General features: G+C 28.8%; 3 protein-coding genes across 4 annotated transcripts; all 3 read left to right on the plus strand.

Annotated features, from left to right (window-relative positions):
- The first annotated feature begins 6,322 nt into the window (after window positions 1–6,322).
- Window positions 6,323–11,464, plus strand: LOC147804020 (uncharacterized). The gene is made up of 2 exons (XM_087151381.1): window positions 6,323–6,977; window positions 7,890–11,464. Exons 1-2 carry the CDS (start codon window positions 6,323–6,325, stop codon window positions 11,462–11,464), a joined length of 4,230 nt encoding a protein of 1,409 aa, XP_087007507.1.
- A 2,726-nt stretch (window positions 11,465–14,190) lies between these two features.
- Window positions 14,191–24,495, plus strand: LOC107448268 (uncharacterized). 2 transcript variants are annotated; one of them, XM_016063400.4, is made up of 4 exons: window positions 14,191–14,337; window positions 18,765–18,910; window positions 21,900–22,064; window positions 24,153–24,495. In XM_016063400.4, the coding sequence occupies exons 2-4, from the start codon at window positions 18,770–18,772 to the stop codon at window positions 24,249–24,251; spliced, it is 405 nt and encodes a 134-aa protein (XP_015918886.2). In that variant the 5' UTR covers window positions 14,191–14,337; window positions 18,765–18,769; the 3' UTR covers window positions 24,252–24,495. The 2 variants fall into 2 exon arrangements, with proteins under 2 accessions (XP_015918886.2, XP_087007815.1); XM_087151689.1 differs by lacking the exon at window positions 14,191–14,337 and adding an exon at window positions 15,394–15,522.
- A 2,634-nt stretch (window positions 24,496–27,129) lies between these two features.
- LOC107448263 (xaa-Pro aminopeptidase 1) lies at window positions 27,130–55,915 on the plus strand. Its single transcript, XM_087151678.1, has 20 exons — window positions 27,130–27,512; window positions 28,635–28,698; window positions 28,832–28,936; window positions 30,991–31,031; window positions 32,306–32,357; window positions 33,873–34,016; window positions 35,804–35,899; window positions 40,282–40,363; window positions 41,436–41,580; window positions 43,805–43,849; window positions 44,918–45,004; window positions 47,066–47,175; window positions 49,265–49,414; window positions 50,030–50,090; window positions 50,173–50,242; window positions 52,869–52,973; window positions 53,054–53,125; window positions 54,035–54,111; window positions 54,827–54,925; window positions 55,468–55,915. The coding sequence occupies exons 1-20, from the start codon at window positions 27,396–27,398 to the stop codon at window positions 55,591–55,593; spliced, it is 1,848 nt and encodes a 615-aa protein (XP_087007804.1). The 5' UTR covers window positions 27,130–27,395; the 3' UTR covers window positions 55,594–55,915.
- Window positions 55,916–56,669: the final 754 nt, after the last annotated feature.

Here is a 56,669-nt window from a genome sequence, read left to right on the forward strand (position 1 = left end):
CTTTTAGGAATGTTAGAAATTTAGACCCTGTACTTTTTAAAAAATTTAAATCTTCTAGTCTTTTAGAAAATTAGACCCTCTAGTCTTTTTGAAAGTTAGACCTCTTGTCTGTTATAAATTTAGAAATTCTTATCTTTTAGAAATTTAGGCCCTCTAGTCTTTTAAAAAGTAATAACCTCTAGTTTTTTTAAAAAGTCAGACCCTCTAATCTTTTTGAAAGTTAGACCCTCTATAGTCTTTGAGAAAGTTAGACCCTCCAGGAAATTTTGACTCCCTGGTCTCTTAGAAATTTAGACCCTCGAGTATTTTAGAAAGTTAGACCCTCTAGTCTTTTAGAAAGTTAGAACCTCTAGTCTTTTAGAAATTTAGACCCTCTAGTCATTTAGAAAATTAGACCCTCTTGTCTTTTATAGATTTAAACTTTGGAATCGTTTAAAAATTTAGACCCTCTAGTCTTTTAGAAATTTAAACCCCCTAATCTTTTAGAAAGTTAGACCCTCAAGTGCAAAGGGTTATAATAACTTTTCGCCTTTTACGTTCTAACATGCAATCTTAATGGTTTAAGGGTCTAACTTCAACTATTTTAATTAATTCATGCACACAATATTTTAAGTTACGAAATCAGACACAAAAACGTTCTTTCTCTGAATAAACATACATATTTTGAAATAGTTTCTGATTCTTGATTTTAAAATATGGTTCAAACAGTTTGTTCAGGATCTTGTTCGAAATTTTGAGCTTCTTGATATTAATTTCATTTTTTACGTATTTCTCCATATAATTTATACTGTTTAAGTAACTATAATTAACTTAACTATAATTAACTGTTAATTAATTTATTTACACACATTTTTTAAATTTATTTATGTAAAGATAATTATAGCAACATATTTTGAAAAGTTATTTCTTTTTCCATTATTTGTTTTCATAATGAAGCTATTTTCATTAATTATTTTATTAAAATCAATTTAATTGGTGATGATTTTTAATAATTATTTTCATTATTTATTTTAATGGAAAAACTCTTATTGAGAGGTATACAAATTTTGAAACTATGTAATTTAAAAAGCCACAATCCAAAATTTAAACTCATCAATTAAATGGTTCAGATGAAATGAGTCTTCAATACTTGTCTGAAGTCTTTTTTACCTTCTGAATGAAATCGTTTTCTTACTCAAAAACAATTATTACCTATTTTGATTATATTTTTGTTTTTGTCATTTTAATCTCATAGTTAACACGTTGAGCACCGCGTCAGCCATCGGTGGCTGAAACTGGACTTTCCATTTAGGCCGCGTCAACCACCGGTGGCTGACACTGAAATTACATTTAGGCCGCGTCAACCACCGGTGGCTGACACTCAAATCTATATATACATTTCTCTTACACGGCGACAAGAAAAAGCCTCATTGCAACTGTCCGAATGGCAACGCTAGAAAATCGACCAATGATTGCCGCTAAAAATGTCACAAGCAAATCTAGATGTGGTGGCTCAACATATAGCGCTTTTAAAAACGGAAACTGACATAACCAGAAAGAGCATTCTCACCAAATGTGAGCTCGTCCGAAATTCACCCTATCAGCAGCGGCAATCTCATACTATTAAGCTAGGCAGAAGTGAGTAGTCTTTGTCGATGGATCTCTATTTTAGTATTTTGTTGAAAGCGCTTTTTTTCACGAATTTATATATTACGAATTTATTTGACGATTTTTGATTTATATCACGAATTATACTATAGCACATTTCTAATAGGTTTAACGAATTACATGTCATTTATTTGAATTCAAATTTATTTTAAAGACTCAGTATTTACTAAAAAGATGTAATTTTTTGATGATTTGGATTTGAATGATTGTTTTGAATTCTTAGAATTTTGTGCATTTGCTAAGAGTTTTTGTGCATGCCTAAGTTAGTAGCGAGCTTGGTTTGCGAAGCAATTCATATAAGATTGCGTAGCAATTTTCGGGGGTTGGCGAGCGTTAGCGAGCAGGGGGCGCAGCCCACTAGTTACATTTAATCTGCTTCTGCCACCGCTTGCTGACACAGACTTTTAACATAGGCCGCGAAAAACAGCTAGCTGACTGCGTATAACATGATATAGAACTACAAAATGTACACTCTTTTATGGAATTGCAGAAAATTTATTCAAAATTTACTTAAAGAAGTTATTTTATCGATTCAGAGTTCTATTATAGATTGGGGGTGCCATACATATTCAGAGATGCCAACTTGCTCCGGACAGCAAATATATATTTTAAAGTGGTAGTTTATCAATTGTGATTCTTGGTTTAATAAATTCAATTTAGATTTTTATCCACCACTATTTCTACATAATTCGTAGGCTTATATAATTTACCACTTTTGTCAGATATGTCACAGGCCACCATAATGATGCATAATACAAAATGTTTTCATACACTGTATACTATTTTCATGATGTATGGGCTAAGGGCCGCTGCTTGGTCCAGGAACCCAATTTGTTTTAAATAAAAAAGAAAGACAGATATGTCACGATAAACCTTCTAAAAAAATAGCAAAATCAGTTTAATATTTGTAAATTTAGTTTGTAGTTATTTACCGTGGCCAGATGGGCAAGCCATGTAAAATTAGCATGGCGTTCAACGTGTTAATAGTGGTTAAAATAAAATTTAAAGAAAACGATTATGATTAAAATAATTTTTTATTGCTTTGAGTGGTTTTTAAACTTTTGATCTGCTAGGTGTATCGATATGGATGACGTTTTATTCGATTCATCGTATTTTTGCCGCCAGTCCTCAGTAAGTTCTAGATTAAAACTGCAACTCACCTCGGATAGGTGTTAACTTCATATATTCATATTAGGCCTAAATCTATTTTGTTAAACAATTTGCAGCATACCTTTGCCTGATTTATCATAAGGCCTTAGAAGCCCCGGCCTAGGACGCCGTCATTTTGGGTGGGGCTCGCAAATGTTAAAAATACTGTTTGTGTGTGTGTATTTCCTTAAGAATTGGCTAGTTAAATAAGATTGAAATAGATATAATGACCTTTTTTAATTACCTTTGATCTTCGATGCAAAGGTTCACTGAAAGTATTTACGTCTAAATAGTTAGCGTCAATACAATGACCATTATTTCATAAAATAATGGTCAGTGCCGTGATTCATTCGTTTCATAAAAAATATTGTCACTTGTAAATCGATTAGTGTTTTTCAAAATTTCAAAGAATCCACCTCAATATAAATCCTTGAAAATTTCTTTTTTCGCAATAATAAAAAAATATTGGTTTTATTGCTTTACATGAAGAACATATCATGAAAATTTCAACAAAATCAGACACGTTGAGTGTCTAATTTTACCTGACTTTAAAAAATCAGCTCTTGAACATTATTTTTACACAGCTATTAAATAAAAAAAATTATTAAGTGGCACTTTATTTATTAAAATCAAATTAATATACTTTTTAAAATTTTTTTTTTATCACTTTCCATGTGCTACTCTGATCTTCCTTTAAACAAAGCTGTTGCTTGTAATTAAAAATACTGGTAACTGCTGATAAATTGAAAGATAAATATGTACAGGTGTGAGCTTTAAGTTTCTTGACGTGTAACTACCAGTCTTTATATGGTGGAGCAAAAATGGAATTTGTGAACACTATAAGCAGATTTTTCATTTTTACGTAGACGGGAAAGAGCAAAAACTGGTGCGAAAGACATTTCATTCTAGCCTTTTTTTTTCCTAGCCTTTTCCCATTCATCATAAAATTCATAGTACTGTTGTACTACATAGTACTGTTGTACTACTGGTTCAGATGAACCTGAAAAGTAAAAGAATGCATATCATGGGTGATATGTCGGCTTGATGGAAAATACTTCACGTCCATGTCTTTTGAGTTGGAAGCAAAGAGAAGCTACTTGCTCGTCTTTGTTCCTTAACCCGTTTTATCCCGACTCTTTATATTGAAGTGGTGCAAAAAGTGACTTTATGAAAAAAGTGGTATAATATGTTATTCAACTAAATGGCTAATATCAACTATTTGTTACCATTTCATTTAGAATGTCCCTGCTTCTTATATAGTTCTAGATATCACTATATCAATATATATAGAAACTTAAATCACTAATAAATTATGATGGAAGGGAAACTTTTAATTCTCCTATATAAAAGACAAAATTGAAACAATTGTCCTATCACAATATATGTTTTTGAAAAAGGAAACTGTCCTATAAATATGACGCTGGGCGCTAACAGGTTAAGAAGGCTTAGGAATCTTGCAGCGTTATTGGGAGCATCTTGTGATTTCATAGTGAAGACTCGATTATTCCACATTGGTCTGGCACCACAGCCCGGGTGATCGCCTTGGCAGATGACATAGGCTGGTTCACTGGATCTGGATTTCTGAGATCGACCAAATTTTTGGCACTTATGCATACCTGCCAACTTTTAATCCCTTCGAGGATGATTTTTCCCAGTGGTAGAAAAATGGAATTTAAATTACAATTTTAGGCAGAAACATCGCTTTATTTTATTAAATCTTATGCGGACTTTCACAACAGTATTACATATTATTATATATGCTTAATTTTTTTAAAAATAGTGGTGGACAAAAAGATTATAAATTAAATTTATAAATGCAAGGAATATATAGAAAGCATACATTTTACTACCACTTTGAATATAGAAATAAAATTTTACTCCAAATGCGTAAAAGTTAGCAGGTATGCTTATGGAACTAGGCGTCTGAGGCCTTACGCACTGGATAGCTATGAAAAGAGGTGAATTATATAAGTCTATGAATTATTTAGAAATTGTGGTGGATAAAAATCTATTAAATTGAATTTATTGAAACAAAAATTACAATTAATACAGAGATGCCAACTGCTCCGGACATGCCCAAATAATTTATAAAACGGTAAATAACTACAAACAATATTTTGCAAAGATTTTACTGATTTTGCTTGCATTTTAAAAGGTATAGCATAACATAACTACTATAAAATGGTGAATTATATAAGCCTACGAATTGTTTAGAAATAGCGGTGGATAAAAATCTACTAAATTGATTTTATTAAACCAAGAATCACAATTAATAAACTACCACTTGAATATATTTATTCACTGTCCGGAGCAAGTTGGCATCTCTGTTGATAAACTACAACTTTAATATATATATTTGCTGTCCGAGCACGTTGGCATCTCTGTTGATAAACTGCAAATTTAATATTTACTAGGAGGCTTCGCCCCCTGCTCCCTGGCGCTCGCCAACCCCCAGAATTGCTTTCGCAGTTCATTTCGGATTGCTTCGCAATCCGATGCTCGCTTTGCTCTCTCTTTGGATACGTTCTTAACGTCTAGCTTTTGTATACTTTTTTGAACACTGAAGTTCCGAAAACTTTTCACTGTAGAAAATTCTAAACCAGTGCATTTCAATATTAATTTGAAATTGCAAACAGTTCGCATATTTTTCTTAATCACCCTATTCTAAATTTCAGTTGTTGAGAAAAGTAACTGTTGTAAGTTTTGTTTTAAAGTTTATCCCACCAGAGAGCTAAAACCATGTGTTGTAAAACAATATAAAATAGTACTGAACGCCGGATGTAAAGCATCGGCTTCGATGAAGATAATTTTGTGAGAATTTTTTTGATAATTCGGTGAGAATTCACCCGATTAGACATATGATGCTCGCTAACGCTCGCCAACCCCCGAGAATTGCTACGCAATCCTATGTGGTTCACGCCGTGAACCATGGCTCGCTGCCCTCGCTCGCCAATGAACACAATGTTCTAGCACAAAGACATAATATATTATCATCAAAGACATAGTATTTTATCATCAAAGACATAGTATTGTACTTATGTAGAAGAATTCTGCCAATGTTCTTATTGGCTTTTAAAAAAGTATATTAGCTATTTAGATTGAATATTTAGATATTATTAGAAAAAATCAAAACATTTGTTGAAGCCGGTATGAATGTAGTAATAGTAGCGCCACCTACATTAATTAGAAAAAAGAGTCAGTTAATGTAAAACAACCAAAGAGCATACACGCTCGGTTTTTGCATTCCCGCAGCGCTACCAGCGCACCCGCAAAATAAATAATTTACAGTCCACGTTGTCCAAGTTTGATTTTATACACCCCGCAAGCTATCGCAAATCATCTGGTCCGAACGATCAGGAGAGTAAAGATCCAGTATATCGCAAATTTACAATAAAAAACCCGCATTCATTATTGGACTAATCACGCATCGCATCGTAAATAACGCAGCATATCTCCAGCCTTCTAATTAGTGAAAGGTAGGCAAGTTTTCATTATTTATTTACCGCATAATTTCATTTTATAAATAATGGATAACATCGAGAAATGTAGAAAGAAACGCGCTACAATCAGAACTAGCGCTACAAAACTAATAACAAAAGCAGATACTATAATACAAAGTGACACTAAAGAAATAACAGATTTAAATGAAATATTTGAGCAATTAAGTCAAAAGGAGAGTATTTTGACATCATTAAATTCTGAAATTGAAAATTTAATTTCGGTTCCAGCAGAATTCGAAACTGAAATTAGCGCTAGCGAAGAATACAGCGAAAAAATCATCAGTGCTAAGTGCAAAATTAAAAATTGCTTAACGTATTTAGAATCAGTTAATCAAGTGAAATTAACTCCCGCAAGTTTTGTAAGCAATAGTGTTAGCATAAAATTACCAGAAATTCCGCTTCCGAAATTTTCGGGTAAATGTGAAGAATGGAGTACTTTCAAATTGCAATTCAATAATGTTATTACATCCAATAATCAGTTGACAAATGCACAAAAACTACACTATTTAAATTCAGCTTTAATCGGAGAAGCTAAAAATCTTATTACATTAGACGATTCATTCACTTCATTATATACAGCTTTAGAAGAAAGATACGAAAACAAAAGGTTAATAGTAGAATCTCACGTTAAATCAATATTAGATATTGAAAAATTAACGCATGAGTCGGCTAAAGACTTACGTAATTTAATTGATTGTGTAAAGAAAAATATAAGAGCATTAAAAATTTTGGAGTATAATCGCAATGATCTTTCTGATATTTTTGTTTTAAATATAGTACTTCAAAAATTGGATAGGGAAACTCGAAGGCAGTATGAATTAAATATTAGCTCAAACGATGTTCCTAAATTAGATGATTTATTTTCATTTTTGGAAAAACGAGCTCAAATATTAGAAAATGTTAGCAAAACCACTCCTTTAAGATTTAAGTTAAGTCAAGAGAGAAATCCAAAAACGAAAACATTTCTAATTAATAAAAATGTAACTCAATCATGCATTTTGTGTAAAATGAATCATCCTATCTTTAAGTGCGATTCTTTTTTGAAATTGAATAGTCATCAGAGAAGTGAATTGGTATCAAAACATAAATTGTGTTTAAATTGCCTAAGCAGTCAACACAAGTTATTGAATTGCAAATCGAAACATTTATGCTACATATGCCACTCAAAGCATAATACACTACTCCATAAAGAACGCGAAACTATAAACAATTCTGCGGTTTTGGCTTCTTCTTCTCAGGGTCATGATCTCAATCCCGAAGCAGCGGTATTTAATATTCATCAAAATAATGAAATTGTTTCTGCTTCTTTATTTTGCATTAATTCGAAAAATAAAACAGGGCTTCTTCCGACTGTTTTAATTTGGGTTTTAAATCCTTTAAATGGATCTTATATGCAATGTAGGGCGATATTAGATTCAGGCAGCATGTCGAATATTTGTACAGCTAATTTCGCTAATAAATTAGGTGTACCTCAAGAAAAAATGAATTTTCGGGTTTCGAGTTTGGGCGGAAACGAAATTACAATAAGATCAAAAATACAAGCTACAATTTGTAATGGTAATAGCTCTTTTTTGAAAACTCTTGATTTTTTAGTGGTATCCAAAATTACCGATTTTCTTCCTGTTACATCCTTCAAAGTAGATAAGTTAGAAATTCCGCAACAATTAGCAGATCCTAATTTCGCGGTAACTGGAAGAATAGATATGCTTTTAGGCGCGGAGGTATTTTTCGAAATTATCAAGGCTGGAGATATCCGCGTTGCAAACAGTGATTTGGTGTTTCGCAATACTGTTTTTGGATACATTGCAACTGGAGCAATAAATACCCGCACTCCAGAAATTCACTGCGGTTTCATAACCACTCAAACAGAAGTCGAAGACTGCTTAGAAAAATTCTGGAGAATAGAGGATATAGACTATAAAATGAAAATTCAGAGTGAAGAAGAAAAGTATTGTGAATCACATTTTCAGAATACTTATCGCAGAGATGAGCATGGACGATTCATCGTAGAGATGCCAGTTAAGGACGTTGAGCGTTTAGGAGTGTCCAAAGACTTAGCCGTGCGACGTCTGAATCAACTATGGAAAAGATTATCCAGAAATCAAGAAATGCAAGATTTATACAAATCATTTATGCAGGAGTACTTAGACATGAATCATATGGAAAAATATGATGATAATGAAAGCAATTCCGGTAGTCAAATTACCTATTACCTCCCACATCACGGTGTTTATCGTCCAGAGAAGGCAACCACTAAGTTACGTGTTGTGTTCAACGCTTCATCAAGTACCTCAACGGGTGTGAGCTTGAATGATGTCATTTTGAAGGGGGACGTGGTCGAGGACATTTTCGAAATCATGACTCGATTTCGTAAACATAAATATGCTTTCACGGCAGACATCCAAAAGATGTTTCGACAAATCAAAATAGATCCATCGCAGCTTGATCTTCTAAGAATTGTTTGGAAAGATTCAGAGTACGCAAAACCTGTAACATTCAGACTCAAGACAGTCACTTACGGAACTGCTTGCGCTCCATTTCTCGCAATCAGAACTCTCAAGCAGTTGGCTAAAGATGAATTACGATTTCCACTGGCGTCATTAGTTCTTTTGGAAGATATTTATATGGACGATATCGTTTCAGGTGCTCAAAGTTTAGAAGGTGCTCAGAAAGTGCAACAACAGCTGAACGATATTCTAGCAACTTCTGGAATGTCTCTTCATAAGTGGAACTCTAATTCAAGGGAGTTAAGGAACAGTTTACCATTAGGTGACCCAGCAGAGCATGATTTTGCATCAGAAGTTGATCCGAGTGTCAAAACTTTGGGTGTAAGGTGGAATTCAATTGAAGATCAATTTACGTTTAAAGTATCCATCCCAGAAATGACCACCAAATTCACTAAGCGTGAAGTGCTGAGTTTTATAGCAAGACTGTATGACCCATTAGGCCTTTTGCAACCTGTCATCACGAAAGCAAAGATGTTTCTCCAAAAATTGTGGGTACATAAACTGTCGTGGGACGATCCCCTTCCACCACAAATCGCAGGTCAGTGGCTTAATTTTGCATCTTCTATGCAACATATAGAAACTATTCGCATTAATAGATACATTTTAACTGACTTTTTCACAAAAACTGTTTTAATGGGTTACGCTGATGCCTCGGAATTAGCGTATGGAGCTGTGGTTTACATGTATTGCCCAGGCCTAGCTGAATCAAACACTTGCCATATTATTGCAAGCAAATCTCGTGTTGCACCCATTAAAGTAATTTCTATACCACGTTTAGAACTATCAGCTTGCTTACTTCTTTCTCAACTTGTAAGAAAGGTTTATAATTCTCTTAAAATGGACATTGACGAAGTCATTTTGCATACAGACTCGACCATCGCACTTGCATGGATTAAAACGCCAGCCCACCAGCTTAAAACCTTTGTTGGAAACCGAGTCTCCAAGATCCAAACCTTGACTGAGAACTACCAGTGGAGACATATTTCCACTCATAACAATCCCGCAGATCTCATTTCCCGTGGCTTGAATCCTCAAGAACTTTCCTCATCAGACTTGTGGTGGTCGGGTCCGTCTTGGATGAAAAGTGGTGAAATATCGCATTTGGAGGAAATCCCTCTCTCAACAGACGCTCTCAAAGAAGAACGCAAAAAGACATCGTGCTTGATTGAAACAACTCCTATTGACTTTCCGATCATTTACAATGTTTCATCATACGTTAAGTTAAAAAGAATTATAGCTTGGTGTCTCCGCTTCATAATGAACTGTAAATCTCCGAACAATCGCATAAATGGTTATTTAACTAGTAGTGAGATAAAACTAGCTAGAAACGTTTTGGTCAAAATAGTTCAAAAACAAGAATTTCCAAACGAATATCACCAGCTAAAAAATAGCAAACCAATTTCTTCGAGTAGTAAGATCCTCTCCTTGAATCCGTTTTTGGATGAAGAGGGCCTTATCCGTGTTGGCGGTAGGTTAGAAAATACACAATTATGGAATGAAAGAAAACATCCTATTCTCCTACCGAAAAAACATCACTTAACTAATCTAATTATAATTCATTATCATGAATCCTTCTTGCATGCTGGAGCACTTTTCCTATTATCAGTTATTCGCAAAGAATTTTGGATAGTAAATGCTAGATCAGTTATAAAAAAGCAAATCTGGAAATGCATAAAATGCTTTCGATTAAAAGAAAAAACCGCGACACAGATAATGGCTCAATTACCACCTTCAAGAGTAACGCCTTCTAGAGTATTTTCCATGACTGGTCTGGATTATGCAGGTCCATTTTTTGTGAAACCGCGATCTGGACGTGGAGTTAGATCAGTTAAAATGTACATTTGTATATTTGTGTGTTTCGCGACAAAGGCGGTGCACATCGAAGTTGTTGGAAATTTAACCGCTGAATCATTTATTGCAGCTCTAAAAAGATTTGTTGCGCGAAGAGGAAAACCAAATGAATTATTTTCAGACTGTGGTTCAAACTTTGTTGCTGCAAATAAGGAAATTAATCGAGTAGTTAAATCTCTTCAAAAAGAAGAATCCATCCATCAGTATTTTGCCGATGAGCAAATTAAATGGCACTTTAACCCACCTTCAGCACCTCACTTTGGAGGAATTTGGGAAGCTGCTGTGAAATCTGCAAAATCGCATTTGAAAAGAACAATAGGTGATCATAAATTGACCCTTGAAGAGTTTTTAACTCTTACTGCACAAATTGAATCCTGCTTGAACTCTCGTCCTTTGTGTCCAGTATCGGACGATCCCGCTGAGCTTTCAGCACTTACCCCAGGACATTTCCTTGTGGGAACCGCTCTTTCCTCTATACCAGAAGAGAACCTTCTAAGCGAAAACATATCCCCATTAAAACGTTGGCAGTTGACTCAAAAACTTTTCCAGAATTTTTGGAAAAGATGGGTTAACGAGTATATTTCCAGCTTACAGCAGCGCCCCAAATGGTTGCGAGAACAGCCTAATTTGAAAATTAACGATTTAGTTCTCATTAAAGAGGACAATATTCCACCTTTGAAGTGGAAATTAGGGCGTATACAAGAAGTTTTTCCTAGTGCTGATGCTAAGGTAAGAGTGGTCAGTGTCAAAACTGAGACTGGAACTTATAAAAGACCCATTCACAAACTGTCAGTTTTACCTATTGACTGATTAACTTTCTTTATTTTATTTTAGACTTTTACTTTTCTTTTTGTTTTGTGTTATAGTTATCCGGTTTATACCAAGGAATCTATACATCTGTTTATAATTATATATATATTTTAATTTTATGTCTGTTGCATTAGTTTTATAATTATCTTTTTATTAGATGTGTATAGTTGTTTTTTGTCAATTTATGTGCAAATTTTGAAACTATGTTTCAAGGTGGCCCGGTATGTTGAAGCCGGTATGAATGTAGTAATAGTAGCGCCACCTACATTAATTAGAAAAAAGAGTCAGTTAATGTAAAACAACCAAAGAGCATACACGCTCGGTTTTTGCATTCCCGCAGCGCTACCAGCGCACCCGCAAAATAAATAATTTACAGTCCACGTTGTCCAAGTTTGATTTTATACACCCCGCAAGCTATCGCAAATCAACATTAGCTAAATAAGAAACATATTAGCAAAATAAATTATCAAATATTGCTTCACTAATATTCTGCATTTTAAAGCGTGAAAATTCAATGCATAAATAAACGCGAAATATAAAAAAATTCAATGCATTCAATACAAACACTTAAACGTTTTTTAGACGTTTAGGTAGCTCCCAGTAGGAAAATATCAATTCAACAGAGGCCTTTTAAAGCATTCTCACTTCAATTAATTAATTAATTCCTAATTGAGTTTAAATTAAATATTGTCATGTCTTTAGTGCATGAATCTGAATTGAACAACCTGATAATGCTCACTCTGGTTATTGTTATCTGGTTGCTCACTACGTGCTCTTGCGCGCCGAATCCAATCAATTAAAAATGAAAACTGTTGCCAGCGCGAGAAAAGAAATATCATCGGTTTTATTGATACATACATACGTACGTATTAGCGTTTTATATAATAAGATAGATATTTGCTGTCCGGAGCAAAGTTGGCATCTCTGTTGATAAACTACAACTTTTTGCTGTCCGGAGCAAGATGGCATCTCTGATGATAAAGAGGATAGATTTACTCCTTCTGAAAACAAGTTAAAATTTAAATATTTTACTCTTAGCTTTTTCTCTTTTTCTGTCTTGCTTTCATCCATGCAATAGGTGGACACAAAACAAAAGAAATTTCTATTCTCGCAATGGCTACGAGAATCAGAAGCAATTTGAGATATAAACTAAAAAGAAATGAATAGTTTGTCTGGCTTAATGTAATTTTTAATGACAAAATCCAAAACTTGAGAAAAAATTCGATGGAATGAAAATTTTAAATTACGTTCTTTTTTAAATTTAATTACTCAGAAACTGTTAAACCAATTCTGTTCTAATTTTAATTTGTCGTTTCAAGTTGCATAGTTTAAAATGGTGTAAACATTTATGCATCTTACTATTTGAAAATTGTTTTATCGTTATAAAAAGCATAAGTAACTTTAATCTTTTGCACTCCGATGTCGCCTCTTAAGCGCTATTAGTAGTCATCACTCTAGAAAAGTGTAACTTTTTATACCTTAATAATTAGCAACCGCATTTTGATCTAGAGACTAAGGGAAAAAAGTAGAATTTCATTTTTATGCATGTTTTTTCGTAAGTTTTTAAAAATGTACTTCTTTAACTACATTTATTCCTAACTCAGTAGTATATACTCTTTCTTTTAAGATGATAGTTCAAAAAGTTGATAGCCTCCTAAATAAAATCCTCAAAGGATTTTTTTGTTTTTGGTAGTAGAAATTTTTCACAGTGTTTAGCATAAATGCAAAAAAAATGCCTTATTTTTACCTAAAAATGGTCATTTAAAAAAATAAAAATAACTTTTTTCTACTTTTATAAGTTTTTACACATGGTTAATAAATTAGTTTTTTTAAATTTTATATTAATATTTTTAAAAAATAGTTGTCGAAACCAGTCGGATACCTTAAATAATTCGGTGGATACTGTAAAGTTAGAAAAATTATAATTAATATTTAGGGTAAAAAAAAGTTTAATTACTCTTTTGACTTAACTGTTGGAACCATATTTTTCAGATTTCGACTAGTCTCTGCATTTTGAAAGTCAAGTTATGTCAAGAAAAGTACTTTTATTTTTAAAAAAAATCGTTTTAGTGTCTAATTTCTTACTTTAAAATATCGTTTGCACTCACTAATTAGCTTAATCTTTCAAATAATTAAGATTATATATTTACTAGTGATCAAATAATGCTTAAGTGTTCTTTTTTTATTTTGCATACTGTATTAAAAAAAGCGAAAAGTGTCCACTAAAATACATATCGAATAATAGTTACTCTAATAAACTGTGTTTTACTAATCGAAATACTGAATTCGTTTCAGTGTCTAATTTCGTAACTTAAAATGTCGTTTGCACTAATTAATTAGCACTAATTAGGTTATTCTTTCTACTTATTAAGATAACATGTTAACTAGTGATCAAAAGTTGCTAAAGTGTTCTGCTTTTTATTTTGCATTTCATATATGGCATCAATAAGCGAAAAAGTGCATCCAAAGTGTTACAAAAATACATATCTAATGGTAATTACTCAAATGAAATATGTTTTACTAAACGAAAAACTGATATTGTCTTCACCAGAATTTTTTCTTCGTTCCTGTGGTTTGGTACAACATATAATTACAACGACATACTTTTAGGGGATAAAAAAAATACTTCAAATCCACCCACAAACACAATTTCAAAGTTAAAAAAAGGTATTTGTTTGACAATTTCCTGATATATTGAAGTAGCTGCATTGCTATAGATTCCAAACGGAAATTAGAGTATCCGTCCTTGTTATGATACGGGGTCTTTTCGAGAGTATAAAACACGAAGAATCTTTCTTAATCGTCCATTACGAATCAGCCGAACAACATCAGTTATTTCAGTTCTTTCTCTTATATCATCAAAATTTATTCAAGTAAGTTATTTTATAATTTTATTTTCGAAATATTTCAACTTTTATCGTTCTATACAGCATTAATAAAATTAGCGATCATTAATTATTTTACAAACTCAACCCATACTATATTTGCTTTTTTGAGTAAATCGTCTGCATTTAAAATTAGCGATTATTAATTATTTTACAAACTCAACCCATACTATATTTACCTTTTTAAGTAAATCGTCTGCATTTAAAATTAGCGATCATTAATTATTTTATAAACTCAACCCATACTATATTTACCTTTTTAAGTAAATCGTCTGCATTTAAAATTAGCGATTATTAATTATTTTACAAACTCAACCCATACTATATTTACCTTTTTAAGTAAATCGTCTGCATTTAAAATTAGCGATCATTAATTATTTTACAAACTCAACCCATACTATATTTACCTTTTTAAGTAAATCGTCTGCATTTAAAATTAGCGATCATTAATTATTTTATAAACTCAACCCATACTATATTTGCTTTTTTAAGTAAATCGTCTGCATTTAAAATTAGCGATTATTAAAAACTTTATAAAATAAATTATTTTTTATTTATTGAATAGACAGTTTCCTTCAAAATAATATAATTTACTTATCAGACTGTAATTTTATCCTTTCCGTTAGTTCCAAGAATACGATGTCTAGATATCATTTTTCTTTTAAAAAAATTTTAAAAAAAAATGCTTTCTCCAACAAATGATTCAAAAATATATATCAGGTAAAATAACATTTTAAATTACATAATTATATATAAATTTTTTTTCATATTTTAAAAGTTAGTCATTCTGTAGACATCAATATTTACAACGGCCATTTTTAACGGCTGAACACCAAAATTCGTTTGAAAAAATGAATTCATTTGAACTCCGTCTATATAAACAGTTAATGTCAAGACTAGTGTTTATTCGTATTTCTTTGAAAAATAAACTAAACACGGGTAAAAAGAAAAAGAAAAACAGCAACTTTATTTTGCCGGGTGTGTCTTTCTTGTTTCTTGGAGTAGACAGTTAGTAAATCCTGCATGTTGTTTATTTAAGTATCGACTTTAAATATCAACGAACAAGTGATATATAGCTGACTTTACGAACAGTTTTGTGAAACTTCTAGATACAGACTTAAGTAAGATCGATTTATTCGTTAAGTTAAAGAAGTATTTTATCAAAAGTCTTAGGTAAGTGAAAAGTAAATTACTTATTTTAAATTTTATTTATTTCAAAGATCACACGTATACCTAAAACTGCAAGACGTAATGACAAATAAAAAGCAAAAATCTACCAAAGAAAAAAAAAAACTTTTCTACCCAATTTCGTTTAAATTATTGAAAGTTTACGTAAGAAATGTTTTTGCTGTAAACGTATATAATTTGCATAAAAAATTATGGTGATAATTACGAACGAATAATTAAATAGATTAAATCTACAGTTCCCAATTTATTTCGGTTGTGTAACCCAAATGATCGACCTTCTTTTGGTGTAACCCCGAGATTTAATGAATAAATTTTATCAGCAATAAGAATACATAGCTGCCAACTCTTCCGGTTTTCCCGGAAGATTTTATTTCCATATTTAAAGTGGTAGCAAAATTCGTATTATTCCGCTAAACTTTTTGAATTATAATAATAGTTATAAATGAGTTTGACCACCACTACATATAAATAATTGCAACAAATATATAAAATCATATTAATCCTTACCATAGCGAATTTCAACCCAATTAAAATATAAATATATTTTTGAGGATGATAGTTTTTCGGTAATTGTCTTACTACCACTTGGAAAATCTATTCTCGAAAATAGTGAATGTTGTCAGGTATGAGAATATATCAGTTAACGAAATATATTATTAATTATTTTAACTGAGTGTATGATTTATTATTAACTGAGTGTATTAATTATTTTAACTGAGAACTGAGTGTTCAAAAATGTAGTAATCTAAAATTTATTAATTCTTTTGAAAATATTTAGTGAATGAATGAAAAATAGAAGTTTTGTTTCTTCATTTTACAGGGTTCCCGCTGTCCTTGAAATGTTTTAGTAATGGTAGTCAATTTAGGTTAATGCTAGAAGATATTTCTGATTTTAAAATACCACTTTATTATTGAATTGTTTAGAAGCTGAAATTTTCATGCATATTTACTTTCTTCGGAAAATTATTTTTATTGGTGGCTACACAGAAATTAAAATATTGACATTTGTTTTATTTTCGTTTATGCTTTTTAAAATTTTCAAGGCCTGCGGGAAACCTGTTTTACCAATATTAGTCTTAAAATTGGGTTTCATGTCAGACAGTAAATTTAAAAGTCCCGGGTGATACCTATTCAAGTTCTTAATATAATTTTAGTTCATGCATAGACTGAAAATGGATTAGATGAATTATAGTTTTTATAAAATTAAAACGAAAAAGGAAGAAAATAAACGTTGATAATGGTTCGTGATTGAATACAGTTATTTCTATTCGAAACTAAATAATACAAGCATTTTCTGTGAATACCTATATTCTTTTCAGAATTCATTCCTTTTATAGTTATTAGAAAAAACATGATTTTGAAATTTCTTTCATATCAGTCAAACGGGAAAACGATTAAGAATTTCAAGCATTTCAGTTAAATAATTTCATAAAAATAACGGAAATATTAAATAAAAACAACTATCGATTGAATATAGATTTAATTAGTTTCGAAAATCATAACTGGTTTTAAAAAAAATCATAACTTTCGCAAACCCTGTGACCCTTCTACGGATCCCAATTTGGAAACCACTGGGTTAAAAAAAATAAAAATGAATTAAATTTCTACCACTTTTTACATTTTTAAGTACCTTTTTTAAAAACCTTTTTAAGTAATTCTAATTTTTCTTGCCTATAGTCTCTCGGCCGTAACTCGTTTGCGCCTAATGTTGACGTTTAACGACAGTAATTTTTTTTTCCTTAAAGAGGAAATATGATAGGGAAAATAAAATAGTTTTTTAATTTCTATTTTGGCAAAACAAAACGCGCCTATACGCTGTGGTGTATCAATAATATAAAGATTCTAACTAGAACATATAATCAGAGAATGTTATTTTTTAAAACTTAACTTAATTAAGTATCTATTTAATTTAAATAAGAATGTACGGAAACCAAAATAGAAAGTGGTAATCCTTAAAAAATTTAATCTAGTGTTCGGATTGTCGCGAATTAAAATTCAAACTAAACGGTTCGAGGATTTAATCTTAAAAATTATAATTTATTTGCGCAGACGATATTTTAAACTTAGAAATCAGTCACAGAAACATGTTTTCTCTGAATAAACGTGCTTTTAGTACAAAAAAAATTTAGCCCCGATATATTAGTCTGGATCCCTTAACCCCTTGGGGACGGGTGATTCAGAAGAGCATTCGTACAAAATCAGAATCAAGTTGTAATTAAATAAAAAACGGTAACTTAAATGTAGTCGTTGCTAATTTGACAGATTTACTTTGCTTTTACTTTAATTATTGTTAGTTTAATCATATATAGAATCAATGTTAATTCAAAGTATAACTAAATAGTTTTATTTTGAACGAAGTAATGGTGAATTAAATGAATCAAACAATTATAACTCCGCTCACAAATAAACTGCTAAAGAAATACTTTGATTACCAGTTTTATCTTTTTAACCTGATTGATACGGTTTTATGCTGGCACGTATTTGTGACAGTCGGCGCGAAAGGGTTAATGTTAATTTATCATTTTGTCTATTTTACCGTACCTCTGAAACTATTTAAGTTAATAAAAATATTTTTGCACTCAAAATATGCAAAATAATATTTTTTAACACTTTTAAAATTTTATTATTTAGTTTTATATTGATGACAGTTTTTCGCCATTTTAAACTATACAATTTTTAATAACAAATGCAGTTAAAAAATTAATTGTTCAAATGCATCTTTTTAATTTTTTTAATCCTTAAATTCTTTTCGCTGGATTTAATTTAAATTTTGAATTTGGTAATTTAAAATTATTATGATGAAAATAAAGCAAAAATGTGCATCGCTGATAAAAACTACTTATTATTTCATCTATTACTAAGATCGTTTCGAGCGAAATTAAACTAAGTAGTTAACGATAATAAGAAATTATGAAAACTTTTCTTTCTTTCCATAAAATTGTTATTAAGAAGGAGAAAAATTTGAATTTGCGCTAGTTTGCTTGAACAATTCTAGAAATATAGCGATATATGCAAAAAAGAAAATTAACTCAAGCACCAAAATTTTAAACCTTGGACGGCCACGTCCCTGATAAAACTATTGAAATGATATTTTCCTAATTGCAGCAAAAATCCCATATTTTAATACCCAAGAATCTGAAGAATCTCTTGTAAAAATGATTTACACTACTTAATTGATAGTTATTTTATTGTTTATTAATATTTTTTTTCTTCTCATCCTTGTACAGAAATCATGAACGGACCAGTCTTCTTACTTTTAAGCGCAATTATTTTGGTAGCAGAATCCAGCATGCCACACGGTTTAAGAATGTTTTTCCAGTCGGCAAGATATACGGATGAAAATTCTACTAGAATGTCCAAAATGCCAAGCAGAGTAAGTAAAAATATGTCCAGAAAAAATTATTGTATAAATAAGACTAATATTTCCATTTTTAGCTGCTTCGTTAGCAGGGCCTGATTATCGCCTAGGCCCAATAGGCACGGGCCTAGGGCCTACACTTTCTGGGGGGCCTCAAAAATTAGTAAAAAGTCCACAAAATTACATTTAAAAAAAAATACTGAAAGAAGCAGTTTATCTCAAAAAAGCATTTTTTATTTCAAATTTTCTTTATATTGTGATAAACCAAACTCGTGTAAACATTGCACCAATCAATTTCGAAAATACAGCTGAATTTTAATTGATGCAATTTTTACTCCAACGGCTTAAGCAAATGAAACGAGAATGCATATTCGTAAAGTTTCTTATAAATGATTAGTGTCAATAAGAACTTTACAGATATGTAAAGCTGTAGATGGAAGGCTGCAATCTGTAAAATAATTAAGCTAATCAGTGACTTTAGCAAAAATCACTGATTTCAATTGTTTGCGGTCACAAAACTGTTTTTATTTTCATACAGCATTGTTGTGTTGTCTTATATTTTGCTTTAATAATTACATGTTTGAACTTTATTTTAGAAAAATAATCTTCAATTGTCTACTTTCAAAATTTTTTAGAATGTTTCTCTTGATTCATGCAGTTTAATATATTCTTTTTATAGTTAGGGCTACTCTTCAGAAACTTAATTTCAAAATATTTTGCCAGGGGCCCCAAAAATTTTGTGGGCCTTGGGCCTGAATTTGTTTTGATCGGTCCCTGTTCGTTAGGCAGTAACCTAAACTAAAAAAAAAAAAAGTTCAGCAACTTTTAGAATGGCACTTTATATTGAGTCAAGTTCAAATGTCTATACTTATACCACGAAGATAATGTACCATAAACATTAATACCGCTTCTGCATCCGTTATAATTTTTCCAACTGAATATGCAAATTAATGTTTAATCTATCCATCTGCATTTTAATTGATTTTTACTCCATTAATTCATGCATCACGAGAAAGTCATCAATGCTATTAGAATGCGTGTTAAAAACACGTTGTAATTCAAAATTTCGGCAACATCATAGCTTTGTTGTATTTTAACGTTGAAATAAGAGATAAAATAATAACACTTCTACACTAACTCTAAACAATCTTTCTGTCAGAATAAAATGTTTTGAAAGATTTTACATGGCAAAACTGTTGACACAATTCGAAAAATCATGCTTGAAGCTTTCAGAAATGGTGTCCTTTTTTACCCATGCAAAGTATGCATTAACCGAAATGAGAGCAGGAAGTTAAAACCTTCTTTCCATTTTTAATACCCTTATAATTCTAAAATCATTTTTATTTAAATATCTTAATGCTATAGAAATGATTTCACAATTGCTAGTATTAATGCTAGAAAGTTGTAATTAACTTCCTCTCCTCATTTCGGACAATCAGAATTTAGCATGAGTAAAAACGACGCCATTCCTAAAAGCTTCGAATATGATCCTTCAAATCGTGCCAAAAGTTTTGCCAAGTGAAATCTTCCAAAACATTTGCTACTAAGAGAAACATTGTTGCCATAGCGTTAGGGTTCGTATTATTTTGTCAGCCACCTGTAATTGGCCATGAGTACGAATCTAATAGTACTATGTTGCTCGCCGATTTCGCTTTACATTAAGCCTGTGGGCAATGTGTTATATTACAATTAATGTAAACACGCCCATTGTTTGTAACTCTGATATTATGATTGCTTCCATCATGATATTAGCAACCAGAAAATTTCAAAGTAAAAACAGCAAGGGAGTTCAATTCCTTATACTCGAGAGAGTGCTATTCTGGCTACCACCCTATGAATTTTAAAACTTTTACACTTTAATGCTTGGCTACTACTTTATTTAATGATCTATATGTGTTATATGGCAATAGGGCAAACTGAGGGTTGAGTCTTGTAAACTCCTAGTTGCTGCGTTCTTTTTTAATTGTAGTAAGGAACCTCGAGTGCGGGTTAATTTATAAAAATATGATAAACGTTTCTGTTTATAATGTTAACAAATTTAATGAAGCTTTTGTGTTACAATAATTTTCTTAACTTTTTCGACTTGATTAACTTTTGCGATTTCGTAAATTTAGATGGGTACGGTAGTTTTCCAGTGTGAGGTCGGTCCATGGATCGATCTTGGATTAAGTTGCTCGGTGTGTCGACCCGCTCTGCTGCCCAGTTTTTGCAGGGTCGTCTACGAGCGAGCTCTGTGCTATAATTTCAGCAAAGCTTATGTATTCTTGTGCATTTTCTTTAGGAATTAATTCAATGCGGTAGAAACTTTATAACTCAAACTAATGTTAAACTGTGATTTATAAGGAATTTTTTCCTTTAGTAGTCAGTGTGTTATCGGGAGTCGACTGAGTTACGATGTCTGTCTTTTCCAAATAGCTCAAATAAGAAGTTTAACACTATCAGCCATATGGACAATTTGTTTCACATAATTTATTTTACTAGCAAGTTTAAACTTAATTCAAAATTCGTCAAAAAACTTAAGGTTTTTGCTTTTTATGCGATAGGGATTCTAAAATTCTCTAGAAAAAGATCTCTTTTGTGAGGCACTCACTACGGAGCCGTTAAAGATCTTAAATGTATAACATCTAACATATTGTTGTTGAAGTGTGAAGATTTTTAAGAAATTTACAAGTTACTTCCAATTTGCCAATATAAAAGCCAATATAAAAGCGACCAATACAAAAAATAAATAAATAAGTATTTCCTTAAGAGACATTTGTTTGGAAAATGTTACTAAAAGTAATATTTGTCCCTTATACCCATTGTAAAAGAAAAGTTGAGACAGATGGCACAAAACAACAAAAACAGAAACTGTAAATATGTTGAACCTTGGCGAACAAAGAGCACGTATCCTTTGGCCAAGTTCGGAACATTACTGATTGAAAAAGAGATTCCTCGAGCAAGTACCCTCTCCTGATGTTAGCTCTAAATGTATTGCTTATATAAATGTTTCTTTTTTTAACAGTTTGAGCAGCCGGAAGAGATTAAAGACTCGGGTGTCGGCAGACTTTCCAGCCTTCAGTCTTCTATTGAAGAAGCTAGAAAGAACTACGATTCCGGTGACTTTGCTCTTTACACTCCACCACCCGTCAAGCACAACGAAGCTGAATGTTATGTTGAATCTCAAGTGGTAAGTAAACAATTCTTTTTCATGGTCATTTTTTGGTAATGGTCAGTGGTAATTTTTTGACAATGCAGACCGAAAATTCCGAATCCCACCACGGCTTCTCGCATTTTCAAATGGACGTAAATATAATATAAACAAAGCCAGCTATTCCCAATTTTTTTTCTTCGGCTATGGAACCCTAATTGATCGATCTTCTCTTAGGGGAACACCGACTTTTTAATAAAAAAAAAAGTTCGTTTAAAAGCTAAATATACTAACTCAAAAAAAAAAAAAAAGACATCTTATTATTTTGAAAATATTTGAAGATAGGATGAAATAAATCCACTTGTTCTTGGTGTATATGTTTAAATTAAATTAAATAAACTGAATTGCAGTTTTCAAAAAAAGAACAGTTATAAACAATGAGAATAATTTTCATAAAAATTATTCTTTATTCTTGAATTTGGTTATTTTATTTTGAAAAATTACAGAACTCAATGAGAAATACAAACTTTTTATAAATGCATAAATTTTTCATTATAGATCAGAAATATATTGTCATTGAAAAATGATATTGAAAAATATTGAAAAAAGAATAATTTTTTAAATTTTGATACATCTTTTTTCATTAGCTTTTTACTTAAATAATTTCACATAAACAACCGAAAAATGAAATCAATTATGAGTTATTGATTGGATGAAAATATTTTTATTACTGCTTTTTTACAGTGACATGCGACTTCATTCACTGAATTTTTTTATTACATTTGCAGATAATCTAATTCTTGTAATTTTAACGAGACTAATTAGTCTCGTTAAAGTTTTTTAATATGAAGTTTTTTTAATTAATTTTTAATGGAAAAAAGGGAAGAGCACAGGGAGAACTCATAAAAATTTTGAGTTAGTTTTAATTAAATTAATTTTATTAGTGTTTTCTAAAATTTTAGCTGATTATAATAAATGTTTAACAATTACAATTGAATTTTTCAACCCTATTTCGCTGTTCAGCATCTGAGCTTCTCCTTCCTCTATCATAACTCGCAAACTTTAATAGATTTTTTTTTATTTTTTACTTTGCTTAATTTATTTTCGAATAATAGAGTCTGACTTAGGCAGAGCCATACGGGAAGTAGCCCCGGGCCCCCACATCAGAGTGGGCGCCAAATCGAATAGAAAGTTTATTTTACGTTTCCTCCTTTAAGGAACTTTTTTAAACAAAATATCACTACAGTGTAAAATCCGTCAGTTTTATGTTAGCTTCTTCATTAATCAATCGTATAAGCACAATCTATATTTCGTAAATCCATGACTTTTTATGCTTTCCATGGCTTTCGTAAATCCATGGCAATTATGATGGACACATTTGGCCAATTAAAAGCCTGCATTTTTACATATCTCAAAATGCAATACGTTTATAAAAATATTCTGATTGGCTTAATTGAGCCATTGTAATTATGTAAATTTCGCTGAATTCCTCCCTAATGTTAGCAAGGATGTGAATTTTTCGCAACTAGAGGCCAAAGTTAGCAATCAGAAAACTGCATTCGGTATGATAAACATGGAATTGTCAGAAATATCAATAAAATGGACAGAACGATATTTCGTCTGACACACAACGTGAACACTCGACTGCTAAAGGCAACACAGGAGCGACTACGACTGTGAACTTGATACAGCTCTCCCGGCTTCTCACATAACAGCAATGAATCAACTAGAGGTATCCGTACATCGAATTCTATCAGAGATATAATTCTGGTAGGGGAGTATTATTATGCATCTACAAAAATATAATTTTAATTTACTAGTATATAAAACATATTATCTCGATATTAAGATGGGGTACCTTTTCATCGAAGAAGGTTGACATAGTCAACAGCTTACCTCCCCACTGTAGGGTATCTAAAATTACACATTTATTGTTGAATAATTAAGTGCCTTTTTTATCCAAACTGTAAATTAGTTAAATATTTCAAACTTTTACACAATGTCATAAACATATTGCCATTAAACAACCCTTTAGTTTTCCCTCCCCTTTTTTTGTAACAAATAGATGATTTTTCTTTAAAAAGAAATTACCAGTTATGCATTATTCTTTTTTTATACATTTTGTAGCCTCGACGCGAACCTGGTCGTTGCATTAAACTTGCAGGAATAACACCAGCCTGCCAAACAGAAACCTTTTTATCACCGAACCACCACATGTGCAGTTAGACGACACCAAATGGAAAAAAACGATACCATACAGTATAAACAGAGTATTATAATGTGATAATTTCAGTAGAGAGACAGTGTATTTTAGTTTTCATTTTCAGAAGTGAGAAAAAAAGTATGTAAGATTATTATATCGGGTCAAATATAACTTGTGTATAAAAAATATCATTGTTGTAAAGGCTGTATTTTTTATGTTGTATTTAAAAAAACATATTTATGGAGAAATAAATTTAGTTTATCAATACGTTTCATGTTTTATTTTTCTATTTGGCATGCTCAGCGTTAATCTTGATTAAATAGTAAAGGTATTATCTTCTATTATAATCAATATTCTATTATAATCAATCTTCTATTACAATCAAAGATGTATAAAGCAAAAGCTTAATACAAAATATCGCAAAACTTTACTCTTCATTAAAAAATTTCTCTTTTTAAGGATTTTTAAGGAGTTTGATTTAACAGGGATGCCAACTGCGTCACTTTCTCTAAAATATTTTATTAAATGCAATAGATTTTAGAATATTAAGCAATAAAATCTTCAGAATGTTACTTATTTTGAAAAAATTTTTAATAAATTTTAACACGCAAGAATGTCAACTTCTGTATTACAAAAATTTTATAAATTGGTGGAGGTAGAGCCACTAAATTCTGCTGAATCTACAACTGGGGAACGATTCAGTTGTTTAATACATTCGCTTTCCTGTACTGTAATTTATCAGATTTCGATAGTGTTTTTGTTTTTTCCTCGCTTAAATATTAATTTGCAGCAATGTGTACACTTTGTTGTTTTCATTTTCAATTAGGATTGAACCCTGTAGTTCAACTTTGCCAATTATTGAGTGTTTTGCGAAATAAATTTTTTTAGTGAGAGTAAACGAAAACAGAAATTTTTTTAAGAAATAGAATTTTCATAAAATCGTGATCCGCCTACGCCTGTAATCAAATTTTGCTACAACTAGAAAAAGGTTTCCCACAAAGCGAATCAGTCTGGCATATCGTTGAACGATGATATAATTTTAAAAAAAAGCAGCATTTTCTATACATATGTTTAAATTACTTAAATGTAATGATGAGTAAAATCAGTTTTCTTTAAATTTACTAAACCAGAGATACCAACTTGCTTCGTTTTGCGAGGAAGCTTAATAGTTGTAGTGAAATTCGTGATTTATTTTTTATTTAAAATTTATGGTTAAGTAAATTTCATTTAAAGTGTTTTTTCTAACCACGACCTATAAATTATGCAAAAGTATATGATATTGTTATTTTGTTGGAAGCATCTCATGGCGAATCTTTCATAGTTTTTAAAAATTCTCCGTAATTGCGTTAATTCTGTAATTAATTTAATTTGCTACTACTTTAAAAAATACTTTGCAGAAAGCACAGCTGTTGGCGCTCCACAACTGCCATTTTTTATACTAGCACTTTCTGATTTAAATTCCTCGTAGTGGTAGCGTATTGCTTTTACAATTGTGATCAGGAATTTAAGTAAATTATGGAAACACTTAATATTTTTAAAGAGTAGTTGTAGAACTTTTATATATTTATTAGATTTATGCGTAGTGGTGGTCGGAATCATTGTGTATAAATTTTTCAAAAAATAAATAAGTATATACAAAATATTAATATAAATATTTCGTTGACACTTAAAAATAAAATCTTCTTCGAAAACCAGGGGATTCGACTGCTTTACAACCCTTATAAACTATATATCAAGTATTAAAACATATGTTTAGTCTTGTTAGAAATGGAAAAAATTTCCTTTCAATAACGGAGCGAGCTTGCCTCACCGATACTATACCATCTTACTATTTTGTGAGGATTTAATAATTGTAGTTTTTTTAAATTTTGATCGAGTAATTATATTTAGAAATATTTGGCCATAAAAAGCTTTAATGGAAAAAAAATGGCAGGGTTGCTACTCCCTGCGAAAATTTCAAAGCAGTGGCTGAATTTTTTTAAGACAGCAGAAAAATGTGCTCTTAGGGCACACTTCAGCATCACAAACACATTCCCTGGGGGTTTTTCCACTCTCAAATAGAATTCAATTAATTAGATTTTTTTTGCAGATACAAGTTACGTGTACATAAAACATCAATATTTTTTCTATCACTTAAGAAAATGATCCAGATCGTAGCAACCCTGATCAGGGGTGAAAGCGAGACGGAAAAGAGGAAAGGCTGGTAGTAAAACCATTTCAGTTATAGCTAGTTTTGGGGAGGAGTTTACTTATTCTTTTTTTAAATTTTTCAACAATATCTACTTTATCTTGGAAAAGAAGCAGTTTTATATATATGCCAGAATTATAAAAGAAATCTTGATAGTTACAGAAATTTCATTTTTTTCGAAAAAAATGCTGAATGAAATGTTTTACGTACCAGGTTTTTCTCTTTTCCGTCTTGCTATATAAGGGCTTTCACCCATGACCCTGATTGAAAATTTAAATTTATTAATTAGTACCTTTCCCCATTATGGTGCGATAGGTAAGAGTAATATTTTCAATCAAGCAGCCTTGTAGGATAACTTTATTATAAAATCATTATATTAGTTATAACCAGCCAATCAAAAGGAAACCTTAAATGAATAAGAAATTATTGAATAAAACAGAATGAGCATTCCATTTGCTTAAGCAAATGGATTGTTTTAACTAATTAAAAAAATAATCAGTTTAAAACAAAGTTTTGCAACTCTGGAAATGGTTTGTTTAACTAATCCTCACAGATTAACGAAAAAATTCTTTTTACCAAAATTCAACGAATGGGGTGGGAAAAAAAACTTAAAAACATCATATAGATTTATGATTTACTTGTTTAATATTCGTTTGTAAAAGTTATCTGATATTAGCTTAGCCTCACTTTTTTCCTTAACTGAAATTAAATTTAACTGTGACTTCACTGTACAAAACCAACTCACGGGAACTAGTAGTAAACAAAATTTATGAAGTTTTTAAAAAGAACATATTTTTTAAAAATTTAAAGACCGTTTTTTCTTTGATTTTTGTAATATTAGATCTGATACCATCTTTAAAACAAACGTAGTAAACCAGTTAATTAAAATTTCAAGCTAAATATACGAGATAATTCAGTAGGTTTTCCTGTCTTCAGCTAATTTGAATTGTAATTTTGGCTGAATTAATTATTTCAAAACATGACGCGGCGATGTTCTACTAAAATTCTTAAAAAGTTTCGAGATGTGATGAAGAATTCTGAATATGTGACGGAAAGCTTGCAGGCGTATATAATACCATCCGTTGACGCCCATCAAGTAAGAAAACATTTATTTAAAATCGGGGCCTGCTCTAAACATTTGACACCTCGTTAATTGCAATAAATTCATAAATTTGCCGAATTATTTATTTCATGATATTTAATATCCAATTCATTTATAAATTCTTTTGAAAGAAAAATATATATTTAACTTGATCCTCAAAATTACATCAAAAGAATTTTTTCTAAACGAATCAGTATTTTTTATTCGATTACCGTAATTTTCGGTAGATGCGCCACATGACCAATTATAATTGGGTTAAAATAATATAAGCATGAGACAATCTATCATAAAATTGTTTTCTATGGAGAAAAAAAATTCATCATGGAAAATTGTTAAGCTTTGCATTTGGCGAATGCTTTTGATATTTGACTAATATGAAATCTTCAGCTTGGGCCCTGAAAATGAATCATCGTAATTATGCTAAATCTATAGAAAAAAGGTAAATGTGGGTGGAGAAAGGGTTATTTCATTCCAAGGAGAATACGAAGTACTTAAATTATTTAGTTCTCTAATAAACAACAAGGGTTTTTTTCCTTCCATTTTTACTAGCATTGAGGAATCAGAATGGAAAAATAAGTTCATTTACTTAGCTCTAACCTTATTGACAGTAAATGTCATTTAAAATTATAAATTTTTTTAAGGTTTTTAATAGAACTTTAAACTTTTTTAAATTTATTTCATGAACTGTTCATTTTAACTAAACTTTCTGGTATGAATATGATCGCATTTGGAATAGTTCCAAATTGGTACCTGTTCGAACCAACTTCAAGGCGAATAAACTTGCATAAAATTTAAAGAAAAAATGTGCCAATGTTTGTTATTTGGTGGCTACTTTAAGTTTATTCCCTTCTTTGAATTTTTTTTTTTTTTTTTAAGGTTTTTGAAAGTGTACTGTCCTAAAGTTGCAGAAACTTGGTGATAATTATGGTTTAGAGCTACCAATATGGAAATCTTCCCATCACGTTAAACAGAATGCACTATATTTGATTTACAAACATAATTTGCATATTTTTTTGATATATTTTTTTATATATTTTTTAACAAGCATATTTTATTGATTTACAAATAATATTTTAAATAATTTGATTCTTTATTAATAATATATTGTTTTTCTAGAGTGAATATATTGCACCTTGTGATAAACGGATTCAATTCATTAGTGGGTTCACTGGCAGTCGAGGTAAAAACTCATTTTAGAGAAACTATTCTCATTCTGTAGAAATTCACAGAGTCAATTATTAGTATAAAAATTGAGAAATTTTCTCAAATATCCTGTATCTAATTTTTTTGTTTTTTTAAATTTGTTCTAAAAGGTACAGCAGTTATAACGGAAAAGCATGCAGCATTATGGACAGATGGACGATATTTTCTTCAAGCCAATCAACAATTAGATGAAAATTGGACTCTGATGAAAGAGCGTAGGTTTTAGGCAATTTTTTCATTTCATTTAGTTATTTGTTTTATTCATGTTTTTTTAATGGTGCGTTTAGAGTAGTCTATTGTGTATGTATGTGAGAATGCATTTTTTTTCACCATTTTACATATTATAACATATTCTGTATTATTTTAGTTTTTTTTTTTTTAGGTTAAAAATGGAAATTGATTTTCTAGATATCTTATATAAAATTATATTTCTCTATCTTTACACTATGTTAAATTTTTTATACAGTTTTTTATTTTGATGTTGTTTGACACTGATACGAAAATCCAAAAACCCTCTATCCAAAGATATATGTATCTATTTAAAGGGTGTCTCAAAAGTCCTGGAACTGTCAAATGTCCGAAGAAACACACATTGGAAGAGAATAAACATCCATTTTTTACAAAAAAGAAGAAAAAAACTGGTCTTTTAACTTTTCTCTGTGGAGATGAAGAGAAGGCAACTTCAAAATTCTGATTAGGTAACAAAATGGCAGTTTTGGATTATCACAAAAAAGTACTCCAGTTTGATATAATTGTTTTTTAATTTTATTCCGAAATAGAAATTGGGTCTAAAATTTTTTTGAACTTTCCCACCCTCAGGGATTAAAGTTGGGCTCTCCAGTTTAGTATCATTGTTTAGTTTTTTGTTAAAAACTAAGTGCATGTTTATTTCATTCCAATCCAATGTGTATTTCTCGAGATATTAAACTGTTCTGGGACTGTAGATTAACATACACACCATCTACTCTCGGTCAAGCATCTAGCCTCAATTTTCAGGGCTCTATCTTTTAATCACAATGGTAAAGAATAGACGTAATTTAGACTTCAGTTAGACGACGAGAAGAGTGCCTGTGCTGGTACTCGTCTCTCCAAACTACCACACCAAATCCAATGCGAGGACTTTCAGCCGTAACAGATTTAGTGGGCACCTTGCTGCATTTGCATGCTATTTGCTTAGTCGTCTGCCAGGATTAAACTCATTGCTCCCAGCTCTCAGCCAGAAGAGTAAGTGCCTTTAGATGTACAAGCAGTTATTCATTTGTGTGTTATGAATAAAGCAAGAATGAACGCTAAACTTAGGTTTACCTGGTTAAATTGAAGAATTTAGATCCTAAATGGTTAAAACTTGAGGAATAATCTCAAATGCTTCTATTTTTAACTTGCAAAAACTGGGACTATTGATTTAAGCCTTTTCATTTTAAACTAAAATTTATAAAAACATTTTAAGGTCTCCATTTAAAAATTGTGGGTTGAATAGTAGAAGGCAAATGCATTAATTTTACAACTAAAGTTTAAAAACAAATAAATAAATTAAAAAGCTTCAATTGAGCGTGGAAAGTAATAAGCTTAAGAAATAAGTTTGAATTACCTAATGATATAAAAACTAAATTATTAATATATTATTTAAATTTTGGCTAATTTTCCTAAATTTTGTAAATTATGTTGTATACGATGAAGTCATAGTATGATTGTTTGCTTTTTTTCAAATTTCTTTTGAAGTATACTAAAATATTTCGAACAGACTTAATAGATAATGTGCAAGATACATGATACATTTTATATTTTTTCTAAGATAGTTTGTATGGTTTTAGCTAACAAATTGTAAAATTTTAATGTTATTATTTAATTAAGCTTAAGAAATAAGTTTGAATTACCTAATGATATAAAAACTAAATTATTAATATATTATTTAAATTTTGGCTAATTTTCCTAAATTTTGTAAATTATGTTGTATACGATGAAGTCATAGTATGATTGTTTGCTTTTTTTCAAATTTCTTTTGAAGTATACTAAAATATTTCGAACAGACTTAATAGATAATGTGCAAGATACATGATACATTTTATATTTTTTCTAAGATAGTTTGTATGGTTTTAGCTAACGAATTGTAAAATTTTAATGTAGTCGTAGATATCAAATAGTCTGTTGAGCAGAAATTGAACGTTATTCATTTGTTATAAGTTTTTCTTATTATCATGAAATATAATTTCTGAGATATTTATATTGTTCGATTTTTTGCTTCAATATTTTTTTTTATTCTTTCAAATAGGAATCGAAGGTACACCATCTGTAGGCGAGTGGCTAAATGATGTAAGTCTTTCTATTTTTTTATAACTTAATTACTGCTGTTGTTGCCGTCGGCCATTGAGGCAGAGGGGCTGCGATTGTTCTTGTTTTCCAGTGGCGCCATCTATGGCCGACAATTCTACTTCTGCCACTCCTGTTTAAAAGGCGGACTCATTCATACATCCATTTATTTGTCCACAGATCGTAATTTTGATCTGAACCAGAGAATGATCAATCTCCAATTCAGTACCTCTAAAGGTATCGATTTGTTACATGGGGGACTTTGTGACCCAGCAGATTTAATGAGCACCAGTCACCATTTACTACACGGGGAGTCTTCGACCAGCTGGATTCGAACTCCCGTTCTCACAAATGTGAGTTCAGTGCCCTGCCAACTAGGCAACCCAGCCAACTTAATTACTAATTTTCCAATATTTCTATATCTCAGCCACAATGGCTCAGGGAATAGAGCATTCGCCTTCCACTGAGGTGAACTAGGTTTGAATACCAGCAATGGCTGGTCGATACAAATCTGTATCCGGTTTGCACCGACCACAGTGCTGACGTGAAATATCCTTAGTGGTTTTACGAATCATGGGTTAGAGTTCCCTTGCTCTCAGGCTAACTGTGGGAGGTCCTTGTGGTCTTCCTCTCCATGTAACGCAAATGCAGGTTAGTTCCTCTTCCATCAAAAAGTTCTCCCAATATTTGATCCTGAAGTTCCCTTGTCTTCTGGATTGGGTTCAAAATTACAAGGCTATGGAGTTGAACATTAGTAGTCCTAAATGGCTGTTCAACAACTGTTATAAAATAGCAATATAAAATATTTTTATATCTGGGGCAGAGTAAAGTACCTATTTCTTATAATAAAATAAATTATGAAAATTATAGCTTTTCTTATTTGTAAAAAAAACCTATTTCTTCTTTTTTTTTCTTTTTACACTTTACAATATGTTTTTTTCCCCTTCAATTTTTTTGTTTTGTTATTAAACTTAGTTCATTCTTGCTGTTTAATCAGGTAATGTAGATTATATAAAATTTCTCATGTTTGGAGAGTATAGTGATTTCTGACTCATCTTATATTGAACTCTACATTCATTTTAACTCAACCATATTTTTTCTACAGATTTTTCATGGAAAAAAAACTTACCAATATGCTAAAAATTTCTTCTTTCAAAAAAAATTTATTTCTATCATCAATTGTTCCCATTAATTTATTTCATTTTGAAACTGATTTCTAAATTTTTATTTCAAAGTATTTTATGTAACTAATCTTATAATTCTAAAACTTTTTTCAGGTTTTACCTAATGGTAGCAAAGTGGGTTTCGATTCCTTCCTTCTTGATAATGGTTAGTCTTATTAAATATGTTTCAAATGTGTTATTTAAATACACTTTAACATCTTTATTTATTTATCGCACCATTTTGAAAAAATTCTTTATTTATATGATCTCTAATATCTTCATTTATCCTTTTAATTGGCAATGTTATATGTCTTATACTTTTTTTAAATCTAAAAATATGCAAAAGTTATCTTCATGTTTTTTACAGTTTAGCTGGTAAAAAAAGAAAACAAATTTGCATTTCTAGTTTTTCAGTATCTGTAATAATTGAAGAACTTAGTGGAAGAGGACTTCAGGTAACAGTTTTTTTGAGAATTGCAGATTATCATGTTTATGAAATCTAGTAACAGTTGTAAGTTGTTTGGGGCACAAATTCCCCCATTAAGTATCATCTTGCTTAATGATCTGATAGAAAAAAATTATGTTTATTCATGCAGCTATCAGCTGAATATTACTTGTTTTTTTAATTTAAAATTTTGCTTTCTTTCAATATATATATTTTAGTACCACCTTCCTCAAAGCTCATTGAAATTACATAATAAGAAAAATTGTATCTAAAAAATATAAAGATTTTTATATTTCTTTTCATCCATTACTTAATATGTGGCAATCTTTATTTAGTGGAAGTTTATTTCATTTCCAGCATGCAACCTTTTTTACCCTCATTTGCTTCATTAATTTTTGACCCCCCAAAAAAAATCTGTTTAGTGAATATTGCATCCAAGATAATATTTTTTTCATTTTATGTTTAACCCACTAGCTGTTTTGACATTTTAATTTTTAGTGCTTCAATTGTTCACACTTTTTTTCATACAGTCATGATTCAAGCTAATCCTTGCCATGTAATCTTGGAAAATGTGGTATGAAGGGTCATCTCCCCCCCCCCTTTAATTCTAGATATGTGCGTGTTTTGCTATAAAAATTCAAGCTTTTTCTTTAAATATGATTGTTTTTAAGTAGAAAATCTAGTATGGTTTTCGCGTGCACAAACATTTGAAAGAATAAGAAGACTTCCGACTTTCTACGCGCAGAACTGCAGGTCTTTTATGAATAATCTCTTTAATAAATGCAATGTTTATAAATAATTTTTGGATTTTTTAAAATTGCTTTTGAATTTAATTTTATTTCGAATCTCCTTTTTTTTTCTTTTTTTTTCTTTTTTTTTTTCCTTTTTTACAACAAACTTGCATATTGTCTTAATACTGTTCTTATTTAATTCATAATTTTTATGGTATTTTATTCATATTATATTCTATACTGGATAAAATATATTATAATTATGTGATTTCAAACTTAAATAAAACAAATTCAAAGCTTGTTATTAATATTATTCAGCTTTGCTTTAAAATTATTTTAAATAATACATGTCACATACATAATTATTAATTTTAAATATTGAGAAAAATTTTAATGTACTATTAAGAAATCTCAAAACGTTTTTGATTTCCAAAGTTTAATATTATTTCTTTTAAAGCAGAAGAATTTAAATTATTAATTAGTGTGTCTTTGTGAAATTTTTCAGATACATGGAAAACTTTGAAAGAAACATTTGAAAGTAGCAATAATTGCTTAGTTCCCACTGAGAAAAACTTAGTAGATGTAATTTGGGAAAACAAACCTTCCATTCCTTCAAATTCAGTTGACTTTTTACCTATTAAGTATTCAGGTAAGTTAAGGTTATAAACTGAAATATATATTATATATATCTGAAATATATATTATATATATCTGAAATATATATATGTAATATATTTTACATAATATATGTATACTGTGTTTTATATTTAAATAATATTTTAAACTGATGTTTTTATTCAACAAAATGTGTCATTTTAAGATTGAATGAAGTAATTTTTTTTAATCCACTTACTCGCCTCTTGGAGTCGGACAATTATGATTAGAATTCTCACGAAAGAAAAAATAGTGGTTCAATAGAACCTCTTCATTAATTAGTGGTTCAAGCATTTAACAAGGTAGACAAATATGAAAAGTTATAGCCATGTAGGTATACAATTTATTTGCTTGTTGCAAAGAACAGCACGATTTATAATGTAATATTATTATTTCTATATTTTTAATGAAATATATTTTGATATAGTTGATTTGTGAAAATTTCGTTGTGAAGTTGTTTGATGTTATCTATCCTGTTTTCTTGTTTCCACATGACTTTCTAAAATCTCTCACTTTCATATATTCAGCAAAATATTTATAGCATCTGAATCTTAGATCTGAATAACCAGTATTTTAGTCGCCCCCCCCCCCCCAAAAAAAAAAAAAAGAATGTTGATTTACAATTGAATCCACGCATACAAAATGGTTATTTTAATTCCAATATTAATACTGTATTATAAATGAAAAAGTGTGCTGAATTTTCAAAATGTTGAAAAGTTCCTGTATTTTTGAAACCAATTTATGAAGTGTGCAAATTTTTCACTGTAGGGTGAAAATAATGCAAAAAGTAGATTTTTGAAATATTTCAAGTGACCAATTTGTCGCCTTGCCACTGATATTTAAGTGGCTGTTAATTTGTTAATTTAAGTTAATTTGTTACTGTATCACCATACTGGTGTCAGCACTGTTTTTAATTGTGATCAATATTTGTTTCAGAATATTAGTTAAAACTTTGAGTAAGTCAAAGTTGTGCTTATTTCACACTTATTTTCATCCAAAAATATGAAGTCATATAGGTGTAATTTATTTCGGTTAATCAATTTTGAAATTTTTCAAACAAGATGAAAAGAATCTGTTTTATCATGGCAATGACAAATATCTTTTATTAATATAAAAAGTATTTGTATATTTTATACTTTTATTTATCTGATACACTAAAAAAATTAATAAATAAAAATAGTTATTATTTTTAAGAGAAAACAAGGAATGAGATAAATACATTTTTATTAAAAAAAATAATATAGTAATAGGCTGAGTTGATTATGAAACCAAGCATGTGGTATAGAAACTTTAAAGTAACTAAATTTTGAATTGTCATTGAACCGAACTTTGAAATAACTAAATTTTAAACATCACAAATAAACCAAAACTCCCTATGCTTTTGCTATTCTGATACTTTTCAAAAAGTCTTCTAAGATAAATTTATTTCTCGCTTTTCGTATTTACTTGATTTGAAAGCTACACATTATGAATCTAATTCACGCCATTTAAAAATCGTACATCCCGATTCGTATTCATGTGATTTAAAAATTCAATATTGCTATTTGTATAAATGTGATTTGTACTTTCCTGTTCTTAAAAGAAAAGTTTTTTTATTAAATTAGTTACTATAAAGTGTAACAGTCTTCATTGGTATGTAATTTAATTATAATTCTTAGTTCAAAATTTTTTATTAAATATGAATAGTTTATAAATTGTTATCCTGTTATCAAGTTTTTGCGGATTTTCAGGGTTTTTCACTTTGTATCACAACCACCCATGCTAATCTTTCTGTTATTGTAGGTAAAGGTGTTGAAGAAAAAATATCAGAAGTAAGAAATGAGATGATTAAGCAAAAAGCTTCTATTCTGGTTATTACTGCTCTTGATGAAGTAGCTTGTAAGTATGGTTTTTATATTTTTTATTAATTTAGTATAATGTTTCTTATTCTTTTTTTTTTCGATGTTTTGCATTTAAACAGAGTTGCACAATCTGGGGACTGTGAGACAGAAGAAGCCCACAAGCTTTTTCACTTAACATGTGTAATATCTTAAATATTGATAAAAATATGAAAGGAAAAAAAAGAACAACAAATATTTTTTTCCACTTAAACTCTATAATAGTAAGTTACTGAAATATTTAAGACCTTTCTGGAGTATCAGATTGTAACTGTTATGTTTATATGTCACTATCTTCTGTTTTTAGTGTGCAAATATTATTTCTTATGAATTAAATAATAGACATTTTCACAATTACTATAAATTAATTTGATTATAACTATCACAGTAATCTAATACTATGTAATGTAAATAAAAAAATTTAATTATAATTGTTAAGATTCATTAAGTTTTGTTAATAACTGTTAAGTTTTGGATGAATAAATTTTTTTTAACCCATAACTTTATTGTAATACTTTGCTATATGATCTTATAACTTTATTTGTTTTGATTTTTTGTACCTGAATAAAAAAAATATACACCTTTGTAAATATAACAGAAAAATACCTTTGTAAATCATTTAATGTGATTTTAAAATATTGTCTTAACCCTTTGTGCACCAAGTACTTTAAAATGTTGTTTGAACTAATATAAACATTAAATCATTCAAAATACATAATACAGTATTTTTGTATATAGTTTTTAAAATTCATAAAATAATTTGCGAAGATTGCAAGAACTTGGTTGCTGCCGCTGAACGCAGCCATAAACCAATTCGTCTGAAATAGGAGACGATGGATAATTGACGAAATTAAAAATACCTAGTTGAAATGAAATTAAGTGAATAAAAAAGAAAAGGAGGAGCGTGCACAAGCATGCTTGTGGAGGTCAATTGACCACACCACGAATGTCGTAAGTATGAGCATCCATAGGGTTATGGGTAATAATGAGATACAGAAATAGTTAATGAGTAAAAATCTGAGTACATAAAATACAATCAATGAGCTATATACATATTAAAAGTCGACGATTATAAAGTAATAACAAATGAAACTCGAATCAAAAAATGTGATCACTAATTATTAAGGTATAAAAAATTTTAATTATGGAGGTGACTGTTGATAGTTACTTCGAAGTGCAAAGAGTTAACACTTAATACATGGATCTGAGTTTTTTTGATATTCCTTATGAAAAATGTTTTGTCCTGATATTCCTGATTTTTGTGAGTGTTCAAAACATCTCATTTTCTGGAAATATAAATGCAAATTTCAAAATAATCAACTTGAAGAATCTGCAGATTTGGGTTTTTAATCCAACACCTTTTTATTTCAATAATTTAGACTAGAAGAAATCACAAAATTGGATTATTCAATCTTGAGGTCTGTCCAATAATTGTATTAATAATTCAGGTATGTTTCCTTATCCGTAGGATTAATTGTTTCAAACCTTTTTAGAAATACAGAAAAAGAAATTCAAAAACCAATTTCTCATTATTAAGTTTTTATGATGATAAACTCCAGGGTCATACACATATTCATTATTTTCAGCAAATGCGATAACAAATTTGTAGGTTGGAGTTTTATGGTTTCACAGTTATTGCTTTGTCTCTTTCATCAAATTTTGAAAAGTAATGATTAAGGAAATGATAAACTTGATTGCAAATTTTAATTAACTAGGAGGCTTCGCCCCCTGCTCGCTGGCGCTCGTCAACCCCCGGAACTGCTTTCGCAGTTCATTTCGGATTGTTTCGCAATCCGATGCTCGCTTTGCTTGCACATTCAATACGTTCTTAACGTCTAGCTTTTGTATACTTTTTGGAACACTGAAATTCCGAAAACTTTAACTGTAGAAAATTCTGAACCTGTGCATTTCAATATTAATTTGAAATTGCAAACAGTTCACATATTTTTCTTAATCACACTATTCTAAATTTCAGTTGTTGAGAAAAGTAACTTTTGTAAATTTTGTTTTAAAGTCTTTCCCGCCAGAGGGCTGAAACCATGTGTTGTAAAACAATATGAAATAGTACTGATGTAAACCATCGGCTTCGATGAACATAATTTTGTGAGATATTTTTTGATAATTCGATAAGAATTCACCCGATTAGACATATGATATGCTCACTACGTGCTCTTGCGCACCGAAGCCTATCAATTAAAACGTATTAGCGTTTTATGTAATATAGATTAGCCATATGATGCTCACTACGTGCTCTTGCGGGCCGAAGCCTATCAATTAAAAATGAAAACTGTTGCCAATGCGAGAAAAGAAATATCATCGGTTTTATTGAGACATACGTATTAGCGTTTTATACTAATATAGATTATTGGCATCTAAAAATGTAACCTAGTTATATTTTTAATGTACAATTTTTAAAATTTTCTTCTCAAAATATTCAGTTGTTTTATGCTCCATTGAAAAAATTATTCTGGAATCTGATAAAACTTTTTACTCTAAACAAAGTATTTCTGAACTTAAAAATAGTATATTTTATTCTTTTGAGATAAAACTTGCCTTTATATACTTATGTACCTGAGGCAAATTATTAGTAGAGCAAATTAGTGTGTCGTTTGCTCTTAAAAATAGTCTGGGATATGTATACTGTTCCAAAAAATGTCCTGATTCTTGTTGTCTTTATTTGTTGTTGGAATAATATGTTGTCTTTATTTTTTATTTGGCTCTCTATGAGGCTTGGCTTTTACAATTAAAGTCTTACACTACCTATGTTGGCCCCCATGATGATATTTTCCTTTGTGGTCTTGCAAGCATCTATAAATGGTTGTATTTCTGTGTATATGATGAGGTCAAAATATCAAATAATTAATAAATATGAATTTTAATAAATATTTTATATTAAATAGATATTTGTTTATATTAGCATAATAGGAATTATGTAGCTTTAATTTTTTTTTTATGCTGTCAAGTTTTTTGTGAATATTACATTAATGTTAAAATAATGAAGAAAAAAAGATGTCTTCTATAGATAACAGAAAACTGTAGTCTATAGTTTGAAAATAATTATTAAAGTATATTTGAACCCAGTTTTGCTCAACAATCTTTTTAAAATTTTATCATAATTATTTTATCAAATCAATGGATTTCTTAATGGTGTGTTGTGCATGTTTTCAGAATGCATGATTAAAACCCAATAAGAAGGCTTGTTTTTGCAAAGCCACAGAGACAAATGAGAAGAGGACAACCCAAACTGCAGTTGAGAAATATTTTGAAATAATAAATGTTATGTATTAGAGAACCATTGTCACTCAGATCATAGTTTGGAAATCTCTTCAGAAGAAAGCCTTGGCCCACCCTGGGTTGTCATATTTCAAATGATGATGATATCTGCACCCAAATTAGAGATTTAAGATTCCTAAATTAACTTGAATACAATGCCTTGAAAATAAAACTAGTTGCAACTAAAATTGTCCTCTTTTCCTTCTAAAATCAGCTTTTTAATGTTTTGGTCTATTGCTCCTCTTGTAAATAATTTATATAACAGTTATTTTTTGAATTTGGAAATTGTTTACACATTAAGTTTTTCCAAGGGGACTTGAGACAACAAAGTTTTATCACTTCAAAATTTCTGTCTCCGTTTAATTCATATAATTTAATCTTAATATAATTTAATTGCAAACCTGAAGTTATGATTAAACCTGATGGTCCCTGCTTTACTTGTACAATGTATTTAAGGGTTTTTTGTTTGTGTTATTATATTTGTGGTTTTTAATAGTTTTCAGTTCTCTTGAGATATTGCATAAAGAAAAACACTCAATATCTTATTTTCTAGATTTTAAAAAAATATATGAATAGATGAATCTTTTATTTATTGATGTAACTAATGCAGCTGCAAATCTTATAGAATTTAGCTTTGTCGTTTCAAAAAACTTGATTAATTAATTCTTTTTATTATTTTCTTTTAAAACAATTGAAATTAACAAATCAATTATGACAGAAATTTCAAAGTAATTAATTGAGGAACGGTATAATTTTCTTTTGATAAAATTGTTTGGTTGTAATACTCATTGTATTTTTTTCCTTGAAAGTTATTCGGAACTTTATTTTCACTTTTTTAATTAAAAAGTAATAAACCAAAATAAAAGTTCAAATTTTTAAAAATTTTCTAAATTATATAAATATAACTTTTTAATACTTCAATTTGCTAAAAGTGTTAATCAAATTAAACAAATATTTTTTCAGTGTTAAGTTTTGTTGTACAATTTTATCTTGTAAATCTTTTTTATGAAACAATTTTTCTGGTTAAAATTTATTATGCTATTGTAGAATTTTATTTCAAAATTAAATATCTGAACAATTCAAGTTTTAGTAATGTTATACTTTTTTCAGGGCTTTTTAATCTGCGGGGATCAGATATTGTTTTTAATCCTGTATTTTTCTCATATGCAATTGTGACTCTGGATTCTCTATAGTGAGTGATTTTCTTTTTTCAATAATTAATTTATTGGGTAAATAATATTTTAAACTCATGAATGAGAAATGTCAACTGTTCATCAAAATGTATAATTATTAGACATAGTTCTGACTGATTTAATATAGAGAATACTGAAACTTTTTTTTTGAAATAAACTGCTTTTATTTATTAATATTTCTGAATTTTATGTTTTAGATTTTTAATTTCTTTACTTAACATGTTATTAAGCAGGAATATACACTTCGATGCATGTATTTATGTAATCTTCATGGATTCAATAAGTTTTCTTTCATTAAATATTTATTAAAAATAATATTCATTAAAGTATCATTTATTTATTAAAGCAAAATTAGTTTTCAATGCATGTTTAATAAAATTAAGAGAATGGATAGCATTAAGGGAATAAAAAGTATTAAAAGATTAGATTAATAATGAAATATGAGGGGGTGAACTAGACCTGTAGTTTTTATTTGTTATTGTTTGCAACTTTGAATTGTCTCTTTATTTATTTTATTATTTTTAGCATGTTACGGATTTGTAATTTTGCTAACAATTATACTCAAAAAGTTATTATTTCATAAACAATTTTTTTTCCAATTAACTTTGCCAAGTAAAGAAGTAGAAAGTTTGGTAAAGTAGGAAAAATAGAAAAATACTTAACTTAAAATATTGTGCGTAGTAAGTTTTTTATACTGGAAAAAAAATCTTCTGCTGGATTCTAATTATTACATATTTCAATACTAACTGGTTATAGGAACCATGAAACCAAGTTCACCACATATTTATATATAGATATACTACATGTATATAACAATGTTAATATTAGTAATGATTTTGATGTATTACTCTTAAAACAGATCATTAAAGATCTTGGTTTAGAAAGACAAAAACAAATCTAGTTGTTTGAAAATTCTCATAGCAAGTTTTTCATAATTATAAATTTCATGCGAAAAAAATAATTATAATGAATTTAATTAACAAATATCATATGATAATATTGTGTGTCATATAATGAACTAATAAGTATAGATGTTATAAATTCAGTATTAAAGTAATAATTATATTTTAGTCTTTTCATTGACTCCAAGAAGCTCTCTGAGACTGCCAAAAATAGTTTGTTAGACCTTAAAAACTTGAATTTACAAATTTTACCCTATGAAAATGTTGTTAAAACTCTCAAAGAATTATTTGAAGAAAAGAAAAGCAGAGTTTGGGTAAGTTTTTTTCTCAAACTATTTTTCTATCTGTGGGTTATAAATAATTATTTTGTTAAGTAATAAGTAATTCACAACTTAATTGTTTTTATATTTTTATTTTTGAGTTAATTATTAAGTTTAAACTCTCAAATCTGAAATGATAATTTTATTAACGAATAAATTTATATCAAGCCATATTATATGATTATAAGAATTATAATTATACAGTGAAACCTCCAGGAAAGACCATATCTGTGTAGCGACCACCTGTATTTACGATCATTTGTGGGGAGCATGGAATTTTTTCCACAGACTTTGTATTGAAGAAAACTATTAGGAGAGACCATCAAAACCTCTCCCAGCTACAGGGCGAACTTTTGAACCAAATGTGGAAAAGAGCAAATAAAGAAACACGAAAAATTATCAAAACAAAAAAATATTAACAAAACAAATAAGTAGATTCAAATGTATTCAAAATATTCTGAGTGGATCTTATTTAGAGAGCTCTTTTGACAATCCCAGAGATCCGTCAAATCAGCTTATTGAATAACTCAAACCAGTATTTATACATTTATTATGTTAAATATCACAAAATATAGTATTATATTAAGTAAATGAATAATTTTAAGTTAATTAAATGATAATTAAATAACTAATAATTAAGTGATAAAATTTAGTATTATCACTTTATACCTAATTTTTGAGTGAACTAAAGTCCAACAATTGAATAGTAAATGAAAAAAAAATATTTATTAAATATTTTGTTAATAAAATACTTTTCATTTATTGCTTTTTAATTGCAAAAACTATTTTTTATAAATTGAATCCTAGAAACTTAAGTCTGATTAGGATTAAATAATAATGCATATAAAGTAAAGATTTAATCTTGCTAAATGATATTTAAATTAATAGCATTTTCTTTAGTTTATTCGATACAATGATCAGTTCCTTTATTTTACAAATACTTCTTGATTACGAAATAAAATAAGAAAAAGGAGGTAAACAACCTATACTCACCGGGAAACATGGTAGAGCCGCTGATTACATCTTCTCGTCCTGTCCCAAACTCAACCGACTGAATCCACTTCAGTTTACCCTGTGCTGCTGTTCGCAGTGAAACGAACAACACCAGCCACACCAAATGTTTGCATTGAAGCATGTATTATCTTGGCTCCACATCACATATTACAAAAGCATATAAACAAACAATTAATATAAACTAAATTTTATTAGCATTGAAATATATTTTATTGGTCCCTGTTATAGTGATAAAATACTCAACAAATTTAGCATTCAAAAAGCTTATCTGCCTTAAGTTTTTAAATAAATAAGCATAAGATAAATAACATTTTATTTTTTAAATATAAATAAATTAAGTGCATATTTGCTGTGCCTATTTACTTTTGGTTGACAAAACTTTACTCTAAAAATTAATGAGATATTTCATATTACCTTATAAAAAAATCTTTAATTAGAACTTAATGCTGTAAATTTAATTAAAACTTTGAAACAAGATTAAATTATAATTATTAAATAATTATGATTATACTTAAAAAATATTCATAAAGTGATAATTTTAGTTGTCCTATATTTTATTATAAATATAACATTTTTCTTCTATCCCTGAATATATAAACTGCAACCTCCTCATAAATATTCATTTCTTTTGGATTAAATTAACAAATTCTTTTCTATTTTATGAATGGATAAGCCTACTTTTACACACATCTTGCTAGTTAAGAAATAGATTGATTCAGGCAACTTATATTCAAACATGACAATCTCTTTCTTATTCGGGTTCCAAATTATGATTCATAAAATTGTTCAAGAAAAAATTATAAGAATTGGAATTTACGAAAGCGTTTTATATTTACTGATCTATTTTTGAAAAATATTAGAAAGAGGGAATGAATGGCCGTTAAGTAGAGAAAAAAATTTTGGAGACCAAAATATTTCATGAAATCCATGGTCACCTGGAAATGTATTTGGCAAAAAGAGCTTTAAAATCTTTTCGCAATATGTAAAAATTTTGTGATATTGAAGTTCATGATATTGAGGTTTGGTTGTACATATCAATTTATATGATAAGTTATTATTTTTTCTCTCAAAAATATGTTTATTTAAAGTATATGCATATATACACTGTTGAAAAAATTACATCTCTTTGTTAAACTAAAAGTTGAAAAATTAACCATACTTTCGAGCAGTTTATTTAAGCTTTTAATAATTGTTTATTTTATAGTTTAATCAGAGAACATGTTACGGCATCGTTTCACTCATCCCTAAGGTAAAAAGTATTTTTATTTTTATCAATACTATATTTTTCTAGCATGTTATTTTACAAATATGAAGTGGTAGATTGCAGATAATGTGAAAAAACTTTCCCTTTAATATTTTTCTATGTTTTTGCTAACAATTTATTCATTTGTGTTTTAGTAGTGTGTTTATGTCATTTGTCTTTTGTGTTTCATAGTTAAGGGCAAATCCACCATTTACAAATGTAATTGCAAGATTTAAATGCGTTGCAAAATATAAACGTCAAGACTTATTTTCACAAAGATTATCAAAACTGCTTGATTTATTTTAACTAAGTTACATGCTTTTAAAGTTTGGAAATTCCTAGCTGGTGGAACTGCCTTTAAAGTAATCGTAAAAAGAATGTGAAAATATATTAGAGAGGGAAAACAAGTATGCTGCCCTGGATAATTATTCTTCTATTACTATTCAGAATTTGTTGTACATTCAAACGTGCTGTCTTAGTCTTTCATCAATTAAAATTAGCTTTAATCTATCTTCTTTTTTTTTTGTTGCTAAAAACAATTATTGCAATTAATAAAAACAGGGCGTTTTTTAAGCAGACAATTTTCTGTAGACCTTTATGTCGAATCATAAAATAAATTTTAATTCATTTTAAATTTCAAGAAATTAATAATTAAAATCGTATCAATTTTGCAGTGAGGCAGAATAGTATTTATTTTAGTTTATACCAAAAGATTTGTTCAGAAAAGTTTCAGAAATAAATTGTTTTGTCAAAAAGAAGGAGAAAGGATAATAAATAAATACTCTGAAGGCAAATTCCATAAAATGAAAGGAAAAAGAACTTTTAAAATTACTTTTTATGTTTGTTTTAATTTGAGCCTGATTAAATATTCTATACCTAAAATAATAATTTTATTACCTAAAATAAGAACAATTGGTTATACATCAGGATTATGCATTATTGTGGTATAATTTATTTATTTTCCATGCCTTAGAATGTATACACTCATATCAATATAATGTTAGATTTCTTCTTAATTTTGAGATTGTTGAATTTTTTCTCTCGCAAGTAAGTTCTCTATCAATGTACTTGCAGAATTATCGATTTATGAAAACCACACCTGTAGAGATGCTAAAGAGTATAAAAAATGATGTAGAAATCAATGGCGCTCGTATTGCTCACGTAAGTTTTGTAGTATTATAGAATGTTTTTACATCAAATTATTATTTAATAGTATGTGTGGCTGATTCTTATCTTTTTTTTCTGTTTCAAACAGCTATATTTTGTTTTACCTTAACTTATTCATTTTCTTAGAAATCACTTTACTTTCATATTTTTTGTTTAATATTCAATACGTAATTTTTACATATTTAAATATTTATTAATAACTTTACATTAACTAGAATGTTACTTTTATGTTTGAATTTTAAAATTTTGTTTACTCCAACATATTTTTAAAAAAAAATATGTGTCAAATTTGAAAATTGATAAAAATCACCTCACTTAAACATGTTTTCCTTTTTCGCCATCATGGATTTATTGTTCGATTGTAGTGAATTATATTGTTATCAATAATCTAAGCTATTAAGCCACAGAAAAAATAGACCTTTTAACCAAGCTCATGATCTTAGGGTAATTTTTATTTTGAAAAAAAATTCTGAAATTATATAAAGAATGTAGCACCATATCGAGTGGAATATGCATTGGATGATTACAAGTGGTTCTTTAATTAGTTCTGGTCTTAGGAGAAGCCGCTGATTCTCTTTAGTTTTTATTGATATTTTAGTATTCTTACTAATCTCTTTTATTCTATTCTATTATTTTTATATCATATTTTATTCTATTTGATTTTGCTATATTTTATTTTATTTTACTTTGTTTTATTACATTTTATTTTATTCTATTTTATTTTATTCTATTTTGTTCTGTTCTATTTTATTACATTCTATTTTATTATATTCTTTTTTATTATATTTTATGATATTGTTTTTTATTGTATTATATTTAATTTCTTTAATTTTAGTAAAATTTTATTGCCTTTTTTAGATCTTTTGCTTTACCACGAGTTTGATGGTTAAAGACACTGAGTAAAAAAGTTTAAATAAAAACGAATCAATTATATATGTGCAAAGTTCAAATCGTGTGTCGCATCTGAACTCTACTTTCAAAAAATTGGCACATAGTAAGCAAATGGTTGATTACCCCAGAATTAATAAAGTGTAAAGAATACAAACTTTAGATTTTTTTTAGACCTACTTTAGCATCTGTAAAAGTTGATTAAAAAAAAGCAGAGCAACTTAAATAGACATCACATCCATTAACCATGATTTGCAATATAGATCATTTGAACTCTCAATATCCTATAAGTTACAATTAGCAACACAAGCAGTCAATTCAAACTACTTTGTCAAATACATATAAATTTCTCATGTCCTAGGAGGTGAAAAATGTGTTTGAATTTCTGTTTAGTCTGCTTAAAAGTTGCAGTAATTTCTGCATAATAAATAAGTTAAGTAATTATTTAACATAAAAAATTTATCCTTGATGTGATAATTTTTTATTGTGTTTTGAGATGTATCTTTAATGATCCTGAAATAAAGAGTTAATTTTTTTATTATTTTCTTTTTTTAGAACATTTGTAATCTGTTTAACTTAAAGATATCATGATATTGGCGCAACTAACATAAACTAGAAAATATCACTGTAATGGGCTTTGCTATCTTTCAGTAAAAATAAGTTATTATTAGTATAATAAGTAAACTATCCCGATTACTATACGATCTGGATGAGAAGAAGAAAAAAAGGAAATGTCTCTCTTCCTTGAATTTTTTCCTCTTACATAAAATTAGAGTACTTTTATTTAGTACATAATTTTCTTATGCAGTTGTTAATGTAAAGTGTGCTAAAAAAAGTGACTACCCTGAATAACTTTTAATCCATTGATCGAATTTTGGCGTTCTGGGACTCAATCTTTATGTCTTGAGGGGATAACCTCAAATATGCTAATTAATAGAGTGAAGGTCCGATCAAATGTTATTCAGGGTGGTCCTTTTTTTCGCAATGTTCAACTAATTCTGGCTTTTGTGCTATTCATCCCAACATTCATCTCAATCAGAAAACCTAACATTGCCTAATGTACCAAGCAAATTGGTTTTGATTTAATTTGGATTTAAACAGGTTAATTTTTTAGTTAAATGTTTGCTTCTTTTAGTATTATTGATCTTGTATTGTAACTTTTGGTAGATAAAAGACGGTGCTGCACTTTCTGAATTTTTCCATTGGCTTACTCTGGAAATATCAACTGGAAACTTAACTGAGATAAGTGCTGCTGACAAATTAGAAGCTATTAAAAAGTAATTTTATTTATATTTAGATTATTATTATTTAGTTATAATATTTCAATTAACATCTTTCATTTATATGTTAAATAATAGTTATGACAGAAATGATGATTTTTAGACCTCTGTTTAAAAAAAAATACTCTATTATGGGTTTTTCTAACGGAGATTTTAAAACCACTACTTCTGTAATAATTACTGTTGTCCTATTATGAAACGTATTTTGAATATAGTACTATACTATAACTAGTTTGATCCGGTTTTGGAAAAATAAGAATAATGTTTTTTTTTTATTAAGAATTGTCTACTTTTAATACCCATTGCTTTGTTCCATGTATGGTAAGTTGTAGATCTATCTAGTTGTAACATTTCAAGTCTACTATAACTAGATGACTAAGTAATAAAAAATGTAAAAGGAAAATCAAAAAATGTTCAGCTATCTAGTTATAGTCCAGTCAACCCTTCTATTTGGCATGAATAATAATGAAATATTCTGCTCCTGGACATAAAATTTAATAGTACCAAATTATTTTTTGTTGTTCTTCACCGCTTAATAAAATATCAAGGAGATACAAAATTAGAATTTGTTCACTGCTCACAAAATAAGCCTTTTTAATTTTCAGTAACACTAACTAGAATAGAATTCTCTTTAGCAGTGCATCAACTATGAACACAAAAATACAAAAAGTAGTAATTTGAGTAGTCTAACCCCATTATTTGTGTATTGCTCCAAACCAATATCAGTAGTTGGACATATTGACCATACACCAACAATTAATGAAGTTTTAATTCATTAGCAGCAATGTGTCATCATTTGTAATGTGATGGGAAATATTATAACACTCCATTTAATGCGGAGAAAAAGGAGGAATGTTCAATCAAATTTGTACCAAAACTATCCTTAATAGCTAAATTCCTTTAAAGGAAATAGAATAACTAAATATGTTCTTTACATTTTACAGTATTATTTCTTTATTTCAATTTTAAACAGCTATGAGTATAATGATGCCTCATTAACATATATAATTATAATTAGTTATTAATAAAGACTATACAAGTCAAGTCAAATTTGTTATTTATTAAAAGTGTTCAATTTATTCAATTTTTAATTAAAGTGTAATAGTATTATAGTATTTAAGCCTAATATACCTCTATAACAGAATAAATGCTTGTTCGACTTCAGCTGGCTAGAACCAGTAATATTTCTTTAAGCACTGTAGACTGGACTATAACCACTCTTTATTCAAAGAATTATTGGCTTCATTGTGATTTTTTTAACAGCATTTTTTCAACAATATTTTTGAAGAATTTTAGCATTTAAGCAGAATATTTTTTATTAATTTATTTTTTATTAATAAATGATAATGATAGAGAATTACTGCAGTTTTTTTGGCTTATTTTAGTTTTTTCAATGAATTTGATCTCTAATATTGTGACAAACACCCAATTTAGCCCAAATCTATCCAGACTTCCAACTAAATTAATTTGAGTAGGTTGCTTTTAACTTAAAATTTTAACAAATAATTTTTTAAAATAGTTATATGAATAGTAACAAAAGTTTAAAATGTTAGACTTCTTTTTCATTTCATTTGTAATGATGACTACGAATTACAAAAATTCCTGAAATAATTACCAAGATTTAATTATTTTTTTATTTTATTTCTTTTTATAATGTTATTTCCTCCTGTGAAATTTCAAGTTTCTAAAGGTTACAAGCTTCTGCGAAGCAAATTATATCACAATATCAAACATTGAAAATGGTGACAATAATGACCCTAACATTTTTATAATACAAGAAAGAAATTAAAAGAAAGTTTTCGCTTATATTACTTTAAAATAGACCTTATTTTTATAGTTTTTCCCATACTTTAATGTTTAAGTACTTGATAAATAGTCTGAAAAAGTCATTACTGTTATATAACTATTTTAAATTTCTCACATGCCTTTAGTCTTGTGCACATTGCATTGTTTTGGGTTCTACTGTATTACTTTTTGTATTTGTGTTTTACAATAAAATTTTAGAAAATTAGTTATATTTATAGATAGCTGCAGTATGTTTTTATACTTTACCTATTAATATATTTATTTATTTCTTTATTACAAGAGATTTAACTGATTATGTTGGTTTGAGCTTTGGCACCATATCTGCATCAGGACCTAATGCTGCTATTATTCATTATCAACCATCAAAGGAAACAAATAGAAAATTAGATCCTTCTGAAATATATCTTTGTGATTGTGGAACACAATACAGGTAAACATATTATTTTATTTGTGGTATAAAATCTGCTCCATGTATGTTCAATTTCCATGCAAACCTATCAGCATTTGATTTTCCAGTATGAAGTTGTTAACCATTTTTGAATTATGACAAGTGTCTAAGCTCCCTTAAACACCTGAATGTATGTAATATCCTGATGACGTAATATTTCTATGTGTTTGGTTGAACTGACCAAGTCTCACAGTGTCATTTTCTAAGAAAAAACCCAAGACATTTGTTTTAAACTATGTTTTAAAGTTCATTTGACTATACTGGCCTTATAGAGTATTTAAAAAGATAGCCCATTGCAATTAATTTGCATAATAAAGTATTTTTTAAAAGTCTTTCTGTTTTGATGCTTCATTAGATTTTCTTTCCCCTTGAGAATGTTAAATATCACTTATAATACAATTCAGAGATTGAGAAGAAATTTATGCTTTTGGCCAAAAAGAATTTAAGACTTAGAAGCCACATTTAACTGAAATGCAAATTCTTTAAGCACAATTAATTTAGTTTCTTATCAATTTTGTTTAAGCTATGTGTTATTAAAATTCATTTTATTTATTTCTCTAAAGTCTCAATTAATTCCTTTATCTTGTGTTATTTTAGGGATGGAACAACTGATGTTACTAGAACATGGCATTTTGGTGAGCCAACACCCATGGAAATAGTAAATTATTTTTAAAAAAGTTCCTGTTCTTAAATTATTCTTTATGTTCTTCCAAGTATTAATAACAGTGTAATTTTTTTAGAAATCTTACACCTTGGTACTTAAAGGTCATATTGCTCTAACACGTGCTATTTTTCCAGCAAAATGTACAGGTAAAAATATGTTGTACTTATTTTATAATAATAAGATATTAAATTTATACTGAGGTAATCATACATTATAGCATAACATAATTTTAAACATTAATAACATTACATATTTTTAAACCAAATTTCTGAGGTATTTGTTTTATGAAATTCCTAATCTGTTGTTCCTTAGCTTTCTAAAACAATCAGAATTTTACGATTTACAGTTCTTGAATTTAAACAATTTAACTAAACTAGTAATTTAAAGTAAACAGTTTTCATAGCCTAACACTGGGAGATTGGTTTTACTGTGAATTTTTTTCTCCTTGAATGTTTTTAACATCTATCGCATTATGTAAGACATGATAGCTTTATTTCTTTTGCTGATGCTACAATCCTGTTAAAGTTCGGCCAGCATATACTGCTAACACAAAGCAAGAATTGAACTAAGGTTAGAAAAAATATTCAAAAGGAAAAAAATTCGGATCAGTTCATTTCTTTCCATCTTAATTTCTTTTCAAATTTTCTATAAAACTCTACATTTTGATCTGTTATTTTTTTACAAACAATTATTTAGCTATTATTTTAATTTCAAACCTGCTGTTTACTGGTTATATTCCACTCTAGATTTGGTAAAAATGTCCTTTAGTTTCTATTAACTCTTTCACAACAAAAGTTGCAAGTACGCACTTAGCACTGAAGTTAGGAATTGTTTTTGCCAGTACCTGTCCAGGGCTGGAATTTTTTTGCTGCTAAGACAAAATCCTTGAGATTACCAAAATATGAAGGTGTTCTTTAATGTACTGTAATGTTGAGAAACAACACATACTGTATCAATATTTTTTGTTTACATATTTGAGTTTTTCTTGTTTACATTGTTTATACAATTTTTTTTTCAGAACACCAAAATACGCTACTCAAAATTTTTTTTTGTAGAAATTTGAAATCTAGAATTTATACGCAGCCCTATGCTGCAATCTTTGCATTTGTAATAACTCATTAGCCGATTTGTAGGATTTTTCTGGAAATGGGATTAAACGAGGCATCATCATCTAATTATCTTAGCGTTTCTTTACATCAAAGCTGCTTTATGATCAGAATACATTATTGTGTCACTATCAGTACTGTCTATTTCAGAATAAATATAGAATATTTTACATAATTTCTGCTATTTCGAGTTCAGTTATACTTTTTCGATGCTTCAGCATTGTAACTGTGAAAACTCTTTTTTAAAACCTTTTATCACTTGAATTAAATGTGCTTACTTACTGTGCATGATTTAAAATTTCAAGTAGTTTTAGAAAAGAATGAAAATGATATGATAATACTTTTTTCTACCATGTGAAAAAAATTCTCTTAGTCAAATTTTAATTATATCATGCATAACAATATTAAAAAATTATACTTTAAAAAATTAAACTTTGATACTTTTTGAAATGTCTAAAAAAACTGTTAGGTGAAGTCTTTGAAAATTTTCTTGCAGTTTTTTAATTTTATGTGGTATTATAGCTTTTATATGTCAAAAACAAAAGGAAACAAAAAGGAAAGAAAATATAAAATAGTATAAAATAGCTACTTTCATTACTTATATATTACTCGGTTTTCAATGAATTTGTTTCTAATTTTAAAGTGTAAGTGTTTTATAATTAATTTTAAATTGCTCTAAAGAATTTTGTTTCATTTTATTGAATATTTTTAAAATTACAGCAGAAAAACGTGAGACAAAAAAAAATTTGTTTTTATAAAAATGTCCATATCTCCATAAATGTTTAAACTTGACTTACAAAAATTTGGGAAATTATTGCAAAAATAACCAAAGTAATTGGTTATTTTATTTAAGTATTGGTTATTACTGGTTATAAGTCACATATTTATTGCTACATATTTTAGCATAGGGTGTTCAAAAACACTATTTTCTGTTTGTAATTTATTGTTGGTTCCCTCAAACCTCTAAAAGGCTTTAAACTTCATTGATAAGTATGAGAAATTACATGACCTTAACTCTTCTGAAGTAATAAAATGATTCTTTAAGTATTTCTTGAGAAATTTGAAAAAATGTATTAGTATAGAAGTGTTTCCATTATTTTGTCCATCCCCTGTACTTCATAATAAAAACAGCAATACTAGTTTTATTTTAATTGAATAATTATTTGTCCTATTAATAAGCACGTGTTTCTAGGTGTAGAGTTAATGCTTTCAAACAAGACTATTTTTTTTATTTAGTTATTTATGTAAGGATACTTATTGCCTTAAAAAAGATTTTAAAGTGTTTTTTTTTTTTTTTTTTTTTTTTTAGAGTAATGTTTTTTTCCCCATCTTTGATGTGGGGAAATTTTTGATTATTTTATTATTTTTTGTTTAAAAACCTTTGAAGAAACAGCATAGCAGGATATTTTTCAATTAAAATAGGGAATAAATGTTGCATTGAGAGTAGCATTGCATAAGTAGGCTATATTAAAGTTTTACGTAAATTTCAAATTCTTTAAAGATGCTGGTCAAAAAGAATTTGGATTTCAAAATCATACATAAAAAGTACTATTGCTGATTTTTTTTAAAAAAAGATTTTTATTGCCATTGTTTCTGAAATTAGGCAATATATAGGTATTAACCTATATATTTGTGCAACAATTTAGCGTTGTTTGTTTTTTTGCAGGCCATAGAATTGACAGTTTTGCTCGTAAATTTTTATGGGATTATGGATTAGATTACTTACATGGAACTGGACATGGCGTAGGATCCTTTTTAAATGTGCATGAAGGTAGTTATGACAGCAATTCTTCTCTCATCTGGCATTTCTTAAGACTATTTTTCTCTCATTTCAACTTCTTTTCGTTATAGGACCCTGTGGGATAAGTCTTTGTTATAGAGCTGAAGATCCTGGAATCCAATCCGGAATGATCCTTTCCATAGGTCAGTCGTGCCACAATTTTATTTGTGCAATCACCTTCCAAAATCGCTGCAAAAATTTGGAAATTTTTAAAACATATTGAAGCTTTATCCTCCTTCTAAAAATTCCTAATTTAAGCATAATGGTAGTTATGGTTTCCTGGTTTCTTGACATGATCAAAAAGTATTGTAAGATATGTATAAAATATCATAATCGTAGTATCTGTCACATAATCCTGATGATTTTGTCACAGGACAGTACAGAGTTTTTGCAGAAAGATTTTTCATTTGGTTTTATTTTTAGCTCAAACTTTAAAGAAACAAAAGTAGAAAAATAAGTCATTTTAACTTGTTTTTCAATAAAAAAGTTTACTTTCTATTAAAATTTAGATCAAAGTTGCACATTAAATAAAAGTTTGCAAACATTTTAATTGTATACGTGTTATAAACACTAAGAACTTTTATTACTGTTAAAAGTATCTTACAGAAAGATATTAGTGTTATTGAGGCTTGTTGCTGAAAGTTGGTTTTGTGTAAATTGAAATTTTACATGGCTTTTTTTTTTTTTGGAGCTGTGATATTATTTAAAGTACTGGTTTGTAATTTTGAACCCCAGTGGTCCATACCAGCTTTGGGTAATTGGGTGAGAACTAGCCTTAGAAGTAAATGCTGCTCATGTGCAATGTTTACCACATTGTCACCATCATGTTTAGTCATGAAATTGTAAAGCCTTAACCCCCTTGGCCAATAATGGCTATTGCAGGGGTGCTTTTATAGACTTTTTTCTGCATTTTGAATAATAGATAATTTCTATTATAAAAATTTGTTTTCATTGTAATGTTAATTTTAAAAAGATTTATTCTTTATTTATTTTATTTTTTAATTTATTTATTTATTTATTTTTTTTACATATTTCTTTGCATATAATTTCAGAACCTGGTTATTATGAAGACAATAAGTTTGGCATTAGGTTAGAGAATCTTGCTGTAGCGAAAAAAGCGGAAACTGATGTAAGTAAATATCGTGTTGTTTATAAGAGACCAGAGAGTACTGTATATATATATATGCAATCAGACAAAGATTATTATTGTAAAAATTCAGCTAAATCTAACATACGCACGAAACAAAATTCGCAAAAACAAGGCCCTTAAAAATTTTGCATAAAATCTCTGTGTTGTAGGTGAATTTTAAGAAATCCATATGCAGCTGAGCCAGTAATTAAGTAACTGAAAAAAAAAAATTTTTTTTTCCTCTTAATTTATTTTCTCTTTTTAATTTTTATTCGTAACAACTTCAGAAATGTTTTAAAAAGTACTCCCGGTGATTTCCCTTCATTTGTTTGTTTTCTTTAAAAAAAAAAAAAAAGAAGAAGAAGAAGAACTCTGCTGATTCTGTAATAATCTGTAGTGCCCACTGCTGTACTGAAGATTTTTTGCAGCCGGGGTCACCACCCAATGTGAAACTTTTGTTGTCATGTCATATAAAATAAACAAAAACTCATAATGATTTTAAATATACATTCATTATATTAGAAATATGAATACAAATTATCTTATTGACAATAAAGCTGTAAGTAATGTTATCAATTGAGACTCTTATTTATAGTTTGAATGTCTTTTTTTACTCTTGTAATAGCCAAATGAAATAATAGTTTAAAAAGATGTATAAAAGCTTAGTAAACTATGTCTGTTTTGTTAGTTATTTAAAACAAACTGTTATTTTTAGCACAATTTTGGAGACAAACAGTATCTTACCTTTGAGCCATTAACAGTATTTCCTTTCCAAGCAAAGCTGATTGACACTTCCTTGTTAACATCTGACGAGGTAACATTTAGTTTTACTTTCTTTAATTCAATTTTATATTTGTTTTTTATATTTTAAAAAAAAATATTTATCAATAACGAAATTTGAATTGAAATACATATGATATACATATGAAATACATTCTTTAAAATGTTGTAAAAGAATTTAAATTTTACAATTTAAATATTTATGGCTATAATTAAACAAAATAATTAATTATTCAAAACTACTTTTCATGAAATTATCTTTGCAAATGAAATTATTGTGTGCAAAAATTATGTTTTTTCAGAGAAAATATGTCTTTATATCTGATTTTGCTACCTAAAATATTGTCTTCTCTAATTAATTAGCATAACTGAAATCTCACCTTTAAACCATTAAGATTGAGTCCTATTAATTGAAGATCTAATCTCTGGGTCAGAAATTATTCAGAGTGTTCCTTTTTTGCCCTTTGTATATAATTTACTTCCTCTTCATTGTTAAAATTGAAATTAAAAAAAGTAGTCTCTGAATAAATTATTCTTAAAACATGTTTAATCTACTTCTACTATTTTTTATTACAGGTTTCATGGCTAAATAATTACCATATGCTCTGCCTGGAAAAAGTTGGTGGCTATCTAAAAGAACTAGGAAAACATGATGCATTGAAATGGCTTAAAGATGCAACAATACCTATTAAAAATGCTTGATAATATTTCCAATATAATCTTTATATTTTTAGAAACTATTAACAACAAATTGTAAATTTTACTATAATATACTTGTATGAACTAAATTTAAAAATGTGATTTTACATAGTTTTAAATCTCATAAAATTATTTTGATCAATAATTGGACTTAATTAATTGCATTTTGATGTGATTATGTTTCTTTTAAATTAATCATTATATTTTTAGAAACTTGCATCTATGAATTGAATATTTTATTATGATATATTTATTTGTATGCACTGGATTTAAAAATGTGATGTAATATGTGTCTTTTAAACCTAATAAAACTATTTTTCTTAAATATCGAAGGAAACTGATTGCATTTTTATGTCTTTTCTAAAATTATGCTTTGTAAGATTTTTATTTAACCATTATTTGAAATTGTATTTCTCTAGCAAAGTTTTGAAAGTGCTTACTCGAAATGGAATTTATGAACAATGAATTAATTCAAAATAATAGAATTACTAATTATGATATGATATGATGAAAAAAAAAATTTACAAAAACATTTTATAGGTAAAAAACTTTTTTTTTATTTCAAAACTTTTACACGGCACAACTTTGTTGTTGTCACATAGATATTTTCTTTCTTTTCTATGTGGGTTGTTTGAATCTGAAACTTTTATCTTTTTTCAATTTCCTCTAACCTTTGTCTTCAAATCTGTTAAAGAATCTTTGTCACCAGAATCTAAGTTTTTTTGCACCATTTTGCCTATTTGGGAAGCTACTTTCTGATTCCCAATAAAACCAGATTTTACATCAGCATTTTTAAATCTCCCAATTTGTATTAAATTTGTAGTGGTACCTCTGTGCAGGATTATAAAGAATTTTCAGTTCATTGCACTGATTTCCCATTAAGTATAATGTGAGGAAAAACCTATGTATTAAACTGGAAAGTAACTATATTAAAGGATAAAACATTGCATTGAATTCTCTGAAGGTTGACAGCTTTATCAATTTAATTTTTCCTATATCTCTGTGATACATATAATTTTATTTGCAATATGATATTTATTAAGCAAGCGCCACCTGAAAAACTGAAATAAACCTTTTTC

The sequence above is a fragment of the Parasteatoda tepidariorum genome, chromosome 9 (assembly GCF_982258835.1).
Source record: "Parasteatoda tepidariorum strain Cologne lab strain chromosome 9, Ptep-v5.0, whole genome shotgun sequence".
Taxonomy (NCBI): Eukaryota; Metazoa; Arthropoda; class Arachnida; order Araneae; family Theridiidae; genus Parasteatoda; species Parasteatoda tepidariorum.

Excerpts from the sequence above, each read along its gene's own strand:
- LOC147804020 (XM_087151381.1), top strand. The coding sequence starts at position 6,323 with ATGGATAACATCGAGAAATGTAGAAAGAAACGCGCTACAATCAGAACT. Across the intron at positions 6,978-7,889 it reads TGAGTCGGCTAAAGACTTAC|TGGTATCCAAAATTACCGAT; the intron begins GTAATTTAATTG and ends TTGATTTTTTAG.
- LOC107448263 (XM_087151678.1), top strand. The coding sequence starts at position 27,396 with ATGACGCGGCGATGTTCTACTAAAATTCTTAAAAAGTTTCGAGATGTG. Across the intron at positions 28,699-28,831 it reads TGGGTTCACTGGCAGTCGAG|GTACAGCAGTTATAACGGAA; the intron begins GTAAAAACTCAT and ends TTGTTCTAAAAG. Across the intron at positions 50,243-52,868 it reads TTTTCCAGCAAAATGTACAG|GCCATAGAATTGACAGTTTT; the intron begins GTAAAAATATGT and ends GTTTTTTTGCAG.
- LOC107448268 (XM_016063400.4), top strand. The coding sequence starts at position 18,770 with ATGAACGGACCAGTCTTCTTACTTTTAAGCGCAATTATTTTGGTAGCA. Across the intron at positions 18,911-21,899 it reads TGTCCAAAATGCCAAGCAGA|TTTGAGCAGCCGGAAGAGAT; the intron begins GTAAGTAAAAAT and ends TTTTTTTAACAG. Across the intron at positions 22,065-24,152 it reads GTTATGTTGAATCTCAAGTG|CCTCGACGCGAACCTGGTCG; the intron begins GTAAGTAAACAA and ends TACATTTTGTAG.